Here is a 72,089-nt window from a genome sequence, read left to right on the forward strand (position 1 = left end):
CCTTCTCTGAAAGTCAAAATGACTCTGTAGTTAGTTCACCGAGTCTCAGCTACAAATGTGCGCAAATATTTCGTCTATGTTCTGCTCGTCGAAAAAAAACAAAACAACAACAGCACAATATCGCAATTTCCATTAAACGAGAAGTGAAACTGAATACGTCTGTTCGCGCGATAAGTCGTTAAAAAATCATGGCAGCGACGGATGTAAACAGTTACACAAGATATACTGTAGTTGTAATTCAGCCATGGTGCTATAGCGCTCATCATCTCTCGGCCATCAGAGGAGAGGTCGGTGTCTTACTGAGACGTTGGAATGACACGCAACTTTTCATGAAGCGTGACGTTGTAAGAGCTCTGGTGGAGCCAGCTGCACATTCTCCAGAAAAAAACGACATCGTACTAATACTACTTCCTGTCGTCTATGCGGTTTTCGCCAGTAGCTGTTGATCACGTGACTCGTGTGGCGCATAAAAAAATGTTTCTGTTGCATTTTTTTTTTTACATTTTTTGCGAAATACGTCTGTTTCGATACGACTGAAAAACGACCCCATCCTCGTGCAAAAACGTTTGATAAAAAAGAAAAAGTGTTTCTTTTAATTTCCTTTAAGCAAATTTATGTTTGTAATTTCAATTTGAGCAATTTTATGACTAGTTTCATGCAGCTCCTAGAGCTTTTGTTTTGTTGTTTTAGCAAAAGTCTCATTTTTATGTTGGTGACCCAAACCAAGTATAAATATAAATATATATATACTGTATATATATATACTGTATATATATATATATATTTTTTTATGCAGTTTCCCAATATTTCAGTCGGGAAACTGATTAAAATATCGGTCTGTGCTGAACTGTTAGATTAAACAGTTGAACACAGAACCACTGTGTGAAGATGCTTTAGTGACCCGGCTCCGACAGCTTTGATTTATTTATTGAATTCTTTCTTTTTTTTCGGTCAACAGCACGGAGTTACAACTTAGAAAGCAGAAATACCCCATGATTATTTTTTTCATATTTATACAAATGAACTACATACAAACCTAGGACAGTTTGGGAGAGAGAGGAAAAAAAGAAAAAAAAATCTTGTGTACAGCCGTATTATATCTGTGTATTATTTTAAGACGTGGGGGAGAAAAAACAAAGCAGAACAAACACACACATACACACGCAGGCTCGTTAATGCAACACCTCTACAAATTTTCTTTCAACATCGTTTTGAAAATATGGCAGTACTTCAGCGTCATCGCTGTGGGTTTTGGTCTTGAGCTGCGAGAGTGATCCCTCTCTATCTCCATCTTAAAACTCTACAGCAATCCTACAACCTTGAAGTGCACAGATTGAACGACGATGTTGTCGGATCCCAAAACATTCATTGCATTCATATGCTTCGCACTAATAATTGGAGTAAAATGAGCCCAGCGTTCTCCACAAATAGATCGTATTTAGAGTGAGGTTGTTGTTTTTTTTTTTTTATGACAGAAGGTTATCATGAACTGTACAGGACATTGAATAAAGAGTATGTGCTTTTGATGCTTTTTCTTGTGATATTATTCAAAGTGCATGGATTTATGAAACAGCCGCTCAGTGTTTATGGTATTTGTGTTTTTTGGTGTAACATACTGTAGCTGCTCAGCTGGACAAGTTGCAGACTCTTCTCTGGAGGTCACTTTTCTCCACATCCTGAAACGTCTCATGTCGCTGCGTTTGAGTGAGAATTTCCTCACAAATAAATATCACGCAGATTTTCGGTAACACTTTATTTGAAGGGGTGTGTGCGTAAGACTGGCATTCATGAAGACACCTTCATGTTCATAACAAATGTTATGTCATGTTTATGACAGTGTCACGCCCGTCTTTTGCACACCCCACCAAATAAAGCGATACCAGATTTTCTCCTGTTTGCCTTAAGATTTTTGCATTTCACAATCTCAACGTTTGCCTTTTTGGCGCAAAAGAAACATTAATCCTGACTTTCCTTCAGGACGCCTCGCTGAGCACGACGAAAAAAAGATATACTGCCGTACAAAAGTATTCGCACCCTTTGCAGATTTTCAAATTTGGTCACATTGCAACCCCCTACCTTGAGTTTCATTTGAACTACTCATGAGTGTAGCTTGCCGTTTTCCGATCGGCCGAATTCGTAAACAGAGTTCACCCGCGTGATATGTAATCTCAGTGTAAACACTTAGGGAACAAACAGCATCATGAAGACCAAGATTGTTTAAAAGAAAGTGGAAGGAAGAGAGGCATGAACTGCTCCTTTTTAAAATTTGCACAAGGTAACAACCCGGCGTCGTGATCGCAGATGTTATCGTGTGTCCGAAATGCTTTGTATGAAGCAGAATTAACACGAGTTGTCCAAAGCTTTTTTTTTCTTTTTTTGGCACTGACTGATCAGATTTTGGGAAAAGACTGATGGAGCTCAATACACTACAACTGTAGAAGAAAACCCACCACTGTCTGCAGAAGACTTGACGCACAAAAAAAATTACATTTTAGCACAATAATAATCCTAAACATACAGCCAGAGCTACAAATTTGAAATGGCTAAAATCCCCAAAATATATCCATTTGTTAGAATGGCCCAGTCAAAGTCTGGAACTACTTTCCGTTGTCAATCTGCTGCTGAACTCAGGTGTTCTCTGTCCAGTCTTCCTGACCTTAGGATGTTTTTTTTTTGTGCGTTATTAAGGCAAATGTTCATTTTAATGCAACCGACAGTTTGCAAAGCTTGAGGTTAATGTCCTGAATCAGATTAATGTCTATTATCAGATCAGAAATCTTGTTTGTGCATTTTGGAACAAGAATTTACATTATTCTAAAGTAAGACAGGTAGGTATTTTTAACTTGATATTGTGAGTAAAAATAACAGAGTAATGTGTGCTCGCTAACTAGGTGAGGGCAGTTTTTTTTTCTTGCATATTGTGAAACAATTATTTGGCTTAAATTGCAGCATTAAGTTAAAAAGTCAATTCAAGATTAATGAACTTAAAAAAACAATGTTTAAGCAACTCGTCTCTTGTTAAATCCACTTCATGAACTGGAATTTCTGCGTTAAAACCAAAAGGATTTCCTTGTTGACCTAAATTGTATTTTCAAGGCAGCAGGTGGAATCTCATTTGCAAGGTAAACCACCTTCAAACGTTTTACAGTATGTATATCAATTCTCTCAGCCAAATGAAGTTTTCAAGTTTTAGTTGCACTTCAGCGTTAAGCCTCACTCACTTCAGCGTGGAGGCATGGGGCAGGGTCAGAGGGGTACACGAAGCCTCTGTGGTGGCCTGTGGTCGGGTGCCAGTCTGGGCATCTTCAAGAAAGGGCCATCCCCGTGAGACAAGATATCACCATAGCCTGGTTGGCTGACAGCTTCAGAGGCCTTATTGAAAAATCAATGTCCATTTGCGCGTCCAGCTCACCTGGCCGTCTGCCAGCTCGGCTGAAGTCACCTAATGAAGCCTGATCCCGTTACCTGATTCCCGATTTTACTGAGTCAAAGTGACTTTGCAGCTGAAGTCATCGACACATCGGGGGACCTCAGACGTGAGTTCAACATGAACCGCGTGGCATGTCGATGTTGTTGTTTTGCATGATCCTGTTCTTTTTGATGTAGAACAGAGGCCCAAGCTGCGCATGTGCGGGTCACATCGATCGCTTGGCGAAAATCGTTAGAGCGGGTCGAGGACAGTCAGAGCGAGACATTGCAGTCAGCAAAGTCTTCAAAGTTTTGATTCCAGGTTGTCAGACTGGAATTGATCTGCTGCGATCATGTAAGCGACCTGAGCTGCCACTTATTGACGGACAGACATTTGAGTTTCAATTATCCAAAGGAAGATGTAATTCCTTTGAAAAGCCAAAGCTATGATCAGAAATATAGTAATACCACAGAGATGGGGACAAATGTATCAATATGGCAAAGCTACATATGGCAATATACATACTGTATTTCCAACTCTGCGATCGTATCAGCTTCAATAATGTTTGAATGAATGACAACCTCTCCAAAAATCAAAAAGTTCACTCCTCTCTTACAGAAGTGACAGTGGACCGACTTATTCCTATTACTGACAATGAATAACATTAAACTCTCACTTCAAAAAGCCCAGCAATCCCTTCAGCGTCATTTGAGAAAACACCTTCTCGTAATCACTCTGCTGTTTCAGCAGTTGGAAAACTTGGGCAACCCCTCGGCCGTAAAGCATACCATAAATGACTCACGCCGGGCTTGATTGCTCAAACCAAAATGCAGTCTGTTTCCTAGACTATACACTGTACAGGAGTAGATTCTAGATGTGGTCATCTTTTCTAGTTCTGTGGATGAAACCGCTATAATATCGCTGCTGCGATTGAGGCTTTTCTTCCAGTCACTCCACTCACAGTTTACCATTAGATGGATGGAGGAACTACACTATGCTATTGTGCATTGTGATTCATTTTTAGCCCATGCGAAGGCTGTGGTCTAATTGTGTCCGGGAAACCTTTGCTGTGTGTAAACACCAGGCCACTCTGACTGATCATTATGTTAAATGTCAGCTGGCTTGAAAGTTGTGGCTGTGGAGCAGCTGAGCTGCCCTTCCTCAGTGGATCACTTTTCTCTGTGAAGTTTCATCTATCCGTGGATGAAGGGCCGACGGCAGCAGCAGACGGGAATCCCTCCGTCTGCGACGGCAGTGCCCATTCCTAGGTGGTAGAAAGCATCCATCTGTGAAACCCCCAATCAGAAATCCAACCCCACTAACTCTAGTGGGCTAAGGCAGTTGGTGGGTCTGGCAGCAAGTGATTACCAGATATATAATCCCTCTCTTTCTGCCTTAGCAGAGCTTTCTTCCCTCCAGAAGTAGAGAAGAAACAGGAGTTTTCATGACAAAGGCCAATCCCGGTGTAGGTTCTTGTAAGTTTCAGTCATAGTGGGTAGGGAGGAAGGGAGTTAGGCGAGTTTTAGTGAGGCTGAGGGAGAAGAATGATGAGAAAGGTGCTTGAGACGGATAGGATAAGGGGGTGGACTGTCGAGCTCATGAACAGAGACAAAACCGTCTAGAAGGGAGAGTGCCCTGCCTTTAAAGCAGCCAATGCTGGCAGCCATTACCAGAATGACGTATTCCGTCTGTGCACCTTGTCTGTCCCCAGTCTGACCCTGATCTCACACTGGACCCTGGATCCACTCACTGTCGGAGAACCAGAGACGAGCCAATGATGGGGAGGCTCTGTGGAGTAGAAATTCTTATATATAGCTGTATATATTGGGGGGGTCTATACAACATTGCTCTACATACTGAGAATACCCCCCTCCCCCCACCCTTTGGTCATCTCTGCTTCCCCAAGCACCATCCCTGCAGACTATATTCTCTTCCCTTGCTCTGTGTGATAGAGTCTTGCAGAGGGGGCTCTCTGTGTAATGCAATTTGGTTGATTAAAAGAAAACATTAAAGCACTAGCTTATTGAATTTGATGGCACGTACGAATCCGGATCTCACTGGCCACTCTGTTTTATTGGCTGGGAGAAAAGAGGATCACGTCATCCTCCTGTACCCCATCCCGCCCCCGCCCTCCACGGCCGACTCCGCACTGCCATGCACACCCGTTGGCCCCCTCCTTCGCTCATCCCCCTCCCGCCCCCAAGCCACAGCCAGACAAACCTTGACAAGAGGACGTCCTGGCAGGACAGGCGTTTGTTTACCTCCCACCCCAACTCAGCATGTTTCCATCTTCTTAACCTTTTTCCGTACATTTTCACCTTGAACAGTCACAATTATCTGGGATTTTGCAGGAAGGATTATTTGCCATATTGTCCACTGATACGTCAACTAAAAGCTGAACAGACACGCTGCGCACCAACTTCTTACAAGTCATGTTGTTTTGTAAGGATAAACAAGCTTGCAGGTTGCAAAAGGTTTCAACTCTTTCTTTCTCTGAAGTGACTCTTACAAACTGCTTCAAAGTGTTGTACCCCATAATTTAGCCTCAGACAGGGGGGGTGGGAGCCGAGATGTAAGGCACTGGGAGGTAGCCTTCAGTGAATATCAAACAGCCAATCTCTTCAGCAGAGGCCAAATACACTCTCCGTTCACCATATTCAGTCCATATATTAGAGTTATGTTGATGGTCCCCCTCAATCCGTTTGTGTACGGGGGGCAACAAAACAACTTTGGAAGGATTGGAAGTCCTGTATTTTAGATGACATCATCTGTGGCTACTTCAGTTACACTGCAAGAAATGAATAATAGCCCGCCGAGGATGATGTAATGCTTCAGCTCTAAGTTGGGCCACCAAATGTAGACTTTAATCCATATTTGCCTCGGCGTGTTGTTGATGCCAAAAACGTCATTACATCATCGAAAATTCGGTTTGTCCTCGGCAAGACAATGATACAAGACAGAAACTTTGTTCAAAGAATCTGCATTAATCAGTCTAACACACACACACACACGCCCACACACGTAGTATGTTTTTCTATCTTCACAAGGACTCTGCTTTGACTTTCAGTCAAGTTTCATTCAATTTTACAGCCTAGCTCTGACCCTTAACCTAAACATAACAACTACTAGTATACGCCTAACCCTAAACATAATCTAAACTCAATTTATACCTTAATCCTAAACCTACCTCATAACCCCAAAAGCTGCACTTCTTTTTACAGGGTCTAGGCTTCGGACCTCATAAGGAGCAATTGGTCCTTACAATGTAGTATTTGTTGGAAAGATGGTCCTTACACTGTATTAAATACAATGTCACACACACACACGCCCACACACACCTCTACACAAGTTGGTGAACTAATCATTATCAAGACATTACAATGATTTCCACTACTGATCCAGTCAAGAACATGTCCTTGACTTAACATCATTTATGGGCTCTGAATAGTCGGGCCAATGTAACATAATTAGTTCTCATTGTCACAGTTGCGTGATGAAAATTGCATAGTTTTTTTTCTCAGGCTCATACCATCCACCCCTTCTTGTCACAACTCCTCTAGCAAACTTTTCACCTTCCTCTCCACGACAAACTATTGTGTGATTGGTCAGAATGTTGTGGGTACGTTTATGTGGAAAACAGCCCAAAGCACTCAACTTCCATAACCCAAATTTTCAGCCAGAAAGGAGGATGAATAGTTTGAGGAACAATTGTCTAAGACCGTGAGGAAGTACATACTGTTAGACCAAAACACTGAACTCCCCCTGCAGCGTGCAAATGTCCCACCAACGATTTCTGTTCTTGCTATTGGCTTCGGATCATATGGAAAATTAAATGAGATTCTGCAGCTCGTCAGTCATTATTCACTCCTCTGAACTTGTGAACTCATTTCAGAGGAGACACTGCCACTTCCCTCTGGATTCTGTACTTTCTGACACTGATTTCATGTTTGAAAAAACAACTCTAATTCCATCATGCTCGGCACTGGGGTCCTTAAGGTCGTGTGCTCAGTCCGTTGGTGTTCACTTTACAAACACACAACTATGAAGCCAAACATGAGCAAACTTGATCATAAAATCCGCATGTCAACAGCTAGCGGCCTGGTCAACTGTCAACAACCTGGTACTCGGTGTGGACCAAACACAGGAGATGATTATTCATTTTTGGAGATCACAACCCGAGCACAGTCTGGAGGATAAAGTGAGGGGAGCCATGGAGGTGATTGGAGTTTCTTTACCACCTGTTCAAAGGTGTTATCTGTTCAAAGATGCAGATAACACATGCCTGAAGATTCTCTGATCAAATATGACCAAGAGTAACTTTTTTCCCCCTTCATACAAATGGATTGGCTTAGACCAAAACTTCTTCATGTTTTAAAGCGACTTAAGTCAATAATCCAATTAAGAATTTCAGCAAGACTCCAAAATTCAGTTAAAAGATTTTCCTTATCCTCTTAGACAGAGCTTTGATAATTTTTCAATGAAGAAAGGATAAAAGTTTCAATTTCAAAGTGTGCCAAAATGGCAGAGAGATTCCGTGTCCCATCAGTATTCCTGGAGGCAAAACCTGCAAATGCTTGAGAAATACTGATATCTTTACTGATATCGATGTCTTTACTGTTCAAACACCAAATATAACGTAACATGCATTTGTCCATCTTAGGATACCATCTTAGCACCACAGCAGAAGCTAACATCTACAATCCGTCTGCTCTTGTGGATATAGCCAATCAGCACCAAGGAAAAAGAATGGCGCTTCTGGATTGGCTGCTTTACAAATGCCAGCCAGTAGCGCGTTAATGTTGTTCTTACATATTTCAGCATCCCAATCTGCATTTTAGATCATTTCTACATAAAAAATCTGCTAATAGGCAAATCCACAAATACTGAGTGGCGAATAGACAAAGGTCCACAAAAGACTTTTTCCCTGTAGTTGCATTCAGGAGACTGAATAAAAATACATGTCCCACTTTTCAGAATTTATGTTCCCTTTCTGCACATACTTTGAATGACCATGTGTCATTTTTTTTTTCTCCCTCCTAAACGGCATGCACTACTTCTTGTTGATCTATCAAATAAAATCCTTGCTAAGTACATTGAAACTTGCGGTTGTAATGTAATAAAATGCGAAGAAAAAAAAATGCAAGGGATATTTCTTTTCCACGCTACCATATAATGTGATCTCAGGCTGATCACTTATGACATATGAACCCTCCTCATCACATTATATAGGCGGTGAAAGAACCTCATAAATGTTTTAGTTCTCACACACTGACTCATCGTGCATCTTATGTCTTCAGCACCTGGAGGCCGAATGCTATTGCTGCAGCATGACGAGCAATCCATAGTAATAGCAAATTAGGTTTCACATTATTTTTCAGAGTTTTCAGTTGTGAACCTGCTGCTTAAAGTTTATAACAAGAGGACTGAAATGTTGCTGCCAATATCTCAGGCGGAGATAGCTGTTGACAATGCTTCAGCAGCGCAGAGTGGATTCTGGCAACTTCTTCTTAAGCCACATTGCATCATCTTTAGGAATTGCTGGGATTATAGAAACTATGAGCTCTTGTGACGAGTATGGATTGTTTATAACTGTTAGGATTAATCATCATGCTTATCATCAAAATCTTATTCTAGCTCCTCTGCTGCACTTTTAATCCAACACAGAACTGAGTTCTTTTCCTGCTTCTCGAGTCTTTCCGTGTATCGAAAACAAGATGTCACTTCGACTTTGGATGTTTAGGTTTTCGGAATCGGAAGGGTAACGACATCTGTTTCTCAGCAAGCGCACATGTTTCGTGTCTTCACAAATAATAGATAGTGTGTCACGTCAATTAGGAGTAAATTAGGATTCCATCGAAGTAAAACGCAAAATTATTAAGATAAAGAGTAAGATGAAGAGACATAACATATAACGCTGTTTTGGGGGCTTGATAACAAAATAAAAACGGCTATCAGAGTTAAAGGACACATTTAATGTGAAGTGAAGTCAACCGCTCAAGCGTAAACGACTCAAACTCATTTCTGCTCCTGTCAATTTATGAAATTGCTCATTTGTATAATTTACTTTGGCACAATCAAGTAATTATGTGACCTTCATTTGTTATAAAAAATCCCGTGTATCTTAAACGTGACATTAAAAGAAATTTGACTTTGCAATTTAACGACTCGAAATTGAGCTTTTGTCTCTTTAAAAATTTTCTGCCCTTTTGAACACTCTAAATGTTACAAACGTTTAATCCAAATGTACACTGGACTGAGCAATAGTTCACATAATGAGCTCAGCTGATGTGCAGGTGTTTGCTAATTGCTGCTGCCGCTAGTTTGAAGGAGCTCAGCGGGGGGAGCTTGGCTTCCCCTGAGGGTTTTACAAACCTGAATGGTAGCCATGGAAGGTTAAAGAATTTCTCAAAGCAACACTCCAGCTATGTTTTTGATGCCAGAGTAACATTATAACATAAGCTCAAAAAAGTCAATTTTACATAATGCTGCCCTTTTAGAAAGTTTTAGACCACAACACTTATACTTTGACATATGTTGAAACTGTTAATAAAGTCAAACAAAAATCCTTCTTTTTGCTTTCAGCTGCTCTTCTTATTGATGCTGAATGTCTAAAAACTGCTAGGCTAATAACTCAATCAGAAGTTGTTCTGATTGAGCATAAATGATTTGGTTCATTGCTATGACGAAGCATATTTGGTTAATTCTTCAAAGAGTTACAAATAAGTGATTATTTTCCATCCATCCATCCATCCATGTAGGGATTTTATTAAAAGTCTAGCACAAAAAACAACTCTACTTGATAAACAGTAAAAACAAATCCCTTCCATGGCTTTTAGGTCATTCAATTATTTACTGTCACTTCCCCCAATGGGTTTTCTATTGCATCGATGCAAGTTAAAGCACTGGATCAATGTGAGTGTGAGGAGGGTGAAGATGGAGAAGAAAAACGTGAGCGAAAGAGGGCAGAAGATGAGAGTCCCGGCCAGAGTGGGGACGTGCGGAGGGGGGGAGGATGAAGTGGGTCTGGTGGGCCGCGCAGGAGAAAAGTAAAGCTGAAGGTTAGGTTGATGAGAAAGCACGGCCTCACATCGGCGCTCTGTGCCACTGCGAAACCTGAGATGTGAGCAGATAGGATTGTGTGCTAGAGTTTCCCGCAAAGAGCCCCCCCTCCTTCAAAAGCAACGCTTTTCCAGAGGGGCTAGGAGGAGGGTGGAGGTATTATCACGTTAGGACACCAGATCCAGGCCAGCAGCATCTTTATGTCGGTTGCATAACGCGTGCAGCTCAACGGGCAAGACAACTGGGCATCGGCATAAAAAGTCAAAATGCGAGGATCGTAAATAAAGCTGGATTAAAGTTATGAAGTGCAAAAAAAGAAGAAAAAGAAAGGTATCCAATAGCTTCAGCGGCAAAACTGGAATTCAAAGAGATGTTTTCAAAATCTCAATATATCCCAGCCTTCTGGAGAGCCAAGAACTGGATGAAATATTCACTTTCCAGATTAGTGCCGGCTCCCTTTGTGTGTTAGAGCATCACCTAATGATAGAAGCTCCATAGCAAGGGTCCTTACAACAAACCAAAACAAATGTTTTCTTTACTTATGCTGCAGCCACACTCCCCCCTATTTCTTCACCCCAAGCCACCCTTTATATTGATTTTAGCCAATATCAATACATAGCAGGAACCAGATGTTGCAAAATACCACAATGTGGTAAAAGGACTTGTGAGAAAAAAGAAAAAAAAAAAACCTCTGGAGGGAGGTGTGTGCCTGCATTTTTACATGCACTTTTAAGCATGCCAGTAGATTTTATTGAAAATAGTTGATATGAAATAGTTGACAGTAATATTTTTCATATGTTTTTTTATGTTATTTATTTATTTTACGGTTTACATTTTCGTCTTTATTTAACATAATCAGCTCTCAGAATCTGAATCAGAAATAGTCCACGATTGTTTTACTCTGTTCTGAGGTCGGATGCTGCCATCTAGTGGCCTTAATACAACACAACACGACCGAGCAGTAAGAGTAAGAAGTGCTGCACAGGGGTGACTGTAACACTAGTATAAAGATGTTTCTATTCTTGTACAGGTAAATGATACCACTCTAGGGACTGTGAAGCATGCACATAGCAGCATAAATACTAACATAAAGGGCACAGAGAGGATTATTGGTGAAACTGTGTTGTTCCAAGGCATCAGAGTGTTTGTCTGTGTAATTTTCCAAGTGGAGTAATCTTTTTTTTTACCCCTCCAGGGGGTCTTTTTGTGGGCTCTAGTGTCCCTTATATGACAGTAGGCTGACAGGAAACAGGGAAGGAGAGGGGGGAAGACATGCGGCAAATGTCATCGGGTCCGGGAGTCGAACCCACGACGGCCGCGTCGAGGACTCAAGGCCTCCAAATACGGGTCGCGCTAACCACTGCGCCACCACGGCACGCCCGTGGAGTAATCTTTTTGATACCTTTCTGACTCGACAAGGTGGAGGGCTACCTGCAAATTTTCCAGCTTCACGTAAAATAAGCAGAAAGACTGGTTAAACCTTTTCTTTTTCATTCTTGTTTTTAATATTTTTGGTACAAAATATTACCAAACTAAACTCCACTGTTTCACGTATTGAAATTAAAATAATTATTCATGCTTTTGCTTCACGATTGGATTCTTGCAATACACTCTGAGAGTGTCTGTGGGGGTGTTGCGTGTCCCTGCGGTCCCCCGTGTCTGCCTTAAGTCCCGGGGAGCCTCACACCCAATATTGAGCTTTATTGTGGAAAAACCTCATACACAAACTCACACACATTCACCCATTCGTGTCTCTCTATATTTGTGGGGACTTTCCATTGACTTCCATTCATTTCCACAGTCTAACCCTTACCCTAACCCATCACATACCTAACCAAAACCAAAACTTAGTCCACACCTTCGTCCTAAACCTAACCCCTACCCCAAAAACAGCATTTTTCCTCATGGGAACCAGGATTTGTCCCCACAAGGAGCAATGGTCCCCACAGATTCACTATGTAGACAGAAAAAGGTCCCCACAAGCCTATAAAAACATGGTACACACACCCATAGGTGCTTGGATTCAGGTGTTTACAGAAACACCCTATACTGGGCTGCTGTTGCCCCTAACTACGTCTTGTGTTAATTGGTACCATGTACTTGTCTGTGATCTTGTTGTTATACATGTTGTTTGTTGCCGTGGTTTTTTTGGTTTCCTAGCCCCAACTCATTGTTTTCTCTCTTTCTGGAGGTTTAGAAGCATACTTCTATCTTCTATCCCCCTTATCCTTCTTTCATTTCGCTCATTTATTCTTATCTCCTTCTTTCCCTTTAAATGTTTTGAGCCACTTCTCTCCCTTGTGGAAATAAATCTGGTGGGGCTCCTTCCTAGAATGGCAGCAGGTTGTTCAAAATGCCAGTCTTCTGAAAAAGCCCTTCAAGTCTTCACATGTGACTCCAAATGTGAACTGTACCATCTCCCGGCTCCAGACAAGTTTGACGAGGGGGGCATTGGCTTATTTTGGGGGGGGCAAAATGAATATGTAGCAATAATAGTATTACTCAAGTAAAAGCAAAAGGCACAGTGCAGTAAAACTACTTTAATAAGTACCTTTTTCCAAAAAAAGTTACTCAAGTGAATGTAACAAGTACTACCCACTCTTGAACATAGACAACAGTAGCCTGTACTTAACAAGCTTAATGTGATATATTGGTATTAGCTAGTCATCTTTTAGCTAACATTACCTGCATTACTCAACTCAATCTATTAGTTTGGGGGGAAACTGTGCAAAGTTCTTTGTGTTTAGCTGGTTTGTTGCCATGATTGTAACACACACCTGAGTAACTCTGCGCAGCAGCAGCAGGTCTCCTACGCTGCCGCACAGGTGTAAACACAGCGCGAGCGTCTTAGCGCTCATGTTTGCTTTTAAAGGCGAATCCGGAAAACAGGTTACGACATGTTAAATGCCCGCCCATGCCGCTGGGCCTGCCGTCTCCTGATGTATTTTAGAATAAAATTCAAGATTATTTTCTTGACTTTTAGAGCTCTTCTTGGACAATGCTATATCCCTGCTCCCTGGCAGATCTCTGAGATCCTACGATCAGGATCTGCTGAAGATTCCCTCATACTATGACAAAGACAAAACATTCTGTTCAGCGACCATCAGACTCCAGAACTCTCTTCCTCTGGACTCTGTGGTCTCTTTTAAAAGCCAGTTAAGGCATGTCTTTTTGAATCTGCTTTTTTTTTTAATCTCTCCTGTGTTTTTATCCGTTGTTGGGTCTTGGGAAGCACTTTATGATTTTAACTGTATTTTACATCTACACACATTTGAAGATTTCTGCTTAGTCCATGCAAACCTCCCAAAACATTGGTCATCCATCTCAAGTTGACAGGGCGGGCAAGAGGAGCAGCTAATAGGCCAACAATAACTCTGAAAGAATTAGAGACATCCATGGTTCAGGTGGAAGAATCTGCTGCCACAACAACAATGAGCCATTCACTTCACACTGACTTTAATGGGAGAATGGTAAATAGGAAAGCCATTGTTGAAAGTTATAAGACGTGTTGTTTGCAGTTTGCCCAAACCATCTAGAGCAGGGCTGTCAAACTCCAGTCCTCAAGGGCCGCAGTCCTGCAACTTTTAGATGTGCCTCTCCTGCACCACACCTGAATAGAATAATTAGGTCATTAAGGCTCTGGAGAACTGATCTACACAAGGAGGAGGTAATTAAGCCATTTCATTCCAGCGGTTTGTACCTGTGGCACATCTAAAAACCGCAGGACAGCGGCCCTTGAGGACTGGAGTTTGACACCTGTGATCTAGAGACACAGCGAACATGTGGAGAAGGTGCTCAGGACATATGATGCCAGAACTGAACTTTTTGGCCAACTACTGAGGCAGCTGATTGGTAAATATGTCAACCATTGTGGAACCATTAGTAAACACGGCAGCATAAATGCTAAATGCTGGATGTGGCAGTCACTGCGCATCAGCTTGAACCCATCATCCCCACCATGAATGGATTTGATAACCATGTGTCATGTGAGAAAAACTGTTAAACATCCAGCTAATTTAGACCGATCGCTTTGACTGAAACTATCTGGGTTTTTGTTTTTGTCTTCAGATGCTAAACTTTGGCAGGCTGTTAAAGTGCACATGCTCGTTTCGGCGTTCCCATTTGTCTCAGAGGGTCAATACGTATCACACGGATCTATTGCCGTGAGTGTATCAGCATGCTCCCTCTCCACATACTAATGCCTCTCTCCACCGCCAGGATCATCTCTCAACAGACAGATGCTCTGGTAACACAACACTGATGGAAATTGAAAGGCAGTGCGAGACTATCAGCTCTGCAGCACCTGCTCTGAGTCCGGGTTTCAGACCAGACCGTACTGCCGACTCCATCCACAGTCTGTCCTCCCTTTTTTTTTTTTTTTCTGGGTTACTGATCTAAAAATAGTCTAGTTTTCTTTGTCAAGTTAAGGCCACACTGCAGCTGCTGGAGCAGCAAACATACGCAGACTCCTGAGTGAACCAGGGTACAGTAGATGGAGCTCTAGAAGCGAAGCAAGTTCTGTTTTTTAATCCACTAAACCATAGTCGTTCCTAAGAATATAAACTGTTACAATTTGTCTTGTCACCCCAAGACAAATTGACACCCCAATTAACTTTATAGGTCCTTGCAAAGGTATCCACACAGACTGAGTGTACTTTATAGAGATTGAATGCTACACAGCAACAGTACAACTCACATACCAGCATTTTGTGTGTAAGTCAAACTTTTCTTTTTTCATTTCATAATTAGGCACTGCCTTGTTTTAGTTTATCACACACCTCAATCTGAACAGTTATAAAAAATCTGAACCACGAACAGCAATTCAATGATAGATTGATTGTCATTTGTGTCTGCAGGAAATAATCTTTTTATATAAATATAAAGTCAACTTTTTCTTGGGCTTAATGCCTACAGAACTCTTTAAAAAAATTATTGTACCTGTAAAAGTTACAGAACTACTTTTAGTTACTGTGAAATGTAATTAATTACTCTGTTACAGAAACCTTTTCTTGTTTTGCTAATTTGTCCTAACAAACCGCACCCTATGTGAAAAAGCAATTGTCCCTTTTTAAAATCTTAGACTAATTGTGAATGTTACCAGCCATATGCAGTCAAAATGACTGCCGTACTCATAGAATCAAGAAATCACTTAAACAGAATCCTGTTTGACAACATGAAGTAGGCTAAAATATCTCAAAAAGCAACACTTTGTGCCCCAATTCAAATATAATTTATTTAAAAATTGCATTCATTGGAAAGTTCCAGTATGACAAACTTGTGCTGACCAAAATGCCACAAAGGCGCATTTCACATTTTACCAACAAAACCCCCTGATTATCCACAAGTAGAAAAATATTCAGAGTGGAACTTTTTGGAAGGTTCACATCCTGTTACAACATAATACACCATACCTATAGTCAAACATGGTGGTGGCAGTGTGATGGTCTGGGATCTCTTTTCTGCTTAATCAGAAACACTTCCTGTGACTGATGAAACCATGAACTGCATGACTTGACACCTATGTGACCCAGAAACAATTCAATTGGACTTGAACTACGCAGTAGGACAATAAACCGAATCATGTAAAAAACGTTTTTAAAAAATCACTTAGTTTCACTTTTATAAAACAAAACAAGCCCCCCACCCCACAAAATGAAGGAACAGAGGTCATTTCGTCAAAATCCTGAGCTTTGACTATTTTCGAAAACTGCTCTTTGCATTTAACCAGTTTACTTTTTTCAAATTTTAACGTCTCTAAATGATCTGAAATGATTAAATGTGACAGAAAAGCTAAAACCAGACGGAACCCTTAAGGCAGAAAATACTTTTTTCACAATTTCTAATCGAATAATCAGTTATTGAAACGGATACACCAGCCTCTCCGTTTGTTGCCTGGGCGACGTCTCGTTGGAGGTCACGCTCTGACCTTTCCGGAGCATTTTCTGCCGTAAAACTCGCCAGCGATCGCTATAATTAGAGTAAAAGCAAAGGCACAACGCAGGGAGAGATGCATACAGGAGGCAACGTGTGACAAATGACCACATTAGCAATTTCATTCAAATTCAATCAGCAGAGCCCAGCAGGTCCGTGTGATTTACAACGTACACATCTGCATCATCCATATGAGTTCCAAGCCGAAGAGATAGCATATTACTGCGAAGGCAGCGACTGTGCAACCACATCGCCAAAAGAGGAATTACTGTATCTCTGCCACTGAATACAGCGCATTAAATATTCACTGCAGTAGATGATAGAGGCAGGGAGAAAAAGAGATGTGAAACCTGCACTGTCTTCCTGCAGCGGCTGAGTGGTTTCACTGTTTGATTGATCCGTCCGATCACCCAACGTCCTCTCTTGTACCGGCGGCTGAAGCGCCAGATGGTTCGGAGGAAACGGGAATGGGCACGGGGAATCGCTGTGGCGACTGTTTTCCGAAAGGTTTCTGATTTGTCAGCGAGGATGCCTATGCGGGGAGTGACAGAGTACTACTTTGCAAGGTTACGACGGCCCGGGGGGGAGATGATCACAGGAGGTTTGTCTTTTCTTGTAGAGTAGGTTTGCAGGTGATAGCCAGCTTTTGTTGGTTCTGAAATCATGTAAATATGTAGGGGCTTAGAAGTGGCTGCACGGGACAGAGTCAGTATCGAAATGCAAACCAGCCGAGCCAAATGCATTCTCAGCAATAAGCTTTGTGGACAATGAGCTTCCCAAATATCCACTATGCACACAAGGACTAAAAATATCCTCTCGGAGGAAAGCAACTGAGAATGAACTCGGAACCCTTTAGGAGCTTGGCATTAGTTTTCCTCTCCAAGGCAATCAATAAGAGTGGATTTTTTATTTTTATTCCCCACCCCCCCTAGTTTTAGCTTATATGTGGAGAGCTAGCAGCAAGTTTGTTTGGCTTTAATCAAGAAAAGCTTAAATTCAATCTGAACATGAAGGTTTACAGATTCATCGGGAAAGGTTCCATGCGAAGTTCACGCACATTGGCGTTTTAAATAAATTCACTTCCATCACGCCACCTTCCCCACAGAGTGGCTCCCGCAACCTTCGTCTGGCAGACACATTCCAGATGGAGCTGGCCGAACGGCTGCAGGAAACAATTTTAACCAGGAAAGGAATAAAATTCCAATATGTTAAGAATTAAAAAGCAGGAAGTAAGAAATATGATGAAACCCGATGACATAGAGCAAAACTGCTGGTTAGTGGTCGAGCTCCGAAATGCGTATTTATAGTGCTTACAAGCTATTTCAACTCGTCTATTTTATCATGTGATAACGGCAACCTTCAACATTATGTTGGGATTTTATACCAGAACAAGAAAAAGTAGAGAGCATCTGGAAAGCATTCACTTTTTCCACATGTTATGTCTTATTCCTAGCTGTATTAAATTAATCTCTTTCCTCAGAATTCTACACACAATTGTGATTTTTGCAAAAAGTATATCTTATATAAATTTGTAAAACTCACCCCCAAAAAAGTATTGCACATCATCACAATGTGGAATATATGTGCATGGAGTTTTAAGGAAAGACATGAACTTATAAACATTTTTGCAATAACTTAACAAAATGGAGGAAAAGCTTTAACAACTTCATTTATTTGAATTTGTTTAACATGATGACTTCATAAACATTTAACATATTTACTTGGATAAACTTTATTTTGAGTACTTGGATAAAAAAAAAATTAACATTAATTAATTAAATTAGTTGGATCACCTGTTTTCTTTTTTCATTGTGCCCCCTTTTGGCTCTGATGCTCCAAAATAAAACAAAGTGCAACCGACGACCTTCAGAAGTCGCCGGTCATCAGAGTTCTCCTGTGTGTGATTTAATCTCAATTTATGTCGCTCTCTAAAGGATTCAAGGATTTGGGTTCGTTAGAAAACATTTGTGATCAAACGAAGAAAAACCGCAGACAGATCAGGGTGAACACACGGGGTTGGTTTGTAAAGCAACGCCTCGAGCAATTGGAAATCCCACGAAGAAATGTTTGATAATCTAAAAGTAGAAAAAAAGAGAAAAATCTGCCAACAAGACATAGTAATCTGCCTAAACGTATAGACAAGGCAAGCAGAGCATTAATCAGAGAAGCAGTCAAATGGCTAATATACCGTAAAAAAAAAAAACAAAACAAACTTCGTGACTTGCATGAAAATCCAACCTGCTTTATCCCGACATTCGCTCCGTGATACTCGGTGAGTGTGTGGGGGATGATTTTCTTTTGCACGGACGGGAAAAATTATGGTAGAAGAACCTCTTAGAGGTTGCATAACCCCTCGAAACTGGGGCAGAGGTTCACCCTCCAGAAGCACAACATCCCAACGTATACGGTCAGAGGTACAGTAGCGTAGTCTGGATCAGAGCCAGACACTTGTGTTAAAATGGCCTAGCCAAAGACCAGACCCAAATCCAATTAGGAATTTGTGGAAAGACCTTTAAAAAATTATGTCCGCCAACACTTCCCACCCATTTTAGTAAGTAAACTCAAACGTATCCAACACCTTTGACATTTTTGTTTGCAATTTTTATTTTTTTTTAAGTCATTTATCCTTTTTCACAGATTAAATCGAGGCAGAATGTTTGTATTTTTCCATGCAATTCTCCACATTAGAGTTAATCAGACTGTTAAATAAAGTGCTTAAGTTAAGTTTATTTATTAAGGCAGAATGTTTTATTTTACATTTACAACTCCAAAGTAAAAGCTCTGCGTTCAGCTCCATCCCATCTGGATCCCATTTCAAATTAGTCACGTCTGCTGAATCAGACCATATTCACAAAGTGAGACTGTGTTACTCAAATATACTGTAAAAAATAATTAGATTACACACACACACAGTCGTGTTTTCATCACTTGTGGGGACTTCACGTTGACTTTCATTATTTCTACAGCCTAACCCTTACCATAACCTTTACCCTAAACCTGACCATCACAAACCTAACCACTAACCCAAAAACAACAATTTTCCTCATGAGGACCAAGAAAATGTCCCCACAAGGTGCAATGGTCCCCATAACCTCACATTGTAGACAGAAATAGGTTCCCATAAGGATATAAAACCTGGTACACACACACACACACATTCACGTCTCGAGTCTTAGCAAAGACAGGACGGTGGCAGACCGTGACCCCATTAGGAAATTTGCTGACGGAGGCAGTTTTAGCTCCTCTTCGGCCTCACCTGAAGGGATCGACTTACCCGGGAGCCCGGACAAATATCAATAAGTGTGATTTAGCTGTGCTCTGCTCAAGGATAAAGAGCTTATGTATGAAAGCTCTGAAAATACACTCGAGCTTGGCATGTAAAAAAAAAAGCTGTCTCCTCAAACAAATCCCTGATTAAATCCCTCCAACACGTTCAGTTGGCTGTATGAGTGGAGGCCCGGTTCTGGCTGCCAGCCGTGACTGAAAGAGAAAAAAGCAGAGGGATGATGATGATGAGAGGAGGATGTATGTCTCTGTCTGTTTATAGCTTCCATTTGTGTTTATGATCCTTTATGCATTGGGATGATGGCGTTATCATAGATGGTGGAACACCAGAAGACGATTGTTAACATAAACTTGGTTACATTTTCGGCATTTTTCATCTGTAATGTAGAGAGCTGTGAACAAAAATTTCCCTGCTTACCCTTCTTTCCTTTTTTTGTAACAACCACATGTTAGGTTGTAAAACAAATCGCAACATAATAAGCCATTCAGTGAGAACGTGAGCAGCAGCAGCAGCTGTCTGATTGGCCAGTGCGGACGCCATTGCAATAATCGATTCTGCTGAAGATAAACATACGGATGGTATTTTTAAGACCTTGCCGGAACATTAGTCCTTTAATCCCGGGAATATCCTTCAGGTGACAGAAGGCCAACTTTGTAATTGTCTTTATGTGTCTCTGAAGGTTCAGGTCCGAGACCTTGGTTTCAGGCCTTATCGATTGTTTCTAGCTTGAAATAACTACATGCTGACCCTTGATGATTACTGCTTGGGTCAAAAAATTATTACTTCAGTGAAGTTTCAGGTTCAGCTGAAGAGAGTTATGGCACATCCATGGATTGATTAGCCACCCTGTGATATTGTAATGAAGGGCTGTGTATCATCTGCATACTCATGGTAAGTGATCTTCTTACTTGCTATAATCTGAGCTAGTGGGAGCATGTACTGTAGATATTAGCTAGGGGCCCGAGGATGAAAGCCCGAGGCAGTGGAGCAAAAGGTGGATATGCAGTGTATGCAACGCATATGGGCGCTGCACTAGAGAGGGGCGCAAAAACAATGTGGGAAATTCTTTTTTCTAGTCAGCATTTTATGTACTTAACAGCTGTTTTTGTATGAAATGATCAATAACAGAGGAACAGCATTGATTAGACGCCCCTCCCTGCCAGCCGCTCTCCCCTCCCATACAGGTAGCTTGGGCAGCGGCCCTTCGCGTGTTTTTTTTCTTTTAAATTTGTAGCAATGCCTCGACAACAGGGAGCTAAAGATGGGGCGCAGAAAAAACTCGGGGGCACAAAACAGAAAACGGAAGAGGGGGTAAGGATAGAGATGTTGGAGAGACGAAGAAAAGCTTTTCAAAGTGGTTGAAAGACAGAAGGTAAGAAATGTCAGTGTATCAACAAGAGAGTTGTAAATATTCAGGTTAGCTTAAGCTAGCCTGAAATGACAGGCGGTTGTTGTTGTCCAATACGGGACGCGATTTATTCCGTATTGCTATAATGTCTGATAGACACACCTATCACACACATCTCAACAATAAGTGTAATAATAATGACCAAAACAAAACACGGGAAATATTAGGGTCAGCTAAATTGTTGTTGCGGGACCTAAATAGGACCCCACAAACTGCCGCTGTTGTCATGGTTACCTAGAGACGGACACTACGCAGCCGCAGCCGGTGAGATGTTCGCATCCACCTCAGAAATATGTAGTTGCGCCCCTGCCCCGAGGTACCCCGGATTTCATTTTCTTCCCGCTCAAACCACTCACAGGTCAGTGATTTCGAGTCATCTCTCCATTTGCTTCAGTAACATGTCACCGTGTTGAATGCTACACCGAGGCTCAAACAGAACCAGCACAGTGGTTCTTTCACAGTCTGCATTTATGCAAAAGTCTTTAAACACTTTGACGAGTGGAAAACACCAGTTGAGAGAGATGAGTTTTCTCATTTGATCGGAATCAGTGACAGGAAAAACTCTCTTAAGGAAAGCTCTGGGAAGGATATCAACTGATCTATAATTACTTCTAAGTTTTTAATGATTGATTTGGTAGAACTGTGACACTTTCTCGACATTTGTTTTGATTGGATATAGCAGTGCTGCTGAATATGACGTTAATGTGCAGATTGGCCCTCCAGTCCTTTTGTATTTACTCCATAAAGTATTTAGTAAATTGATTGCGGTTCATGAAGGACAGAGTCTGACCAACCAACCAACCGCTTGTAACGTTTAGCTAAAGTCCGCTTGGATTTTATGTAGCAGTACAGTGAATGAACTGATACACACAATAAGTCCAAACCAAATGAAAGTTTCGGAGTGACTTAGTCAAATACAGGACCATGTATCTGACTGAGGTGCTGCAGCTGTTCATGCACCAAAAGCCTTCAAAGTTGCTGGATTTAAGCAACTCTTCAAATATAAATGGACCAGATTTCCCCACAGCGACGTAAAAGTCCCAGTTGTGACAAAGAGTTGATGGCAAGTGTGGCACAGTCAGTTACACGTTTTGGAAGCAATTACTTTTTCACAAAGGGCCATGTTGGGTTTTTTTGATAGATTTTTATCCATCAACAGATTAAATCGTCATTTGAAAATACCTCTCTGTATTTAAATTGGTTATCCTTTTTTTCTCATGTCACAAAGAGGAAAAAAAAACAGAAGAGATCCTGCATGACGTTAAAGTGCATGAGAAGAAGAAACAACCTGCAGCTCGGTCTTGTTTTTACTGAAAGCAACAATCGGAGCTCCTAATTGACTGAATTTTGCTTTCAATATACAGCGCTGTCATGTGGGATCTGGATTTACTGCTTCCTTCAACAACAACAACACCACTGCCTCATCGCTCTTGTTAAATTTTATTACCTTTCCTGGAAATGGCTTCGTTTGACGGCTCATCACCATTGGGAGCAAACTCCATTGTATTTTTCAGAAAAATACACAAACATTTGTCAGCTCTAAGGTCAGACAAACCAAAGCTGGATAAAGCAGATCCACAGATTTTTCACAGATGAGCGCCTATTTCTTTTATGCAGTCTACTGTTTGCATATATATATATATATATCGCATATGGTGATCAGCCTACGTCTCTCGTTAGCGCGGGCTGACTCATGTCGTTGTGAACATAAGCCAATGAAACGGGGTAACCCAGCCCTGCAAATCAGAGAAACGGGAACCAAGGTTACAGGGACGCTGCAGAGAAATCGTTAGCACTTGTCTTGTGCAAAATAATATTTTACTGCGGTAAAGAAATATCTGTGATTATGAAGTTGCCGCGTGAACGCCAAGCCCCCTTTCTGCCCCTCACGTGCAACACACAGTAAGTACTGGTTTTAAAAAGTGAGAAAAGAGTTTATACTTCTAATTTTTATTTATTTTATTTTATTTTTTGGTTTCGTTTTTTTTTTTTGTAACAATCTATTGATTTCACAAATAAAGTTGACATCTGCTTTGGAGCTATTGGCTAAAAGCTAAAAGGCTAGTTCACAGTTTCAGATATCAGCTTTAGTCCACACGTTTTATGAGACCAGTTTGCATAAATAATCATTTGTAATAGAATTTTATCAAATTACCTGACGCTCATTAAGCAGAAAAAATGTTTTTTGGTTGTTTTCTTTTTACTTTTTTGGATAAAAACAAAAATTTTCAGCTTTGTAAGAGAAGGTTTACAATTTTTTTAGTAAATTTGCATTAAACACCTTAGCTCAGAATCTGCATTTTTACCCGCTGCCATTTGATCAGCAAATCACTCTAATCACACCAAAACGTGAGGATTTAAGTGTAATAATATCCTGAATTAGAGAGATAATTGGCTCTTTGAAGTCATGGCAGCTTAGGATTTTCGAAGTAGGGCAACTCTTTCATGTGTTATTAGTTGTGCTTAAACCGCATCTTTAAAGCACGGGGATGGGGAAAAGGAAAAGCTGGCTCACAGAGAAAGGCCGATCAAAAACAGGGAAAGTTACAGGCGCTCGGGTCCGTGTTTCTCCAAAGTACGTACAGTACGTCTCATTCGGAACAGGGTTGTGCAGATTGTGCCACGTATCTGCTGGGCGAAGAAATCCTATGAACAGAGAGGAAGGGGGAGCAAGAAACGTCAAACTGCTCACAACAGTCAAACCGGAGTGTGTCTCCGGCACACATGCGTCAAGAAAAAACCCCAAACTGCCAGGCTTACTGGCTTACCTCAGCACTGCACCAAAGAGGAACTGTCACTGGATATTACGGCGTGGACCGCTGAGCTGATTCTCCTCCTTCTCGGTGAGACAGGGACAAGCTTCACAGGCCTCTGCTTTCTCCCACTCATTTGCCCGGAGGGGGGGGGGGACGGACGGACGGACGGACTGAAATGTGCCCCTGCTCTGCCGTGTCACTGCTGGAAACCTTCACATTAAAAATGAATGACTCCGATAAATAAAAGCCCTCAGCGTTGGTCACAGAAAGCCTCTGAATGGTTTGTCTGGATTGCGTATGCGATTTGAAATTTTGAGACTTTCTTTGCTAGTTACATAAATGACATGTACAGATTCAGATTGTAATTTGCAGAATTTAGGGTGGCCCCTGAGTAAAATTTTATTTTTTTTATTTTTTGGGGTGGGGAGGGGCACTTAAGGTGTCAGATTTCATGGTTTACTGTGGTGAGCTAACAGTGACCCTCACATAGTTCACTTCCCATTATTTAAAGCTAAAAAAAAAAGCAACATTTAGTTTCTATTTTCTGAATAGGTGGCAAAGACAACGGCTGGGTGGATAGCAGTAAATTAATGGGGAAGACGATGTTATTTCTCTAATTTAACTCAGTCATTTCCCTATTAGCGCCAATTAGCTTCATTGTGCTTATAAGTGTCATTTGGCAATTTTTCGAAAATTGTCTCTGATTATTGTGCGGTTCCAGTTTGAATGGACTAGAGCTCCAGCTCGGAGGCGGACAACAGAAACGATTAACAAATGGCAAAATGTGGAATTATCCTGGGATCGCTAAAAAGGGAGCGAGTCAAGAAATCTCACGATTCGAGATCTTGCAACGGTAAAAAATAAGAAAGACACAATTTACGGTGGCCACGACGTGCAAACCACGTCAACAAATGACTAAAACACAAAAACATGTTCAAAAACACAACAATATTAACTAGGCATGTAGAATACATGATGACATTTACAAAACAGAAAAGGCAGAGTGGGATACCTGAGGCATCGCTGTTTGGACGACGCCTCTTTTAACTTTAGAACCGAAAATTACACTGGCGTTTTATCTCTCTTTCTAAAGACAAGTAGGCAAACATTCACCGTATTTTGTATTGCCTGAACTGCCAAAAAGAATGAAGCAGTTTAGGCTCGATAGCGGCAGCTGCGTTTCCATCGTGTACCTACTGTTGAAATTCAGATTTTCGACAAACGCGCGAAAGTCAGAATAACTTCCGGTGGCAAAGGTTGTCCAGTCAGCAATGTCTCAGGTTTCCCAACTCTGCCGGGTTTTATTTTTTAAATGTTGTATTTTTTCATTTGTAGTTGTGGGTAGGTAATGTTGTGTTTTCTTAATTTGTACTAATAAAAATGTTCGGCTGTCTGAAAACATGAATTTCCATCAGCACCTCCACCAGCAGGAAATTCTATTTGTCACGAAGAAACTGTGACCATTTACCGCTAAAGAAAATGCGGAAGGCAGCATTTGGTACTTTAATGACTCCCGACTGCATTTAATTATGTCCGTTTCAAAATTCAAAAATTATATTACACTGACCAATGTCAGATTCATAAAAGTTTTATTTCATTTTATTTTTTGTGAAAACACAAAAAGGGACATTTTAATGCGTTTTTTGGGCATTAGAAACGAATTGACAGACAAGAATATTCAGACAAATGAAACCTGAAGCAGATTAACCTAAACGGAGCAGACATTCTTTTAAAAAAATGTATTTGTTAGACCAATTTTTTTTGGGGGGGGGAATGGGAGTTAGTTGTCTTTTCAAAAAAAATTGATTATATCTTGTGTCGTCATTATGAGCTGGTTGTACTCAATGATCAAACATTACAGCATATGGCTGACGCTTTTAATCCTTAGTAAATTTTGTGAATGTGAATCTAAATGTAAGGTTATTCTTCATTAAAGTAATCACAAATTAGATTATTTTATTTTCTTTAATCTGTGTGAGAACTGAAGTGTTCGTCGAGGCTGGTTGGCCTAGTTCACTTGGCTTACATATGGGACTCTATAGGCAGGAAATGGGCTGACAAAATGGCTTGTATTGGGACAGTCCCTGGTTTACATAGTAGATGCATCTTCATTCATACAGCAGGTTAGATCAACTCTGGACACAAAGTGGTATCCACATGGCCCTAGAAGTGTTGTTAAACTTATTGTTTAACAACTCAATAATAATAAAAGTCTAATTCTTTTTTTAATGAGAGTTGTTTTGCTGACATCAGTTATCAAGTTGACCCATTTGGATCTTCCAGAAGAAGCCGTGCCTACTTAGTGCCCATCCAGCCTGGGCAAAGTCCATGATTGGCCCACATACCTGCTGACTGGGGGTAATTTACCACATGGGTAGGTCTAGTGCTCTTGCCCCTGTTGGCATGGAAACCCCAATCAACAGGTCTCTCTTAAATGTGGAACCCATACAGGCCCAAAAATTGGCAGAAAAGTAGCTGTGGCAATTCTCCAGCTATCATCCATGTGGACCACGTTCATCTTGCTCAGGCTGATTTGGTATTAGTGATGAGCAAAAAAAAAAAACTCGTCACTAATACCATAGGGTAGTTTGAATCCAATGTTCAAATTACCCTAGTCTGAACATAGGTTCAAACTACAACACATCTAGGACCTCCATTCAGCCCATTCCCTACCATTGTAGCGTCTTACATGTAATAGCTAGTTCAGCAGTTATGAAATGTGCGTGGCTGACGTTAATCCTCGTTCAAAACAAACAAGCGTTTCTATGCGGAGCGGCGGCTTAAGCCAAAGTCTCCACCATCTCCTCCTCCAGGGACAAGCGGGCAGACGAGTGGCTGGGGCTGGATCTTGTCTTCAGGCTGATGGAGCCGTACAGTTTGGCCGAGCGCTTGGAGTAGGCCATGAGCTTCCTCCTGTACATCTCCCCCTTCCACATGGAGATCATGAGCAGCGTGGAGAGCACGACGCCGCCCAGCGTCAGCAGGCAGAGTCCCGCGATCACGCAGCGGTCCAGGTGGGCGCCTATCCGGGCGCTCTCCATCTCCAGCCGCTCCATCTCCCGCGCCGACACGCTGTCGCGGTCCACCTCCACGTCCCGCGGCACGGCGTAGGAGATGATCACCAGGGAGATCCCGGTCACCAGGAACGTGACCGCGCTGATGAAGCCGTAGTCCACGGAGCTCCCGGAGCCTTCGCCGAAGGAGAGGTCGTCCTCGGACATGAACGAGAGCTCCGGCAGAGTCTCGGAGCAAGGCTCGCCGTTGCGGGCGGGCCTGTGCGAAGTTTTGCAGCCGGTCTCCGGGCTGGCCAGTCGCAAGTTGACGTTCTCGTCGATGAAGGTGAAGGAGGTCTCCAATTCCTCGTCGCAGCAAACTCGGAGCTTCTCCTCGCCGCCGGGGGGAGGGCAGAGTTTCCCCTCAGCGCCCGCCCTGCGCTGCGCTGTCCTCGGTGCTGAAAGGCACCGGCCGCGGCTGCCGCTGCCGCGGGCGGGAGCGCAGCCGCCCTCCCCGGGGAGCCCCTCTCCTGTTGATCCGGCCGACTTCCGGGCGTGCTGCACACCGGAAACCCGGTCGAGTGCTTCTGGGTTCAGCTCGGACTGCTTGCCTGCCTCCTTTGCGGGAAGCAGCTTCGGGGAAGCCATTCGTGTTTCTCTCTGAGACTTTCTCCCACGGCGTCTCCACTCCACAGCATCCCTAAGAAGTGGACGACAGACACGCCGGCTCAGAGTTTGAACATGGCAGCCTACATCCGAGATCTATTTAAAAAAAAAAAAAAAAAAAAAAAAGAATGAAAAAAACTTGGTTGTATTCTGGCGAAGTTGCGCAAAAGTGCACGTGTTTATGACTCAGAAAGAAAGAGCGCTTTAAAGCGGATGGGCCAATTTGAAAGAAATCCACGGACGCTCTTCTGAAAGGCGCTTACAGAGCTCGGTGATTAGCCAGAAAGCCTCCGTATCCAATTAGGAAAACATACCACGTTTAAACCGAGCTTAAGCTAAAGCCATTTGTTCTCTAGTGGACAATACCTGATGTACACTCGCACACACACACACGCCTACGCACCCCCACCTACACACACACACACACACGTTTGAGTAAAAACTCATCAATTCATGGGAAATGCAAGCATAGTACTTAGGTCCACCAATATAACGAAAGCCTATCGGAATGCCCCTGAACACTTCTGTTCTTTTCCTGAATTCAGACACAGGATGTGGCATAAGCCCCTCTGCATAAGGGTGGACCGTGCACAATCCTCTTTTATTTGTTCTTTTCTAATCCCTGGCAAAAAAAAAAAAAAAAAACAAATAAAAAAACGCATCAGCACACCGCACTGATATAACAGATACAGAGAGGCGGACGGACTCACCGCGCTACCTCAGCATCCCGATCGACTCCTTCTTCTTCTTCCAGCCACAGGACCAGGAGGAGAGATTAGGGGGGGGGGGGGGGGAGAGAAAAAAAAGAAACCTTATCGGCGAGTGTGCTTTGAGTTCCCCCCCATTTCCCCTCCTCCTACTAATGCACGATGCTGTGGCGGAGGGGAGCTTTCCTTTAGTCCCTCCCACACACACACGCAGAGAGAGAGAGAGAGAGAGAGAGAAAGCGCCTATGAAACGCTGAAAGGAGCGCCGTCGCTATCTGTGAGCCGATTGAGATCACAGCCAGTCAGTCAACACAAGCGGAGATGAGGATTTGAAGGCTGATCCGAGGGAAGACCCGGAACTTGATTCCCCGACTTCCCCCTCCCCTCCCTTCTGGTCAGAATGCTTCCTGACTTAGGAAACAGAACCAACAGATGCCCATTTGCCAGTGAAGTCGGGTCTTTTTTTTATGTGTGTAGTAGTGACGTCACATGAGATTAGCACTGTGTGTATCTCTGTATCCAGGGACGTCTCTAGGGTTAAAATAAAATACACAGGTGCCCCCCCCCCCCCCCCCCCCCCCCCCGCCGCCCTCCCTGGGGTTGGCGGCAGAAGGAGTGAGTGCAGAACATCCAGATCCCAAAAGAAGGGGCGATGCACGTATCAGTCTCTTTAAAGTGCGATGATACAACATCTCACCAATATTCACGACACAACTAGAATTCTTTGCTTGGTCATTTGTTTTCAGAGTAAAAGTTTCACGCATTAAAAAGGACGTTTTTGTCAAGATCTCGGATCATTTGTTGTCTTTGTTTCGCCTTAGTTGTTCTCCGTTTTTAAATAGAGAAGTCTGCTCTTAGTTATTGAAGAACATGATAAAACTTGCCTTTGATCACGTTTGTTATTTATTTCTTGTGTTTATTTAATTGTTGTTACTGTTAGATTTATCATTTCCCCAGCTACCTTCCACCCTCTCTCTTTCTCTCGCTCTGTCTCTCCCTCAGCCTGCCTTCTCCTCTCCCCTCACAGCTGCACTCACTCATCGGTCCTGGTCCATTGCTCCATCAGACACGCCCTCAGTATTTGACCATTCACTCCTCGCTGGATTCTACCGGTACCGACAGTTAGATTCAGGCGCACACATTCCTGTCATCGCCTGGTTTTCTGTTTCGTCTTTTTTTCTTTTCATTAAACAATTATCTGCTGGCCATGCCTCTGTGTTCGAAAGTGTCCTTAAATGCTCCCCTTAACATGAGAAAAGCTGAAAAGACGTGTCTCTCTGTCTGTCTATCTCTGAAACTAGAATACACTGGCTTTGACATTGAATGGAAAATAGAGGAAACAGCCAACGGGATGCTAACTCATTGTCAAACACAGTGGAATATGCAATGGATGATGAATGTAGCCCATGAAATGCTGTCAGTTAATGCAGTTACCATGACACACAAAAAAACGTAACCAGCTGTGTAATGCAAACGACATTGTCAAGCAGCATGTATCGCGCACCGTCTGTTCAGTTGTGCCCTCTCAGAAGACCACATGGTCAGTAGGCCAAAGCCACCGTAATCCATCTTTAATCCAGAGATCTGACGGGTCATCCCCGTCTGTGACCCACCTCATATTATCATTTTGGAGTTTGTGTTATGTAGACTTTGAGCCCTTGTCTTCGTTGCTTCCCAAGCGATCCGTTGACGGTTTGTTTTCATCCCAGGTCGTGGCACTTCACAAAGCGGACACTCTTAAGTATCATCCGCTATCTATTTTCAAAGTGCTTTAATCCATGTTCATACTGAAGCCTATGCTCCTTTGCTGATTGTTCCACCTCTTTTGGCGCAGGCGGACCAGAGCTATAAATGCAATCGCCGCTTTTCCTGGGAGTCCTGGTGGCTGGGTGAACGGCTCTTGGCTCGCGTCCCGACAAAGACTCCATTTAACGTGATGAGCAAAAATGGAGGGAAAGAGGAAAAGGAGAGGGAGGGATTTGGGGGGCAAGAGATTTAATACCTCGTAGACCAAAATTAGTTCACAGGGACAAAGAGGAGGGCAAGGACGCTCGTGCGTCACTCGGCGATGGATCCTAATGCTTTACGGTCTGCTTGACCAGATTGCAGCCCAACCCCGGTCAATCCGACGCAGGGAGAGGCGGCTGGAGGCAGTTGAAATCCGACCGTGCGTTCCTCTCAGAGGAAGCAACGGCCAACTATCAGATGCCATCCATCTGCAACAGTGCACCACTTTTCCTGCTGGCAAGGACACCAGGCTCACAAGAGGAGGCGCAGCCTGGAGAGTCAGCATGTCTAACAGCTATCCTCACAGAAGGCCTCCTGACACAAGCATGTACCACCACCTTAGAGAATGATCATTTAAAAAAAGAGAGAGAATGTGGATGCGACACTGCTGCGGCGTACAGGGCTGGTGGAAGTGGAAGGTAGAGATGCAGCAGTGTGTGTGTGAGTGTGTGAGAGAGGAAGTTATGAAGTGAACTAATGAACGAGGGCAAGGGTGCATTCGCTTCACCTCCCATTCATGCAAATACTGCTTGTCCAACCGTGCTGCGAAGATGACGCATGACATGAAATAACCTGGAGTGTGAAAGCGTAAACCAGGCTGCCACGAAGCAACACCAGCTCCAACTTTCCTTCTGTCTAATGTAAACCAGACAGTAGCTGCATTTCCATTAATTAAGTGAGCAAATCTTTTGCCTATATTCTGCTGCTGTCGCAAAAACGCAATTTCGCAATTGCTGTTATTCCCATGAAATAAGAATGAAATTAAAAGCACATATGAACAAGCTTGTTCACGCAACAAGTCATTAAAAAATCATTGCAGCGATGGATGTAAACAGTTCCATGAGACATATTCATAATTCAGTCAAAGCGCTAGCTACCCGTGAGACGCTTATGCTTTGGGAGCGGCTACGTATGCGGCGTTTTGGGGGAAAATTGTAGTCGGTGATTTTACAGAAGAGATATGAATTTGACACATTCAAACAACAACACACAACATTTCATGAACTGTGAGATGCTGTGAGAGCTCTGGTGGAGCAAGCTGCATATTATCTCCCCCCCCCCAAAAAAAAGCAAATCCAAAAACAAACCATCATCCTCCAACTACTTTCTGCCACCATCCTCGTCGGTCGTTTCCGTCACTGGTAACATCCGGCCTTTGGTCACGAGACTCGTGTGATGTGCAAAAAGGGTTTCCGTCACAGTTTTGCAAAAATACTTCCATTTCAATACGGAAGAAGAACAACCTCATCGAGTGTATCAACTTGTTACTTATTGCAAAACTTGAGTTTGTTTTTTTTTAATTGCCATGTTTCCATGTAACACATTTATTTTCGTAAATTCAATTTCTGCAATTTTGTGGACAATGGAAATGGAGCTACTATTGTAATAAAATGTATTCTTCAAGTTTATGAAAAGACACACACACAATTTACCACCAATATTAGTGTGTGTCAGCACTATATGATACATCCATCACGTTATCTTGTGTGCAAATGAGTATCTAGGTGCTTTCCCTGCAGCGCCTTCCAGATATCTAACCTGTGCCCACAAGTTTCCATGGGAACCAGTAACTTAACTGGCCAACAGCTAATGGTAGTCAACACGTCTTTCATCAATGCTGAAATTTGTCACAACCTCGGTTAAGATCTATTAAAGATCTATTAAAGGTGAAATAAATTCACCTTTTGTTGCAGCGGCATAATCTCACAATATGAAAAAGCATGTAAAAACACACACCTTTGATAAGAGTTTACTTTGACAGACTAGAAGAACATGCAGCGCTAGCGATCCTAATACTTCAATAACTGTCTTTTGCTTAAATTCCTTGTGGAGGAACACAAACCACTAAGCCTTTCAGCTAGGTTCCCACAAAATGTAATGTGACTTCTTCGTTTTCTTTTTGCGCAGTCTCTCCAGAACAGCAGTTCCAAAAGTTAGAATCAGGACACAACAGGCAGGTTGGGGTCTGAAGATTTTATTCACAAAACAAACTGACTAACAACGCTGTCAGTACAGCGTTATTAAATCTTATAACGGTTGGAAGAAAAACAAAAAAACACACACAGTACTTTAGATAAAAGCATTATACTGTTATTGTTGTTGTTGTGTTGTCATTATCACTCTGTTTGATGTTTAAGCGTTTTTTTTATTATCCTGTAGACCCACCGGGACAGTTTGTAGCTGAAACGTTCAAGCTTACTGTCATTTGATAAAAGCATGCAGTTTCAGTTAAAGGGCCAGCAGAGTTTAGCAACCATATTTACACGGAATGATAACAGGGAAGAAAAGTCTTTTTTCCTGGCTTTACTCTGAAACAACTGGTTGCTGTGGAGACTGGGTGACCTTAAAATTGCCTTGTTTGTTGCAAATCTCTTAACAGTCAGCTTTGTAGATTTTTTTTTTACATTTTTCCAACCTCACTTACCGACTTGATCACTGTGCGTAGTGACAAGATATTATGACTCCTCATCCATTCTACAGTCAAATATTTATTTCCCAGGGAAACAGAAAATCGTAAATTACCGATTAGGAGTTCAAAGAAACTCTTACCTCTGAAAAGTTCCATTTAAAGGGCTTACAATGGGTGCCGACTGGGGATTATATTAAACTAACTGAATACAATAAATAATGTTAAGCTTGGCCTTTTCTTAAGAATTCAGTGTGAGATTTTGCTACTTTAATTGGGGAAAAAGGATCTATTTTAAGCCTTTGTTTTTCAGGTGGGCCAAACAATTGATCTTATTCTGTAGCACTGATGTGCAGCAACTTAACAAACATTAATTCAACACTGAAAATCCAAAACGCCTCCAATATCCTCCTTTGCCAGAGGTCACGAATCAAAAACCCTGCAGCGTCATTAGTTGACAGCCCCAGAGTCTAGAATCTGCCGAGATAATGTCAAGGATTTTCTCATTGAACGTACAGTATTTATAATATTTCTATAAATTTCTTAGTCTACACCGGGTTGGGAAGATGCTAACTCTTCTTCCAACCAGGAACGTCAACATCAGAAATATCACTGAGCGAAGAACAATGACGGCAGCATCGGGCTGTAAACATGATTGTTGTCAGCGTTGTCGTGAAAATTGGTAAACTTGGTAAAGAGCAACAAGTAAAAAAAAAAAAAAAAGAAAGAAAAAGAAAGAAGTAGTAACTTATGTCCAAGTCAGGGTCACAATTTTATCCAAACGAGAAGTGTTTGGAAAGATCCACCTGTACTGCACACAGCACACAATGCTGCGTTTCCATTAGCCTTAGAGTTGCACAATTTGACATTTCAAAAATAAACTTGTACGAAAACACACCCATTTTGAAAAAACTTGTTTTATTTTATATAAAGTTTTGCATCAAAGCTTTGCCACCATCATCCTGAAGGTGGCACTCTCCCGCCCTCTGTCGTCCCCACTTCCTGTTCCCTGATGAGCGATGGCTCGCCAGGCCTTGTTGTCTGAGCTCAGTGGACAAATACTGGGAGTTTGATGGGATTTTCCAGGCTTCATTTACACTCATAACCTGTTTTCTTTACCTACAATTATCATGTGGTGGTTTTTTTGTCCCTATAGAAATTAGTTTATTTCGTAAAGCTGCAGGGGAAACAAATTTTTTTTCACATCACACAAGTCATGTGATCAACAACTGGATGTTACCACTGTTAGAAACGACAAAGAAGACGACAAGAAGTGACATGAGGATGACGGCGCGGCATTTTTTTAACGACTTATTCACATGTGATTTTAATTGCATTTCTTAATTGATGAAAACACAGCAATTGCAAAATTGTAAGTTTGTGTGTGTTTTCGGAGGGGGGTGCGGGGGGGGGGGGTTCCAACTGTAACGAGATATTAACAAAGTCTGGATGGAAATGTGTGTGTAATGGAAACACGTTTACGAGATGCTAGTGGAGACAACTTGTCTGGAGCTTCAGTTTCAGCTCCGCGGCGTTCACTTGGTTGCATGGCCGTGACCACTGCTTGATCTGCTCCTACACCTGCAGTTCATCAGGCAGCCAATACAAAGGCAGGGAGGACCAGGTCCTCCCTGCCAGTTGGTCAACAGGAAATTATAAATCTACATTCTTGTCCTTTGTATTGTTTTCTGTTGAGTTTCTTGCCATCCGGTGACGATTCCTGTGTTCGCTTTACCTGGAACAGATGGCTATTTCCACTTCTTAAGCAGATTGCCAAAATTCAACTGGAGCTTCGAGTCCTGTATTGTTACTTGTCTCTTGCTCATCTGCCCATCAGGCACCACAGAGCCAAATCTTCCAGGAAGCAACTGGAACATTTCCCCTCAGCACAATTCAACTTAACTATCACTTATTAATGCTTTCGTCGTCCAAGAGCTTCAACAGATTGCAGTCTGAAATATCCTGCCAGTCTTATTTCTTCATCCATAATGGAACCGTTAAACCGTTACCTGCTTTCTCACTGTGTTTCTGCATAAAAGAAAACTTGACCCAAACATGACACAATTATTAAATAAAAAAATGACTGGGCGTGCTGCGGTGGCGCAGGGGGTTAGCACACCCCACGTTTGGAGGCCTTAGTCCTCGTCGCGGGTTCGATTCCCGGTCCCGACGACCTTTGCCGCATGTCCTCCTCACCCTCCTTCCTGTCTGCCTACTGTAGAAAAAAATACGAGCCACTAGCGCCGCAAAAACTCTTCAGAGAAAAAATAAATAAAAAAATGACAGTCATTATTCACCTTTTAAAGCAGGAGTGTCAAAGTCCTTTTCATTTCTGACTGGGTTGATATTCATAAATGTCTTCAAAGGGCCGGTTACGGCAGAATGCATTGATAACTTAACGAACTGTTAAAATATTATAGCTTCTTCTGCATTTGATTGTTCTTAAAATCAATATTTAACATACTTTCACGGCGGTGTTATTGGACACCATACAAATGTGGCGCTCTAGAGCGATTTGACCTGCTGTCCTTGAGTTCGACGCTTTCTGAAGAATATTCTGAAATCTTAACGTTTCTTCTTTTTCTATCGTACGATGGTCTGGAAATGTATTTCTGTACAAAAGTATCTGCCAGGGTTCCCTTTAGCTGTATGTTATGTTCAGCTGAGTAGCTTTTATTTGGTGCTTGTTTCCCTCTTTGTGTTTTAGCGCTGTGACAAGGTTTTATCTAAAATTTGCTCAGCATGCGTTTTGTAATTTTGCAAGTTATCAGTTAATTCAGAGATCCGGGTTGTTGCTGTGCCTGCATGATTTTTTTATTTTTATTTTTCCCAGTGAGCTGGGGCAAAAAATAAATAAATAAAATTTTGAAAAACTCTGTTTTAATTAATTAGAGCGATGTGGTTACTTTGGCCATATTGAAATTGGTTTGTTTTACAAAACTGCAATGGAAAGACTTTTTTTTTTCTTTTTGCATCACATGAGTCACATGATCAACAACTGGGTGTTGCCACTGGTGCAAACCACAAAGAAGAAGATGACAGGAAGTAGACGCAGGCTAACTCCAGCTAGCCCTCTGTTTTACTCCCTGTGATGTTTTCCTTCATTCTTACTCCTGCTGGTGATTGCTTTTGTGAAATCTGCTGGAGAAATTCCTCAGAGCTCTTTCAGCTTGTGAACTTAAAGCAGTACCTCCAGAACCAGAACTTATATTAATTCTCTGTCAATAAATCTTAAAACTTGGTCTGTTTGCCAAGAGTTTCCTTGCATGTGAGGGCCGCTCGGTGAGGTGGAAGCTCAGAAGCTTGAAAACTGCAGCTCTGAGGAGGAGCTTCGTCCTCGAAGGCGGAGCTAGGGTGCACCCAGGCATTTGGCCCAGCTGAATGGTTGCCGCGGGAGATACTCAAACATGCACGAAAGAAACAAAGCAGCACTCCTGTGTGTTTCTGATGAGGGAATAACATTATAACATGATGTAGAGCTCAAAAAAGTCGACTTTACGTAGTACTGCCCTTTTAAGAAAAACAGAAACCTACAAATATCTTCTCTACGAGACTGTGAGGTTCTTAAATAAAACAAACAAAAAAAAACAAAACAAAAAAACAAGAAAACTCGTCAAAAATTATGGTTGGAGCATTTCCTTGGATATTTGTATAATAACAGCCATTTTAGGTATCACTTTAATGTACTGCTGCCTACAACCCTGTACAGTAACTCTAAAAAGTATTCAAGTGTTTTTGCTATATAGAACATATATTTGGCATGTGTTCATTATAAAAAATAAAAATCAGAAACGTCTAATGTATAAAAAAAGAACTCGAAAACTTCAGGTAACGTTCTAATTGCTGTTTGTTTTTTTGTTTTTTTATAGAACCCAACAGCTAAAATGTTATTACGCATAACTTATCAGTTCTTCTACATGGTATATGAGAGCTGAGGATGTTTCTTTGTCCATATCTTATTCTGTCTTTGTAAAACAACTAGCATGTAGGTCATGATCAGCCCTCAGTGGAACACATTTCTCCTCTTGCTGCCTGAGCTCATCCTGAGGACTCTGAGGGGGGAAAGTGTGCCACGACAGCACAGTCCTGTAGATTATTAATAAGCAGGTGTACACAGTCCCCTGGGTTTGTTTGGAAAGTCTGGCACGCAACCACCCCCCTGGCCCCCACCCAGGAGCTCTGAAGCAGCATTTCAGATGAGAGTGCTGCTGAAGAGCAGGGCGACGAGGGGAAGCGGAGAGAGGCCGTCTGAGGTCCAGTCTGGATTTGTTCCTCCTTTCTCTTTGACTGACTGTCGTTCTGGGAGTGGATGTCGGTATAAAATATCCAGCATTGGGGCAGTTAAGTTCAGTAAGAGCAGTTTTACTGCTCGAAGCCTGGGGCGTGGTCAACCAACATGGAAGATGACTGGATATTATTTTAAAGGGGCAGTATGACCGACTTTTTTTTGTCTTTTTTTAAAAACTTTTACATCATGTTATAATGTTATTCTCTCATCAAAAACATACCTGGAGTGTTGCCTTTATTCATTCATGCATGTTTGCGAAATCCTTTAATCTCCATGGCAACCATTCAGCTGTGCAAAACATCTGGGTGGACTTAGCCCCGCCTTCGAGGCGAAGCTCCTCCTGAGAGCTGCAGTTTACAAGCCTCCTCCCTCCTTACAGAGCAGCCGTCCCCACCACTCAGCTCCTTCAGACTAGCCAGCAGCAATTAGCATACACCTGGTGGAACTTTGCATCAGCTAAGCTCATTATACAAGCTACTAATCAGTGCAACGCTGCTAAAAATGTTGTTAAAGGGCTACTATCTTATGACTACCTCAAGGTGGAGTTCCAGAAAGAGCAGGAGTTTCTAAAAGAGACAGACGTCCAATTTCAAGGTGTTAAATTAAGCTAAAGTCATATTTGCTATATGTAGCATTTTTGTAACAACTGAAGGTAACGTAGTTACTTCCTTGGGCTCTAAAATGGCCCTATGTGCTTGGAAAATACATAATTCCTCCCCTTTAAGATGATCGCTTTCATTACATCTTTTGGACCTTCTCAGCCTGAGCTGTGACCACATCAGGACCAGTTGTTATGCTTCGTTAAAATGCGTCCATCAATCCTCCGTATCCTCCATATCCTCATCACTTCATCACAATGAATAAGATGCAATCTTGTTCCACTACATATAGTTTTCATAGCTGCCATTCTTTATTTGGGATTATTTCTGCTTCAATATGACACGATGCAATATTCAGAATGAAAACTGAAAACAGTGCTCTGACGCTGATCTTTCTCCTCATGCAGAGTGATCTTTACTCTTGTCTGTGTTCAAGTTGCTTCTTGGTATGTGCAAGGCAGTGACTAAACAAAAAATGGGATGAGTTTCATTCATTAGGTAAATAGGAAAGTCTGGAGTTTGGACCAAAGACCTTTATAATCTTCAAATGAGCCAACAGTAAGTGGTCCACTGGCACAAAGGCTGCTGCTGCTTGTGGCATTTCAGGGTTTAGCTTCTTTCTCATTGAGGAGGCAACACATCTGTAGCAGCAAATGTTTTCTACGTTGTCCTTGACATTGAGAATAAAAGTGGTGATAGACTGACTTGTTTCTTTTATTCTCTCTGGTGAAAGAAGATGACTTATATTATGAATCCGAATTAATGTTCAAAACCACTTAGATAAAAAAAAAAGTGGGCTGAATTCAGTAATATGTTGCTAATTAAAACAAACACACACACACACACCCATATATATATATATATATATATATCTTGCTTCAGTCATATATATATTTATATATATGACTGAAGCTGACATAAATACTTAAATAAAAAGTAATATTTTTTTAATTATTTAACATGAACAGATTAATAGATTTCTATATGATTTAATTTTCGCATTTGTGGTTTTCCATACATGCTGTGGTATAAATGGTCTTAAGCAATTTATCCACTATTATTTTTAATTATTATTCTTTCATTATGATTATTCATGTATTATTCATTGCACAGTGCTAGGAACAGTCTGTGACTTATTAAATTATTAATTGTTTTTTATTTTCGCAAAAAATGTAATGCTGTGACTATTTTGCCAAACATAAGGAACAAAAGCAGATGAGCGATCTAGGCATTCACTTTATACATCCTTTTATTGAGGTCCAGAACCTAGAAGTTCTTGGCTTGCGTCATTCAGGAGCCGTGGGGACAAAAGAGCTTCATGATTGTATTTTCAGAGGCAGATTTCAAGAACGACTCGGGCAAGAGTTTGGGTCAGGTGCTATTCCAGGATGTAGACGTGTGTAGGAATCTCCACGATGTCAGTAAAACAGAGTTGAATGCCTTAGTAGGTTGTGTGTGGGCGTGTGTATGTGTGTGTATATGTCATCATACAGATTACACATACACATACACACACAGCGCCTTCACTTTTTCTGATTCTTCTATGCATTTACGGTCCTTCGCATTATTGTAGTAGCAGAGCAACACCACGAGATGGCAGTGAAGACCTATCCACACTAATCAGCACAAGAACCAGTAAGCAAAACTAGTGAGCAGCAATAGAAATCCAGGAGATTTTCATTCAATATTTTCATATTTAGCAACTTATTAGCCAGTAGGTAAAAAAAATAAATGATCAATGTATTGGGTAAAAAAAACAGATACACTTATTTTTCCACCATCGCGTCTTTAGAACACAGTCTTCAATCCCTTTTATAGGGATTTTATGAGATAAAGTCGTATACATTTGTTAAGGGAACAGGACGGATTGATTTAAATTGTGGTTTTACAACTACAAATCCTAAAGCATTATGAGGATTTGCTGCCAATGGATGAAGAGTGTTTGTTAACATTGACTGTCAAAGTCTTTCCTTATGCTCTGAACCATTTCCTAATATCTCAGGTTGAATGTTTAGGGTTGTTGTTCTGCTGAAAGGTCATCCTGCGCCTCTCTCTCTAGTCTTTTGCATTTCTTTACTTGTCCAATATTCTGCTCCATGTCTTCCATGTTTACTTAAGATGATGTGTTGTCCTTCTGCCACATATTTATGTACATATTTACACAGTCAGCAACTGAGAAAGCAGTGGCAAACACCACATTTTTGGCGTCATCGATACACGTCGAATACGTTGGTCAGCGTTCCATTTATTATGGTTCAAAAGCTGTCCAAAAATGTTTTGGACTTAATGTCAGATTTCAAACAACACTGCCATCCACTCCCTCATGCATCAAATAGGCAAATTCCCTAAAATGTCAAACAAGACATTTTGTATACAAATAAATGCATTTTTATAAAAAAGGAAACTAGTGCTGACATTTGCAGTACAGGGTGTTCAGGCGGAAAAAACCCCCACGTGCATCTGCATGCTATGAATCAATGCCATTAAAATTACGACCGTACATCACCCTGCTATTGATAGCGCTACCGGTGTACACTTCCCAGGGACCCCACATCAGTAGGGCCGATGTATCCGTAACGAGTGATAGCGAACACGGTGCAACACTTCACATTAATGGAATCGATAGTTACATAAAATGACGTATAAGCCTGCCACATGTGACACCTCCGCAGGACGCCTTCTCCGGGGTAGAAATGACTGAGTTCCTCTCCCCTCCTGGGATTGTGTCGTTTTATCTCTTGACCTCCCGGGCCGGTTGGAATGATGTTCTTTCACGGTGTCCCGCAGCCGCCGAACCCTTCACTTAACCTCCCGTGATGTGGCATAATGGCAAAGAGAGAATCGATACGGAGGTGTAAATGACTGGCAGCCAGTTATTGTAGCAGCTTTGGAGGGAGTCAGGGATTATATAACCTGCTGATGAGGCTCAAAGCCGTAATAATTCTTTGCCAGGTTCTAAAATGCCTTTAGCCATCAGACGATGTAGCCTTTTTATCCTCCACCCCAAAAGAAGAACAGCGGTTCTTTCCCTGCTGAACACTGAGCGTTTCATGGCTCAAACCGCCCTCTGGGGGAGGTTATGTACACAGTAATAAACAGCTGCACCCCCCTGCTGTGCTGAGATCATTCTAATTTCCATCCTCTCCATCGCCCATAAGAAAAACAATCGCACCAATCTGGACAGCTGGTAAAAAAAACAAACTGCCTGAAGCCTCCTCCGATTTGTTTATCTCTGTAGCTACTGGATTTGAAACTCCAAAAGGCGGCCGGGGGGGATAGGAATATGTTTATCATATCAGACAAATCATAAACACGCGTCACAGTCTGTTGTTCCACGGCAAGTTTCCACACACACGCATTAGTTCGTTCAGACAACAGAAGGCAAGCTCCTCTGGCAGGGCCACGTCTCCTCCAGCTCCTTTAGCTAATGTCGCAGGTCTCACCCCGAAACGGAGAATCCGCGACTTGCTATGTCTCAACCTGACTCTCTGAGTTGTGAGCAGCAATAAGGTTCACTCCCTTTTTGTTGTTGAGGAGATATAAAAAGTCATGTGGGCGAAGGGTTGGCAACAAACAGTAGAGAGGAGAAAAAGGCAAGAACCAGTTTTTGTTCCTCTTTTCACAAACGTTCCGCCTCTCATCCAGGAGACTCGGTCTGCTCTAAATGAACAGCAGCTTCTAAGTAAAGGTCCCAGCTTTACAGGCTGTACATTTGATTCTCAAGACGCAAGATTGAGAGTCACATACAGTATGTGTTTTTGACCTACCTACGCATCAAGAAGAAACCTTTAGGTCACGTAAGATGAGGTGCAAATGGTGGTGGGGGCGCCTGGGGAGGAAAAGCATGGCTCCATTAAATTGTAGCTTTAGACCGCTGCCACTTATTGGTGTGACTGTTCCTTCCACCTGCGGTGCCTTGCTCAGGTATTCGTAGCTCTTGGAGGATTCAGTACATGACCTGAAAATGTAGGGTATGCCTATGAAAACATGACCATTCACCTAAACTCAAAGGCTGGGCAAAGATGGCACTAATTTAGCCCCTTATCCATTGTCAAGTCTCACTCCAGCCAGTTAAAGTTTGGCTTGGTTTTAGCCAGGTTGAGTGTGTCTCCATTGGCAGTGTGTGCCGTGAATATACGCAGGAACGTGGGTGGGAATGTGGAAACGTGAGCATACAAGATCTGCGTCAATGCTCGGATGATGTCATTTTGCGTGTGTAGTCTTGAGTTGCCAGTTTCTATGAAATCTCTCAGTATATTTGCTCATTGAGGGTTGCCCCGGCCAGTTGATGGTGTACATGCTCTTCTCCAAGTACCACATTCACTCATACGGTGGCGTAAATCCATTGGCCAACCAACGAATGCCGTCTGTTGCCAATCAAATTGCTTAGGCTGTACTATCCCTGAGGTGATTCCACAAAAACAAGGAATCTGCCAATGGGGATGAATCTGGCCGGGCCAACTGAATAAGAATTGGAGAATCTGTTGACAGGACAACTATTAGTTGACACAGGTGACAGTAATAAACCTAATTTGGGCTTTACAAAAGAATGCCAAGATGGAAAAAGGAGTCCACTTCGCAGTAGGCAAACATAAAACACGGTCCTCTGGTCAGATGAGACAAACATCTGAACTTTCTGACCTACATGCATGTCCTATCCCCAGTCAGAGTTTACGGGAAGATGAGTGGAACAAAATACAGTGTAGTCCTAGTAAGAAGACCTAAATAAAACTGTGATAAAACTTGAAAATTGATGCCACAGAAGCTAAGGGAGTCTTAGCTATGTAAAGACATACTCCAAGAGAGAGATGAAACTGTGGTTCTATAGCAATGATAGAGCAGACTGTGATGCATTTTCTTCGCAAAAAAAAAATAAGAGAAAGATGTATACTTTGCATTTAAATTCACACAATATGCACAGGTTGAGTGCATATTTGTAAATGTGACAAATATGACAACATTTGAAGTTCAAGGTTTATTACTGACACCCGTGTCATCAATCCCAAAATGTAACTTTCACATTGTTTTGATTTGATCTCAGTCTAATCAATCTAGAGCTGTTTGAGTTTGTTAAAAAAGTTCGTTTTTCATCACACAAGAACTTCTTTTACATTTTACTTGTTGCTGTATTAGCCCTATATTCTACCACACTAACACCAAACTTGAATACTGCATTTTGCATGTGGTGGAAATGTACCTGAAATTCATATTAAAACATAGAGGAAAAATAAATAAATAAATAAAGATGAAGATTTTGGTCTAATTCTTACAACGTGCAAATATTTTAGCTAATAACTCTTTGAAAATGACCTAGTTGAGTAGAAAAACCTCGTTATCCATTTGTATTATCTCTGTTTTTCACAGATTAGGAGAAGAAATGATCCCAATTTCTGCCACTGACTCAGCCTGCTAGTCTGAAAGAGCATTGAGGACATAATTAAAAACGGATTCTTTGCTCATTCCTTATTTAAGTATATCTTAATACATAAATAACTTATGAGCCAGTGTTACGTGACAAATAATTAATTTCTGTTAACTTACAAGCACTTGCAATTTAAAATCAATTAACTTTTAAAACAGAATATAAAAAAAAAATCAGTATACAAGACAAAGTTGAGAAAGACATTCAGAACACTGAATATTTGCTCCAGAACAGTTAAAAAAAAACAACCTAATAATAAAAATAATAATACACATAAAAACATGGCTTCTCTTTTAGAAGATATAAATAAGTGGGTGTTTTTGTTGCACCAAATTCAATCATTCCTTCTTAACATTTCTGTTTCGATGCTGTATTGAGTTTGATTCATGACATCTGCTCCCAATTAAACTACCTTTTTTTAAAAATTAATCCAGTTATTAATGTAGCACAAATTAACAACGGACACACACTTTGCACTTCTAACACTTCGTATCCAGAAATAATCAAATAACTACAAAATCCAATCATACTGGCATTTAAATTTAGTTGCACACTTGCTAATTTACCTCCAGTTGTCATGCAGTGCGACCGCATCGAGTTCATGATGCCAACGAGCCAAACCTCACTGAATTAAGTAAATGACTTTGCCGCAATCCCTCCTCCCAACATAGTAATAATGATAAGTTGGTTTGAAGTCTTCAATAGTTTGATCAGTAAATAATTGATAACCATAATTAGATATACACCTATTAAAATCAATCAATCAATCAAATTTTATTTGTATAGCACATTTCAGCAGCAAGGCATTTCAAAGTGCTTTTCATCATTACAAACACAGAATCACAATGCAACATAGAATCAATCATTAAGTCAAGTTCCATCAATAAATTTGTAATTGATTACATTTCAAATACAATTCTAAACAGGTGGGTTTTCAGTTGAGATTTAAAAGAAGTCAGTGTTTCAGCTGTTTTACAGTTTTCTGGAAGTCTGTTCCAAATTTGTGGTGCATAGATGCTGAAAGCTGCTTCTCCTCGTTTGGTTCTGGTTCTGGGGATGCAGAGCAGAACCAGAACCGGAAGACCTGAGAGGTCTGGAAGGTTGATACAATAAAAGCAGATCTTTAATGTATTGTGGTGCTAAGCCATTCAGTGATTTATAAACTAACAACAGTATTTAAAATGTAAGCATTACTAAAATCCTGCTGCAGTTGAAAGCAATGTTATAAAATGTCTACAAAGATATTTGTCTAATACCCAAAAAACCAAGATCTCATCATTTTTCACTCTGTACATTCATTTCTTTTTTTTTCTACAAATTACATAAACTCTGATTGCATGGTAAAGTAACAAACATGAATGTTTGTCTTGTGGAGAGAGGTGGGAGCTGCTTTGTTCTCCGCTCGGCAGCTGGTTCTGTTCTGCTCTATAAACCTTCACGGCGAAGTCAAGGTGTCAGCTGCTGGGGAAATTGTGTTTACATTTCAGTTTGGAGCTCATCCGAGTGTGTGTGCGTGAAACCTTATATACGTTTGTCTTTGAACACCACATCCATTTCAGACGCCACGAGTTTCTGGGAGAAAGACGACGGCGCTGCCTGTAAGGATGAGACGCCAAACTCATGCCGTGTACATTTTTGCTTTTAACACTCAGGTGATAGTTTCACGATCAAACTCTTCCCGGCACCACCAAGGTCCGTGTTTTAATCAGATTAGCTCAGTTCTTCTCGACTGTCTCACATCCAGGAGTCTGTTTGACGTCAAGCGTGTAGAAATTAGATCCGGCCCAGCAAAGATCCGCCGCACTGGGTGCTTGTTGTTCCAACAACGGCAGCAAAGCAAGCGAGCTGCTACCAAAAGGATTTCTGAACCCATGTGGAGGTGAGCGTCGGGTCATCAGGTCAACGCACAGCAGTCCTCCCACATCTGGAACAAAAAATAGAAAGACTCCTTTAAAGACAGCAGCGCACACTTGTGGAATTGAGAAGATATAAGGGATAAAATGGAGGTGAAGAGTCACACTACACACAATAAAACCACTGTTTGTTTGTTTTTTATTTAAATTCCAAATCTGGGTTTTCAGTGCTTGGACAGAAGTTGGGCAGTTTTGACCAAACATCGTGTCAATAACTGGGACACGGTTTATTGGGTTATGCCCCTTTTCCACCGGCTCGGCCCGGCTCGGCCCGGCTCGGCTCGGCTCGTTATCGGAGCTTTTCCACCGGCTCGGCCCGGCTCGGCCCGGCCCGGCTCGGCCCGGCTCTGCCCGGCTCGTTTTCGGAGCTTTTCCACCGGTTTTTTTCCGGGGCCGGCCCTGCTCTGGTGGGTGACGCAAGCTTCGCTCCTGTTCACTGATTGGCTGTGGCCGTGGAAAGCCGGAGCAGATAAGAGAGAAGAAGAAGAAGGCGCAACGTTTGAAACTCGCCGCAACACGGAGGTGATGGAAGATACAAACAAGCCGCGAACTGAAAGATGCCGGCTTTTCTTTGCTTCGGGTTTCAATATTCAGCGGCAGCTCGACGGAGCGGTGAGGAACGAGTCGCTTTTGTCAACGTAGCGGAGGGAACGGAAAGCCTCGTTAGCCGCTTCGGAGCCCGACGGTGAACACCGACTCAGACGCAGCTGACGCCGCTGCTGCTCTCCAGCCAGGTGAGCAGTTTGTAGATATATCTGTCTGGTTTTTACTTTAATTATTGCCTACATACAGTCATGGGAGAAATTTGAAACACAAAGTCTGCTGTATTTTTATTGCTCAAACACAACATGCGCATTTTCTGAAGATACTCAGTTGCACAATCCTCAGTTATGAATACTGTCAATATTGTACAGCATGTTGCCTTCATTTGTTTTTTATGTTTTATCTTTGCGTGAACCTACGGGCTGCGATTGCTTCTCATTTCGCTGTCGTTGCATCGGAGTTTCCCCCACTGTGAGAAAATAAAACCTGTTATACGATCTTCTATTATTGTAAAATGGCTACATATCAGTTCTCTAATTAAATGGTTATCAATTACTAATTGTAGAGGATATAAAAATAAACAATAAACCTGAAGAAAACGAGAGTGGTATTTTATCCATGGCTGTATGTCTGCATAGGTCTAAAACTTACAAGTAATTAAGTTTTGTCTTTAATTTACACAACTATTCCAGTTATTTATAATTGTTTATGTCTGGATGGTAAAAAAAAACAACATGTTTGCATATATATAAAGTAACATGTGTGTTTTAAATAATTCCTTCTGTTACTTCCACATTAGTAACTCTGTGTTATTTATCTACATTTATGTGCGATAAGCTATAAAATCTGATTACTTTTCCCAGAGGAACATGGCTGACATGATGGTGGACGATGAGGAGAACCGTCAGAACAACCGGATCTCCTTCAGGAGGAAGCAGCTACCAGCACTGAGATGGCAGAGCTCGATGGAGAAGAGTTGAGGCAGACAGAGGAAGAAAAATAAATACAGTTTTGCTCTCGATGAACAAAATCTCTTTTTTATACTCGCTCCACACATTATTGTACAAACTGTAGTTTGTTTGACATCAAGGTCCTAATACAATCCTCCCAAAATGTGAGGAGCTTTAGACAGAGTGAAAATAACATTATATTGTGTAAATATGTCATTGACACTTAACATCATAGATTACCAATGAAGGTATCCAAAAGTGAATACGTTATTCATCAAACCAAACATTTTGACATTATTATCAGGGTTGCTATTAACAAGAACCCAAAATACAAGTCATGTTTGTTCATTTCTACTTTGTACATCATTCTGTCCGCTCGCTGTCTAGTTGTCTTTCTGGAGAATCTTCAATGCAAGAAAGTGAGAAAATGTGTCCAAAACCTGTAACCGTAGTGACCAAAATGTGAACGCATGGAAGGTTTGATTAAAACTACACCCAGTCAGATTGGAAGGAGTGCAGCTTTATTTGTTCTCACTATAACTTGAACATCAGATGAATCATAAACAACAGACTGTTAATGCACTCCAACTCTGTAAGAACATTAGCCTTTTTTTTTTTTTTTTTTATTAGAAATGTCTCATCAGCACATTGAGCTCATGTGATCCCTGCTCCAGAAAGGTGAAGGTCTCTGGACATCCTGAAGGTAAAACACCGACTGACGAGACATCCTACAACTCAGAGGCTGCAGGAAGAACCGCACTGATGGTCTGCACGGCAGTTTACCGACATCTGAAAACAAATTGGAATATATTATGAATGAATCCTGACACTTTTAAGTGATTTGCAACACCCTAGCTAACGTTAGCGCCTGTATGTATATCTGCAAGGCAGAGTCAGCTGTCCTGCTCGCCACAATCGCAGCATTCCTCCCATCGCGCATTTTCTTGAAGTCTCAGAAAAATCACAATCAGGCTATAAAAAAATAGCTCAGCTCTCTCTTCTTCTTTTGTATCAGAAAACCAACTGGCCGTTAGGTCGCACAACGAAGCACAGCACATGGCGCCTGGAGGAGGGCCCCTCCGCCAGCAGGCAGCACCCTGCTAAGGAGCCGAGACGGGCCGGTGGAAAAGCGGTCACTCCGAAATATAGCCCAGCGGGGCCGGACTGCTGAAGTAGAGCCGGTGGAAAGGGGGCATTAGAGAGCAGACTACAAGGAAGACTTGTCATTCTTCAAAAACTGCCATCCTGAATAATACCGGGTCCTAAATGCTATAAAATAATGTAACAATTTCCTCTCTTTCTCAATCGCCCTTGGCTAAAATCAGTCAAAATAAACTAACTGTGCACACACAAAATTTTGAGCCCTGCAGTCCATCTCTTCAGACTGCAATAGTAGCTCATCGAGGAGGTGGACAAGATCGATCCATTCACAGATCATCTTGTCTCACACCGCCACGACATGGTGACTGTTTTAACAAATATGTAAAAAAAAAAAAAGAAGAAGCATAGTCTTTTTAAAAGTTGCACACTGGAATTTAACATCTACAAGAAGAAGCTGATTTAGAGTTATTTTTGTTTGATCAGGGGTCGTAATCTGTCATATTCCAAACTATCAGGACTAGAATAAATGGAAATAGAGCGTAATACTAAGTTTTCGAGCAATAAGCTACAATGGAATTAAATTCTAGGTGTGCTGTGGCTTTTAAAATATATAATTCATGAAAATTCGTGAATAATATTATGAAAAAACAAATTAAAAATTAAATCCCAAAGGCTGCATGTTGTAGTGATCTTTGGATCAAAGTGGATCAAAGCCATAACCAGCACCGCTGTGCTAAACCAAGTCAGGCCTGGATTCCTCTGTATTTGTCCAGAGCCATTTTTAATGCTGTCGATTTTGCAGTAAAGCAAGCAAGCCAGTCCACTTCTAAACTTTGGTGACTGTCTGCTAATCACATAGACGGCGGTACTGGCCCGCTTTCCTTTGCTTTCACACCAACACACGTTCATGTCTGATTAGTTCGTGTGACCGGTCACATGACTCCCACAGCAGCTGGGTCGCTCACAGACACACATGCGACCGCACAGCTGCTGCAGCTGCAATTAACCCAACAGCAGGTCAAACACACAAGACTCCATAAGAGTCACATGAACCGAGAAGGACTTGAACCAGAAGTAAGACACCTTTAGGATCTAAAAATAAGATCCTCCGCATTGACAGCGGTGTTTTGCAATATGGCTTTCCACCCAGAGCGACACAGGCTGGTGCTGGTGGTGGGGGGGGTGCAATGAGGCAAATAGAAAAAGTGTTTATTATTGAGTTGCCTTCTAAGTGAGTTTCTGGTGTTGGTTCTCAGATGAAAAGCAATTTTAGCCATTCCCTCCTTCTACTGCGAGTGAGAAAGCAGGAAATTTCCAGATAATGCACCGCAACTCCACACAAAGTACATCCCCTTGTTGTTAGCAGCAAGAAGGGGACATCGATTTCTGATTGGCACCACATGCATAAGATAGGATGACTTTATTCATCCGGTGTGTAATTCAAGTATCCCCTGGCATCCCTAGCAGTTTAATAGTTACACATGATAGAGTGATCAAAATTTACACTATGAAATTATAAGGCAGAAAGTGTGGCATAAAAGCAATTTAAAAAAAACAACAACCTGATAACTATTTTTTTAATATGGCAGTTAAGTGGTCCCCTTTCTGATGCTGCCCTGGGCAACTGCCCAGATCACCCAATATAAATTACTGCCTTTACCCCCCACTAATATGCATAATAACCACTGAATATCACTACGTAATGACTATGCTGCTAGTGATTCTGGTTGAATTAAAAGATCATTTTTGAGGGTTTTTTTTTTATAGAAGCTACATAATAAACCTGCAACAATTTCTACATGATTTTGCTTTCCCAGATACCATCAAAACATTGGATTAATTATGAATCATACAGATTAACTATATCTTCTCATGTTTTTGCTGAAAAAAGCTAACAAACAAGAACATGTACTGTAAATGTGAGAAGAACCAAAGGAGATGAAAAGGAAATTCATTTGCAGACTTTTATTGTCCACTTCTTTTCCTTGATTTTTTGATGCAGCATGAAAGAGGTCATTCTATTTGTTTGTGTATATTCTGAGGTAGAAAAGATCGGTTTCACATATAAGTATCGGCCGATCTCCATCGCCGAAATTAAGGAAATCGGGCGATAAATCGGTGCACTCCTCGAATCTGCCTCTATTTAATCCCCTCTGGATTGGCTGCAAATCACGTCAATAGCATTCTACATCTTGACAGCTCCAATAAAGAGTGGAAAGTTCTCCAGTAATTAATGGGTAGCGTGTTTATCAGCTGCACATTAATTAGCTACATGTGGGTGTAATGTTGTTTTTGAACTGAGACAAATATGCTGGAGCATGACGCGTTAAATGAAACCGCGCTCCGTTTTCCATTCAGTTGTTAATGCAAAAAAAAAGAAAAGAAAAGAGAAAAGAAGAGTATTGATTCATATTGGGGAAAATGTAACACACACACACACACACACACAAAAAAGAGATCAAAATGAGCCCTTAAAAGTACCAAGACATACATTTATTATTATTATAACTATTATTTCCAACGAGTTGTTATGTATTTGTTTGGAAGTTTCTGTCCTGGGAGGAAGAAGTCGGTGGTCCCAGTGCGTCACCGTGAGGCTCTCAGGAGCGGAGGGGCTCTGCAGAAAAGCCTCTCAGTCACCAGTGAGGCAGGAGCAGCAGGAGCGGGGCGCGGAGCTGCTGCACGCAGCACATCCTCTGATGCGTTTTGCAAGCTTTTTCTGGCTGCATATGGCACGCGTACTGGAGATTTATTTACCGACTTCGCTTGGCACCACACGATATATTCCACGAGGAGGGAAGATATGAAGCATTTTTATGCTTGATTAGAGGGGGTGGGATTTTTTCTTTTTTTTTGTATATATATATTTTTTGAAATTTTATTCTATCTCAGTTTTGTTAGATACTTAAAGTATTTTTTTTCTTCTTCTTCTTCAATGTTTAAGGTGATTTCTTTCCAAAGCGCACAGAGTCACAACCTCTCTCTGTCATGGAAAACCTCACGGTGGATGACATAACTCTAGAGAATGACACGTCGGTGCCGGACAACCAGACTCTGGGCGTTTGGACCGACAACTCTCTCGAATACAAGGCGGTCAGCGTGTTCCTGGTGTCCCTCATCTGCGGCGCGGGGATCGTGGGCAACGTCATGGTCATCCTGGTGGTCCTGACCACCAAGCACATGCGAACTCCCACCAACTGCTACCTGGTGAGCCTGGCGGCCGCCGACCTCATGGTGCTGACGGCCGCCGGGCTGCCCAACATCAGCGACGCCCTGTGCGGGCAGTGGGTGTACGGCTACGCGGGCTGCCTGGGGATCACCTACTTCCAGTACCTGGGGATAAACGCGTCCTCCTGCTCCATCACCGCCTTCACCGTGGAGCGCTACATCGCCATCTGCCACCCCATCAAAGCCCAGTTCCTGTGCACCTTGTCCCGGGCGAAGAAGATCATCATGCTGGTGTGGGCTCTCACCTCGGTCTACTGCGTCATGTGGCTGTTTCTGTCCGACACCAAAACGTTGGTGTACGACAACGTGGCGCTGCTCACCTGCGCCTACAAGGTGTCCAGGAGCCACTACCTGCCCATCTACTTCACGGATTTCGCCGTGTTTTACGTGCTGCCCCTCATGCTGGCCACGGTGCTGTACGGGCTGATCGCCAGGATCCTGTTCCTCAACCCGCTGCCGTCAGACCCGAAGGGCGGCAGCAAGAAGTGGAAGAGGGAAGTGAGCCAGGGCGGCAGGATGGTCGGCAGCAGCTCCTCCAGCAGCACCACGGCTGCCTCGCGCAGACAGGTGGGCACCTGTTTACTCTCTCGCGCGCCCTCTGTGTAATGATGTGGATGAGTCCCGGCAGCTCCGGCAGGTGCCACAGGTCAGATGGGCACACCATTGTTTCCAACAACCGGAACGAAATGTCGATTGAGCGCGTTCTTATCCTCTCAGGGGTTTTTAATTGTTCTTCAATTAGGGGGGAGAAAAGAAAACAGATGCGCAAAAGTTAGTGGAATTTGTATTTTGTGACTCATTAGGAGTTTACTCTAAGCGGGAAAAGGCAAGACACCCAGAAAGTCTGGCACACTAAATAAATAATTGGAGAGAGTTAAAAAAAAATTAGCCAATAAAATGACTCCCAAACACTCCCACAAAAAAGGGAGAAATGTTCAATAACAAATTCCGACCATGTTCATTTCTTTAATTTGTTAGCAAATCACAAATTAAGCTAAATTCTTGTAAAAATAATAATAATAAATATGTCGGATAGTTGGTGGAGTCTTGCAGTGAATGTTAATCCATCGTGATATGGTTTTGTACATAAGTGCCACAAATATACCGTCATCTCAATAACGGTGGCTGCATTATTAATATCATAAAGCATCAGATAGTGCTAATTAATGCCTGTCAAACTTCACTGCAAGCCGTCATTTTGGATAGTTCTAAATATTAGCCAATTAAATTGAGTACATTTGTAACAAGGTATATTACTGTAGATTCTAAATGTAATGCTCATAACGTAAAGCTCATTAATTAAGTGTTGAATTTTGATGCTAGCTACTTTTGTTTTGGCAAAACTATTCAAAATTAGTATTTTGGTTTGACCCAAAACATTTTCAAACGTCCATGGCTCTTCTTTAGTATTTTTTGGAGTAAAGCTGATATGCTTTTAAGGCTTATAAAATAATGAATTAATATAGCAACATAATAACTTTGAGAATCCATCATAAGACTTGTGGCTTAAAAAAGGTTTCTACGTTAAAGTTTCATCTGGTGTAGCGATAGCGCTAGTGCTAAGCTAAACTTGCTGTCAAGCTACGCTGCCAAAAGGAATTTTGGAGAGAAATAAATATGTTTGGCATTAAAATAATAGAATTTTGAATAAAATGCGTTAGTTTGTAAAGGTAATGTTTCATAATGCTCACATTCTAGTAACTTTAGTAATTGTTTTTTGTTCAGAATGTTAGCAAAGACGTGCTTGGTGTCTAGCAGAGAGTGGTCATGTAGATACATTTAAGAGGTTATATTGTGACTAAATATAGTTGCTTAGTAAAAGTTAAGAGCCATTATACGACCTGTAGCTGAGAAAGATTCAGCAGGAATAGAAGTTTGTATCTATCTAGCTTACATTAGCTTAGCGACCGCACTAATGCTAATACCGAATCTGGTAGCAAGCTGAGCTCCTTGATCCTGATTAACTACATGCTAATGAACACATCTTAGCTGTGGTTGTCAGGGAGAGACTACACACACCACACTGTTAGAATGGATTTTAAAAAATGATCTCAATTTCAGTAGAACATTTTTCTCTTTATCACACACCAGTTCCTTATTTTGCTTCTTATTGACGTGGACTGCACCTCAACATTAGCAAAATGATCCTGATCATTTCAGTTTAGCTAATTTAGTTGGTTGTAGTTTAGCTGTTTGTTTTTAATACTGTCCTTTAATAACAATTTAAAAACCTCCATGCATATAATTTATTTTATTGTTTAAATTCAAATGGCGTGCTTTATAAGTACGGCAAAGTGACAGGTGAAAGATGCCCATATACAAATTGTTATGAGATGATGAGGTGAGCTAAATAAACTTGACTTTATTTTTTATTGGCTTTGGCTAAATTAGGGTAGAAAATAAGGCCAAACATTTTCAATTTTTTTTCACCCATTAGGCACACACACATTAGGCATGTCATAATATGCTAGATCTGTATTAAGTATATTAAGTGATATGCAATATAATTTCTTTCATACATTTCATTTCAAATGAACACTTTTCATTCTCTGTACGCACATTTTATTTTACTTTATAGATTCTCTTTTCTATTATGGAAATGTTTTGCTTTCAAATGATTTCTGACAAGGAATAGGGATTCAAAAAAGCTCTTCATGAACAATCCCCCACGATGTTATAATCAATAATCAAATCTACTATCACAGACGACGGAAAATGTGTGAAGCAAAAAATAAGTTTATTCTGTCCCAAATTAATAAATAAATATAAAATAACTTTTTTAAAAATTGCATATCAGGACTATGATATGAGAAGGCCATCCGTTTAGCTGTGTGCAATTATTTTAACGTTTCCACTTGAAAAAAAACATCAATAAGTCCAGGCGGTCACACAACGCCTCAGCTCTAAGCCAAAACGACTTAACCTGGGCTTTTTGGATAAGGTCACACCTGGGAGAATTTAAAACACAATAATCCCTCCCATATGAGCGAGTTGCAAGGGGATTTTAGAAACGAAACACCCAAAGTGTTCACTTTGAGATAGGATGGAAGATAGCAATCCGTTCCTGAACTGTGATTTTATTGAACCTTGATAGTCCAATTCTTCAGCACCGATGCTATTTCTATTTTAGTCACCGCTTGTTTGGCCTCTTTTACTGAAGGCTGAATGCCATATTTGCAAAGACAGGTAGCTGAGGGAAGTGTCAGCTAAAAGTAATAGATTTTTTTTTTTAGAACATATTATTTTACATTTTCTTGCTTTCTAACTTTTTTTTTTATATTCAGCTGGAAGAACCCAGCCACAATCCTCCAATTTTACTTTGGTATAACTGTAATTTGTCATCTGAAAACTAAACCAGGATGCATTGTTCACTTTCAGAAAGCTTTTATACACTCAAGCAAAAAAAAAAAAAAAATTCAACCCAGATGCAACAAATTACAAAATTCACATTTCAACTGCAGGAACCATGGGGTATAAAGAGAATGCTGAAAGCCTGCACTACAAAAGGCAGCACTTTTTAATTTCTGTAGGACTTCTGGATGCATTTTGTGTAGATAAAGAGAGAATTTGCCATATAAATTTAAACTACAACACACATTCTTTGTTAACTTTAACTGTAATTAATATAAATCATTAGCATCGTTCAGTTGTGTGCAATAAAAAGAGAAGTGATTCCTTCAGCTGAGGCAACAGTTCAACTTTAAACATTGTTCTGAGGCATGACTTTTGGTTATAACCATTTCAATTCTGATTGCAAACGGCGCACCTCAGTAAATAACACTACATGTATGTTATTTATTAAATCTTCCGTGTGAATAAACAAAGCGCTAGCTTGCGCTGGCTACTTACCAGGTGAAAGATTACCGTTAGCTTAGGTCAGAGGTCTTCAACCTGTGGCTCTGGAGTCACGTGTGGCTCTTTAGATGGCCCACTGTGGCTCTTAGTAACTTGCTAATAAACTGAGCAATGTCTTAAAATGTGAACACAATAAAAAAGAATCGCTTCAGCAGTTTTTTCCGAGGCATCTTCATGCATAATATTTCCACACACACAAAAAATGACGTTTACAGTGTAATGATTACTCTTCTCGTAAAGTAAATTTGTTTTGTCACCGTCACGCAAAACTATGTTCTTTCTTGACGTAATTTTACGTAAAACTAAACGTCCCATTTAAGGAAATGTTCAATCTCAAAACAAAAATGTAATTGTTGCTATGTAGTTTTAAAAGGCTAAGCAAATTTCTTGTACAGATGGCATAAAAACGAGCTATTTTGTTTTAAAGAGTCGTGTTGCGTTTGTGACTCTAAGCAAATTTTAGAGGTGTAAAGGTTGCAGACTGTTGCTTTAGGTGAACAAAATTATTTTAGTTTGAACTAAAGTCATGCTGGAGACCCATTAAAACTGACATTATTACAACCTAGTTTTACCATCCTAATATGTCTTTTATTCCTTACAGAGTACTGAAGATGTATCAACCTGGACATATGTTCACTTCTTCTCTAACAAAACCAATTGTGGCACAATTTGTGAGCCAGTCGTTGCTTAAAACCACCCGATCCCCGTTCCAGTAGTAGTTCCAGCATTTGTGAGGCTTTAACATTACTCCAGCCCCTCTTCTTGGTATCTATTTTTAACTTTAAGTGATAAGACAGTGGTGTAAGTTCAAAGTATGTCTGCTTTTTATTTATCATGTTCACTTTCTCGGAACACCCTGCTAGATAGGAGCCAAACCCTGGTCCAAGTCTATCATTTTATCCCTCTTAAAAGACCAAACAAAAAAACTCACTCCTCCAGTAGTGTTGTTTTTATTATATTTTTACCACTCTCTTTAAAACGAAGCAGAAAGCTTGAAGGGCAAAAACCCACCAGGCTGTCTCAGACAGTCAGCGGCGGGAGACGTTTGTTTATCAGATGAGGTTTGACGCCTTCCTGGAATGAAGAGGGTGGGGTCCCCTGAGGGAGCTCCATGCTTAGCTGGATAGTCAAATCAGTTAACCCTAACTCAAACAGGCTTTAGGCTGACTTTTCTTTTTTTCTCCACCATCACTTTAGCTGACAAATTCTGTTTATCGGCATTAAGTTGCTCGTGGTGGACACGCGCGGCGGCCCATCCCAGCCACGTGACGACGTTACTTAAAGGTCAAGAAGTGATGAGGATTTGCCTTTTACCTGTGTGCGTTTACGTGTTCAAGTAAAAGATCTACATTAGAAATCAAATGATCTGCTTTTTAAAACTTTCTTGATAAAAACCGTGACGTTGATGGCTTGCGAGCCTTTTAGCAAGGGATCCATGTATCAGTGTCCTTAATTCCCGCTGGATAAATACCATTGAGCAGATACTTTAGAGATCCGCTGGGGCTCAGGAACGAACAAAGAAGCCCTGATTGAGTGGCCAATCAGCTGAGACACAAACAGAGCAGTGCTGACTAATCACAATACTTTCCTCCTATCATTACACCACATTGCACAGCCTCTACAGAACTCCTTATCAATATGATTTGCTGAGGTAATATACATATATTAATAAAAAAAATAAGCCAATTTGGATTATTTTCCCAACAAAGTGTAGGTTAAAATATGGACGGGGTTGAATTTAAAAAAGTAGAGTTGGCTTATTGGTTCGACTCAGCTTGGACTTGGACATGCTTCTCCAAATTCATGAATGTCACACCCGATTCGACACCCATATTGGTATTATTTTTAGTCTAATTCAGTTCCTCTGTGAGATATGCAGTTTTCCCTAAACTTTAATAGGGGAAATAATGCTGGTGTGTGTGCTGTCTGCTAATACCAAAAGGAAAACCAAAACGGTACAATGAAAGGATTTCTCACCATGAGTTCAGTGCAGGTTTTTTTTTTGTGTGTCCTAATAGTTCTTGTATTTCTTAAAAACGAGCACCATTGTTGGTTTTATTCTCCACACTGTCACATAAAAGGGTGAAAAACATTTCCCTTGTGTGGACCAAGCGATGTCAAAGGAACAGTTTTTGATGTCTCCATCATAATGACATGAAGGGATTGGATTAATTGCGTGTTGTCAAAGGCTTCGGCAAGATTCCGGATAAGAAAGAGAGTCGATTCCCCGTAGAGCAAACATTCCAGGAGAACTTCAGAAGGGAAACTGAAAAAGTGACTTACTGCTCCGTCTTTTTAAAGATGGCTGGGGAGGTTTTACTGAGTGAGCGCCAGGGTTTCCAAGTATGTCATACATGTGCAACACTGCTACAATATCAACACAACACACACCCTACTGTTGCAGCAATTGCTCATTAGTAACATTCTATATAGTCATCCTGAACTAGGCAGGTGCTTCACTCAACTCAGCATGCTGAATTCCGGAAATTGAAAATGCCAGCAGGCCCTACTTTTTGATCTTTTTGGATAATTATCGGACCACTTGGAACTTATAGGGCACTGGAATCCTAAAATTTGATCTTTTAATGTGGAAAAATAAGAGAGTGATGTCTTATTTGTGTGGAAGTGCCTCGACTCCAATGCGCAAGTATTATTGAAACTAGAAGAAAATCAAACTTTTATAAACACTTTCAACTGCACAAGTTCGAGAAATTGGCTTCACATTACATGCTTATTCTAACACCTTAGCATATAGACTGATTCAGCAAACACTTCTAACAGAATGAGTCGCTCTCTAAAGCTATGCGAAATTTAAGCTTTGAGCCGTGGTCGTAGTTGTGAAATTTAACCACGACTAGAGAAATTCCACAGTCTGCTTTTGGTGGAATTAGAACAAACTGGAAGTGATTGGGAATGACAGCAACTCGGTGTCACGGTGAGGGAGCCCATGTAAAACCAGAGAGAGGGGTCAGCAGATGCTGAAGGCACATGGTCACCAACTTTCTGCAGTGTCAAATAAACTACAAATTTACACATTTCCAGTGGCCGTCAGATTAGCTCTAAAGCAGCGCAAAGAGAGCTTTGAGGAGTTGGTTACTTTGGCCCAGAAGCTGCATTTAAACCTTACATCACCAGGGCCATAGTGTAAAGCAGGGCAGCACCGGAGCAGTAGAGACGGGTTCTCCGTAACGCTTTTTTTTCTGGAGGTTTAATGGAAAAATATGGGTTTGTAAGAGCCAGGTGACTTGCATGACTTCATTGTGTCAGGTCTAGTCATAATGAGGGGGGGCTGTTTTACAGCAGTTGAACTTGGTCACGGTCCCAACTGTTTAGAGATGGCCCCTTTCCTGCACCAGCACGTAAAGCCGGGTCCATAAGGACATGGCTGAGTGAGTTCTGGTGTGAAAAAACCTTGTGCACAGGGTTCTGGCTTTAACCCAATAAAATAACATCAGTGTCTGACCTCACAAATGGGCTTCTGGACCAAAATGTATTGAATTCACTTCTCCACTTTGTTGAAAATCTTCCCAACTGACTCGAAGTTCTTGCACTTGCAAAGGGTCGGGGTCGTCGCATGTTTTAATGTATTTTGCAAACAATGGGCAAATGAAAACATCTGTCTACCTAAAAAAAAAAACAGTATATTTAAACGGGCAAAGCAGGAGACAATGCAAAAAAGTGAAACTGTATTTGCAGCAAAATGTGCTTGTAAGTATTCACTATTTGGATAGTTTATTTATAAAAAAAAACTCGTCTATATCATTTATGTGCCCTTTCTCATCGGTCTTTTACATAAAACCCCTATGAAACAAATTAATTTCTGTGGTCCTGACATGATAGAATGCAAACAAGTCAAGAGTTGCTCTTTAAGCGTTCTGTGTCATTCATTTAAACGTACATCAGTGATGCACTTTCTATTCTAACTCATGAAAAGCTGTCAGATCAATTAAACGTTTCGTGTTTTTTTTCTTTTTTTTGAAACGCTCAAAAAACAGCATTGGTCACTGGTTATACCCCTCACCACATTATCATTCCCCAGACATGCTTTTACTGTACTTCTGACAGGACCAAACAGAGTAAAAAGCATTAGCATGACAGGCGGCATGCCTTTTTACTGATAAGCAACTCCAGTCTACCTTGCTGTCAGTTACCTAAGCTGTGTGCTGCATAAAATCAGATTTTTTCAAGGACAGAAAGTCCTTTTTTGACCTCTTTCATAAATCATCGCAGGTTTGTTTTGCTGTACAATAACCAGAAACATGTCATACTGTCTGGATATTTTTACTAAAACTGTTACCTTAGATATAGATTCAATTTCTGTTCATCATTATTTAAAATGTACTGATTAGTTGAACAGGAATCTATAAAATAAACCTAATCAGATTTTGAGGATGTTGCCTTTAAGCTAACTTTTTAAATGTTTATTTAACGTAAAGTTATGAGGACACGGAGGTGCTATAGTCTAATATCCAAATGCCTGCTGATGACACGTTCATGTGAGTGGGAAAATCTCCTTTTGGACATCTGGTAGAGAAGGACTTGAAAATTAGCCAAATACATTCAAAATCTGAACTGTCGTGTGATTGTAGACCCTGGCAAATTAAACAAAATCATGTATTTTTGAGAAAAAGAACAAATAAATATTGGATGTAAATGGCATTGCTTTTCAGATATAGCGTAATAAATGAACTATTACATGTTGGGGACATGTACTTGGCAAGTGGACATTCATTTTGCACTGGAAATTTCCACTACTTTACTCACTACCTGACATTTGAAGTCGCTAAAAGTGGACAAGACATGACGTGATATAACCAATTTTCCTCAGGTAATGTTACACATGTTGTATTTTGAGGCATCAGAAAACACATTAGTCCGCTCACAGGTTAGAATGAATGACCTAGTCAAAGATTAAGCCTAAATCCCAGTTAAATGGTTACACAGTTTGAGCTATTTTGTTAGATTTTTATTTCTAAAGGTAATTTGAAAACCACGTAAGAGTTTCTTTCCACTACACAATTATTACACTTAATTAAAATTTTTAGTCTACCAAGTAAAGCCTCAGAAAACATATTTAGTTTGCAGATTTAACGTGACAAAAACCAAAACGCCTATGAGGTATTAAAGCATTTGCAAACTACAAGCTAATGACTTATTTCAGATACTATTTCAGGTTGTAAAATTGGAATTACTAGTTTTATTTTCAGAAGGAAACCCTTCTGGCTGCTCCAATTTGCATACGATTGTTTAGGAATGAGAACAGTGGGGTGTGTGTGAACGAATCAAGACGAGACGAAATTGCATTTTTAGGCGTCAGAGGGCATAACTGGAGGCATCAGGGATGAAGCGAACGTGGTGACAGAAAGTTGCCGGAGCAACCAGCAGCCAGTCATTACAGCCAATCAGGAGCATTAGACACAGAGAGCCGGGCATTATCGACACCTGACTGGATTTGATAGGATAGGCTTAGATGAAAACACATGGTTTTAGGAAGCAACTGGATGTATGGGGCAAATAGATGCAAGATGTTGCAATAAATAGATGCCTGGGTCTTCACATCCAAAGTGCTCACATCAAGGAAATATCATTATAATATATATTAACCATTAATCCCTGTATCGCAGATTATTTACATTCGTGGTTGGCAGACACTGATTATTATAGTTTCATTTTAACAGTTAATTCTGTATCTGTAAACAGAAATTGACAAGTCTTGCCATTGATTTTAAAAAGTTACATTTTGATCCATTCGACTGGAGTGCCTTCCTTCTTTGGTGTCTTGAAAACTTTCTTTCTTTCAACAATGTTTCTTTTTCTTCTCAGTTTTCTTTAATGCCAACCTTTGTGGAGTGTATAACTATCCACTCAACAGATTGATCTCAGTGGAGTTACCGTGGGCCCACTGCCCTTGCCTTTGATTAACTTTCTTTTATCTGTTTAAGTGTTCAGCCACGTCAGTCAGTAGTGCCATACTCTTTGATTGGGTGATGGATGGACGGCTTTGAAACAATTGGTGGTTTTAGATTCTTCTTTTTAACAAATGTTGCAAGCCATGAGTGTTTTCCCTCCACTTCACTAATATGTACAACTTTTTATTGGTCTATCACAAGCAAAGCTCTTAAATACTTTGAGGTTTGTGGTTTCACAACAATTTGACAAAGTTGAAGGACTTTGAATGCTTTTGCTTGGCATTGTACCGAATAACATTTTCTGTTGCTCCACCATGTGTAAAGAGACTACTTCCTAATGAGCAGATACCTTGGGTAAAACGTCTTGCTTGCCGTTTTTTATTTTTCAGCCCTCTTCCTGTCCGTTCTAACCCATGTTGACCGACTGATGTTTTACCAGGTGACGAAGATGCTTGCCGTGGTCGTCGTCCTGTTCGCCCTGCTCTGGATGCCCTACCGGACCTTAGTGGTGGTCAACTCCTTCCTAGGCAAACCCTACCTGGACACCTGGTTCCTGCTCTTCTGCCGTCTCTGCATCTACCTAAACAGCGCCATCAATCCAGTGATATACAACGCCATGTCGCAAAAGTTCCGCACTGCCTTCAAGAAGCTGTGCCACTGCGGCCCCCAGCGCTTGGAGAAGCCCGCGTCCTACAGCGTGGCTCTCACCTACAGCGTCATCAAGGAAACGTCCAACGGGGAAAGCCCGGACCACTTCACGACGGAAATGGACGAGCTGCACTCGCCGTGCGACCAGTGCATGCCTGCCGGAATCTTACCGAGTGCCAAAAAGGTGCAGTACGTGGTGGATGCCTCGCTCTCTGGCAGAGAAGTGAATGCCTGAGTAGAGACAACTTTTGCGCCCAGAGTAGATATCGGATTCCAACTGAACGTATTGTTGAGTTTAGTCAGGTTTAAGTTGAAGGCGCTCCGACATGTCCAGCTTGAGTTCTCTCTCTTGTTCATATGTTGTTCGATGAAACTAAAGTCCATTTGTTGTCATGTTTAGTGGGCTTTGAATATTTTGCACACAATAAATTAAGAGAACAATTTTGATTAATCCAAAATAGAGGGTATATGCAGTTATGCTTAGTTATTCAGAGAAAGCCTCATATGAGATGACTATGGGGAAAACCTGGAAGATTACTGATTAGAGGAGTTAATGCACACAGCAACTCTGTTCTATGATAATCCATCAATCTATTTTTTATAGCCACTTCATATTTGGAGGGTGTTTGTGGAGTACGTTGCCTGTTATTCGTGATAAATAGGCAACAAAGGGATGTTAAAAGATACAGACATACAGTATACTCTTACCTACGGGGAATTCAGACAGCCCAATTACCCCATCATGCATGTTGTTGGGATGTGTGAGGAACTTGGAGGTAATCTACACATGCACAGGGAGAACAAGCTAATTCCACACCGAAAAGACCCCAGCTGCAATTTGAACTGAGGAACTCCTTGCTGCGAGCCACTGGGCCACTATGCAACACTCTTCTGTAAAACACAGTCAAAATTTGCCTTTGAAATAGATATTTAGAGATTCCACTGGCAAAATTTAGCAACGACATGACCAGTTTGGTTAAAGCTGGTCACCTCTTTAGCCTATCCTGTCATTCATTTAACACATGGACGAATGAATTGATGACTATGGTCGCCATAGAGTGGTCCACAGCGACCACCTGGGGGCCTTTTTATGTGATGTTTCAGCTTTATAAACAATCATACTTTTCAGTTGCACTGCTACAACAAAAATCTTGTTTCCCCCGCCCAATGTGTGACATTTCCTCAGCATCAGATAAAACCGTAGGACCATTTGCAGATGCTAATACTGAACACATACGTCGGGGAGGATTTACCAACTACAGAATCGTAATTTTATTGGTTCCAAAAGATCCTTTGGTTTAAATAATCTCTTCCAATTGGCCGACTACCACTACAGCTACACAAATCTCTCAAAACAGTCCATAAAATAACATGTCCTTTTTTTTCTCAGTATCCAAATTATCATTAGGCAACAGTTTTTGCTTTTTGGAACCCAGAAAAGTTTGTCTTTAGTTTTTTTGATGCCCCTGTAGAGTTGCATTCAGTATTAATCACCACAGTATGGGAGTAGTTTGTTCACACCAATGGAGTAGTTTGCACAGATAAGTCAGGTGGTGTGTGGCTTATTTAATAAGAAGCAACGATTTAAACCACTACATTGTTGGGAATCTCGTCTAATCCACTGAACCTTTTTATACACCCCTGAAAGAGTGTTGCTCAAGGCACTTATGCATTCACTTCCCTTTTCTGGGTTTTGACCTTAGGCGAACATCATTTACACACTCTGCACGTTTGATACACCAAGCCGAGGGGAAAGCACCACTGCCACCAAGTCTGCTTTGCAGATTTTTTTTAATAAAAAAAAAAAAAAAATTCAATTTCCAATACATGCATTATTCACTGAGCTAATGAGAAAGAAACTCCGGAGCTAAAAGGTGTTGTGACGGATAATGTTTTATTTAACACAGAATCAGAGACGCAGATGTTGCATTTTAACTGCCTCACATGAAAACGTAATGCAGAACCTTTCGAGAACTTTTCATCAAGATTAAAATTTTAATGCCTTAAAACTAATTAGGTTTGGTAGAATTTTGAAATGTAATTAATACTTTAGCTGGTTGAAGGTAATTAAAAAATTAAAAAATTTTTCTCCTTGTTAAACACAGAGGATTTAGTCCATTGACATTCCAGTTAAATGTTTTGTCCATTTAGCTGAGATTGCTTTATTTCAATGAGTTAGAACTGCGTCAAACAGAAAAAAAACCCAAAACAACACCACGGAAAAAGTTCACAAGCATTCATCATTGGTATAAAATTCTAATCAAATTTAAGGCTTTGGAGGATGTGTTTGACTTGTTCTTGTTGAAGAATGATCACGTAATTTAAAAAAATACAATTGGCTGCACAAATGTACATTTTTGTGGCTTCTTCAAATCCACAACAGGACAAAATTGTACATAAACATATAAACATAAAAATAAATTCCTTAAACGTACTCATTTGCCCGGCCCGGGGTCTTTCTGCACGGAGTTTGCATGTTCTCCCTGTGCATGCGTGGGTTCTCTCAGGGTTCTCCGGCTTCCTCCCTCAGTCCAACAACATGACTGTCAGGTTAATTGGTCTTTCTAAATTCTCCCTAGGTGTGTGTGTGTGTGTGCATGGTTGTTTGTCCTGTCTGTCTCTGTGTTGCCCTGCGACAGACTGGCGACCTGTCCAGGGTGACCCCGCCTTTCGCCCTGAACGTTAGCTGGAGATAGGCACCAGCACCTCCCGACCCCACTAGGGACAAGGGTGTAAGAAAATGGATCGATGGATGGATTAATGGATACTTATTTGCTTTAAAATCACTAAAAATAGAACCGTTGTCACTCAACTTTTCACAAACAGAAATGCAGACACATTGGATCCCAGCACCTCCACTCGATTTCAGCAACTCATCTGAACAGTCCTGGCTCCGAATCCATTCAGTGCGATTTTAATAATCCAATTCAAGGCAACATTCATCAGGAGAAAAGTATTTTTGCGACCGCCTTTAGGTGGAAAGGCTTTAGAGTTATTTTGCTAGAGAGCGAGTTTACAAAGCCAAGTAGTAACTCTGCAATGCCGCCGATGCATTATCAAGATAGACACTCCGATGTTTGAGGAATTTAAATGTGTCAATGAAGCTCCTGTATCTGCAACATCAAAGTTTTAAACATGTCAGATGGCGAAAGCTACTGTTATTTTACTTCTACTTTCTCAGTAGAAGCAACCTGCTGACAGACCAATTACAGTGTGTCTTGAACCGAGTTCCTTGGTTGAACGATGCGTTTTTACACCATTTCTAAGCTGTCAGTGCGAGTATGAACTGATCCAGGGAGGCATCCAGGTTCAGTTCTATCAGGGGCAAAATAACCAGGCAAATCCCCGTCAGTCAGTCCTTTGATTGGTAGAAAACAAACTAGTGGCTACTATGGTGGATAGTAAAACTAATTAAATGAAGAAAAGACATAAACATGCAACCACTGGAGGATATACAATGCAACATTACAAGCCAAATCGAACAATAGCTGCTGAATACGTTTGCTTGGATCAGATCTTTAACGGTAAGAAAACATTTTGTTTGTTTTTATGATTTCTGGCTCAACAGAATTCAAGGCATTTGTTTTCCTCAAGGTTTTAAAAACTTCCTGAAATGTCAAAAACAGTAATAGGTACCAAATATTTCTCTTAGTTTCGACATCAAGTTTAAAAAGTTCGTACTGTGACGACTTCATGTCAGATTCATCCATTTTTACCAATACATTTAGTTAAATTAATTTTTTGTTCTTTTGAGAACAAAAAATATATATATAAAATGCTCGGAGCATCCTTAAAGGACAAAGATGTATATTCTTTGTACACTTTTCACCAGTGAAATCCAAGTTTCTGATTCAATACTCATATCTTGAAGTCGCTATTAGACAAACGTTGTCATTTTGTTTCATTTTGCAACCGATATTCTACTGGGATTCGACTGGAGTGGCAGAATCCGTCCCTCTTTGCGTTTCCCGCTCCCCCACCTGAAGCCATGTAATCTAAATGAATCCAAACGAACACTGGCGTGACATTTTAATCTGGCTTCCGGAGGCAGAACCCAGATGTCGAATTACGTGACCTTTAACGGTGGACTCGGCAGAGAAAGAAGCGGACGCATTTAGACACTCACTTAAACTTGCTGTGTCAATTTAGAATCACCTGAATGCTAACGATTCCTGCAGGGAGTTGCTCGATTAGTCCGCCGACGTGACAGACGCACCTCGGCGTCGCTTTGGTCGAGCTTGTGTGCGTCAGCGAGCGGCGAGCTGCGGTGAGGGAGAAACGTGTTCCTGCTGCTGCAGCAAGTCGTTTCACTCAGTTTATTTGTTCCAGGAGTCTCCACAAACCAATGATGGGACATGTAGCAGCAAGATGACTTGATACGACCCATTGTGCACCATATTTAGTAAATTGATGAGGTAGCTTAAAAATACATTTTGAAAATAACCTCTAAACAGGTGTTAGACATACTTATCATTAGTGGTGATCGATGCTGCATATTTTGATATCGATCCAATACCATATAAAGTATCGTCGATATTGATTGATACCAGTATCGATACTAATTGTTTAACTCTGAAACCATCAAACATCTGACCTCTAGGCAATTTTGTGTTTTTTCTCCTGGATTAAAAAAATTAATTAGGACAGAAATTTAGGTAAAGTCTCAACACAATAATTTCATAACATATATTCAGATGGTAAACAGAAACATTACGAAAACAAAGCATTTTTTGCGTTGTTTTCTAATTAAACAAACTGGAAAAATTATAATTTAAGAGTGGATGAACGCAAAATCTTTTTTGTTGTACAGTTGAGAAACTACAGTACAAGCTTCCTGCCCACCTTTAAATCTCACTGAGGCATTATTGTTAATGGAAATATAGGCTTGAAAACATCAATCTGTGCATAATTCATCTACACAATATGTTTCACTTAGTCATTTTTGTTATTAAAATCAAAGACATTTTCAAGAATATTCTAATTTGTTAAATATGACTGCATAGCCGTGCCTGCTTGTGGAGGAGGAGTTTCGCAGTATCTCTGAACTTCGGTTTTGTGTGTAGGTGAGTTGAATACCCTGATGATTTGAACATTTTTGTTAAAATTATCATTATGTTGTCAGTGTAATCTGAGACAGACAATGTGTGAGAAGATCCATCTCCTCCACGTCCTCCCTGAGCTGCTATTGCCGTCAGAAGAAACGCACGGCTCCCGGTCAAAAACCAACCAATCAGATCCAGGAGGAGGATCTTAGCGCTGCCAGTCATGTTCGTGTACGTCCACTCAATGCGATAATGACGGAGAAACAACTTACCATTACAGGAAAACTGTTTATCTGCAGTCATTGGTGGCCATGCTAACTAGCCTTAGCATGCATGGCAAAATACCTTATGGTGAGACCCTCCTCCTGGCTCTGATTGGTTGTTTCTGACGGAGCAGGGTATTTCCGAGGTCGTTGTATCATTGACACGGTAACTCTACAAAACTGGCTCACAATTTTTTGTGAGCCAGTTTCCCATAGTTGTTTAAAACAGCCCACCTTCTTTCACAACAACACAAACCTATGAAATAATGGTGAGGAACTTTGCAGTTTCTGCATGTGACCTGTCTCCAAGAGAGACCAGCTAATGAAAGGGACACACTTTCAAATGAACGGCTGTGTTTTTTCGTTTTTTGGGGGGGGGGTTTGTTTGTCTATAATGTAAAGTTATTTGAAAACTTTTGTGCTGTGCAATGTGAAATTCATGGAGTATTGTACTTTTAAATGTGCCTGAAAAGAAAAGGAAAAAAAACAACAACCTGTTTTGATCATTTCCTTAAAACTGTCTCAGTGCAGTGGGTGAAAGTTAAATGCTAAGGTAGAATAGATGAGAATATTTGGAACCAAAAAGCTGTTTCAAGTTTGTGGTTTGTAAAGTACCTCACAGGTTCACGCACATTTTGATTTCTGTTCGTTTGATTTCTGTTCGTAATAATAATTATTATTATTTTCCTACTTTTGACAAATAGCAAACAGCTGTGATCGGAGATATTTTGTGTTCTGCATGCAGGTTGCTGCAAAAAAAAAAACACACGACTTGCAACACGGGCAAGCCCACACACACACCCACACACACTACGTGAGCAAATCCAGTGACTTTTTGCACGTTTGTAGTTTTCCTCTGCTGCTTCATGGATTGTTTGAATATTTTGTATTGTTTATTTGTCAATAATAAAGAGCAATTACATCTTAGCCCTGGACGGTGTGTGAGTGCTACACCCTCAGAGCTTCTCGCAACGTTTCGGCTCTCCACGCCCACACCCACTTCTAAGTCATTACCGGGAGTCGGTTCGGCCGCCGTATCATCCGAGACTCCGCCATGAATCAGCCGCAGAGCCACTCCAGGCGACGACCGGCTGGTGGGGGCATCAATCATTACGGCTGATGGCTTCACTGTGGAGTCACTCGGCGTGTGGTGGCCTGACTCCAAACAAATTCATCTTCTTAAAGCTTTGGATGGGCCTCCTGAAAAGGGGCTGCACAAACAACCGTCGACGAGCGCGCATCACTTATTTTGAGTTTGGGTTCTGTCAGCACGTCTTATCTGTTCCACACAGAGGATAGCAATTGTTTTTAAAATCACTAATATGTTAAGGGAAATGCATTTCGAATGTGGGATTTCAGGTTTTGTTCACTTTTAGGTTGTTTGAGGCTCTCAACACGTCAGAAAAGGGCACAAAACTCATGTACTTGTGAGTACGTATGCCTACAGTAATATGCATATGTTTTCTTCATATTCAAGAAAAAAACATGGTAACCTAGAAAGTGATCAAATTATGAATGCAACAGTGTTGAATGCTCCCAGATGTGATGCCTGAGCATGTTTTATCTAGGGCAGCATATATTCAGTATACCACTGAAAACCAAAGCACTTACAAAAAAAAAAAAAAAAAAACATGCCGATATTTTTTAGCAATAAAAATTGAAAATGTCTGGAAAATAAGCCATTTCAAAAACCTTCAGATTGTTGAGTCATAATCAATAGGCGCTGCGCCGTTACTTAGCAACCCCACCTGAGCTCAGCCCATCACCCAGCAACCCCAGCGGAACTCCAGCACTTTTAGTCAGCTGGTTTTAAGCGCTGCACAATGGCCGCTGGAAAAGACAAGTGTTTTGTCGTTGACTCACCATCCAGAAACCGCCTGCTGCAGTCTTGCTGGTTGAGCAGGAGGTTCCACTTCTGCTTTTCAAAGATGTACGGTTGTATAGCTGCGCAGCTGTTTGCATCCGTCTTCAAGTGCGAGTGTAAACGAGTTTGGGGGTGCCGAGGGGGTGGGGGGCGTGGCCAGCAGCAGCTAATCTGGATTTAAAGTGAAACAGCTCGTTCTGAAAGGAGCTCAGCAGACCATAATCTCATTATCTACGAGTGATTTTGAGCATAATATGTTAAATGGACATGTGTTGTATCGCCCATTGAAATGCCCTAACCTGTTCAAGGAAGCATAATAAAATGCAGCAGCAAAAATGCTAATGCTAAATGAATAATATATGCTATGTAATGCTCCATCCTTTATCTAATCTGAGGACAGCTATCTTACAGGTTTATTCAAAGTGCCTGTCAGTCCCGTCAGTTTAAACTCTTACTCTTTTCAGTAGCTGACATTTCACTATATATACTGCTAAAAGGTCACCGATGTGTTTCCATATTTATGGAGTTCAAATGCGATATGCGTTGTTGTTAAGCTACGCAGTTTTAAATATCTGCTGACAAAAATTGCTTCTATGAAAATGAGTTCTGAAGCAGGAGACGTATTTAGAGCCTCTTATGCATGACCTTCCCAGCTAACGATTTATCACTAACTACAACCTGTAGAGGAAAGACTGAGTCGATAAGGAAACAGCTCAGCAGGTGCTGCCGAAAGGCAGGTTTCTGCAAACGCAACAGGCTACGGAGGGTTTGATTTCATATTCTCCGTCGTCACTCTGACTGGAGCTCACCAAATGGAGGGCGAAACAAGATACGATCTCCGTGTGTTTCTTGCTATTGTCAAGCTGCATATCCTTCCCCTTCCGTTTCGAAATGCCCAGAAATTCGGAGAAGTGGATTGACACTAATAAAGATTTGCTGCCTCGGGAGAGCCACGCCGATCCTGCGAAGGTTTTCACTCTGCTGGAAATGAGACGCTGAGCTGGACTGACATGGTCAAAAAAAGCTGCAACTTCGGAGCTGAAGCAAGAACAGTAGGCACCCCCCCCTCAAACAAGAAAGAAATCCATAATCTATAATTACATAGGTTTATATTTTACACTGGAAACATGTTGCGTTAGTTATTAGAAGGCTCGTCCCTCAACATCAACGTTTCAGCATGGATAGCAGGGTATCCGTCAACACAACAGCAGCCATGAAAGATGTAAATGTTCCTGGAAAATAGTTTTAATAAACCGTAGTAGGAGGCAAAGCTTAGCAAAAAAAAAAAAAAGAAGCTATCTGATCTTCAACAAAAATCCTTTGTGGAGAAAAAGCATTTATCTTTGACTTCAAAACAGACTAGCACCAGCAAAGATTATTACTTTAGTGTGAGCCGCAGAGTCCCTGTGCACAAATGGAAAACACAGAGATCAAGTGAGATTTAGGAGGCTTTCAAACATGTTCCTCACCTTCTCGTTTATCCTTACGACCCCGCTCCACTCCAGGAAAACAACCGATCTTAAAAATATCTGATGAAAGGCTCATCGTTTACTTTCCGTCGCAAATGACGGCGCTTTTCAGAAAAGAAAACGTTTATGAGGCAGAAATCTAACACTGTCCATCACCGTGCGCATCTCAAGAAACCATGGTGGCAGCACCATGCTGTGGGACGCTTCTACAGGAAGGACATGCATGCACTGTCATCTTCTATAAAATTTCCCAAACATAAATACATGCATTTCTGAAATAAAAAGTAAAAGGTAATGTGTATGAATACAAAAAATCCCCAGAAAACTGAGCCTGGAGATACAAGTTGTTTTTTTTTATGCTTTATTTTTTTGGGAAAGAAGAAACTTGTCAAGGCTGTTGGACATTTTTGGGGGGCTCAAATACAAATTTTTGAAAAGTTGAAAAGATACAAATCAGGAGAAAAAAATGCAGGCAATTTCAAGTAAATCATTTCAAACAAAAGTACTTAAGAGAATTGATGTGTAAACTGATGTGTAAATGTCATGTTAACTCTAGAAATCAAAATCTTAAAATAATTTATGTAATCCAATAACACTAGGCTGACAGCTTGACATCAATACTGTTCTGACTCTATTTTCATTAAGTTTTAAATTGTATTTAATATTTAATAATTTCACGACAAGAAGAAAAATATGAGAAAATGTTAAAGAAAACAAAAGCTGTACTTATTTTGTAGAATATTTAGCCTTACAAGGCCATATTTTCACATTTTGAACTTTGATGTTGTTTTTATGTTATCGCCACCTGCTGGCGATAACACTGGGTTTCATTTTTTAATTCAAATCCCAATTGAAAATGAGATTTTCATTTTCTCTTTTGGTTTTCCAATGAAATTCCAAATCAGTAAAAAAAAAAAACAAAAAAAAAAACTTCAGCATCCTAAAAATTTGAACGTTTTACAAATTCGTTTGCAATAAAACCTATTAGTGATTACAAAACCAGAGCGCAGCAGCAATATTTCTAGAATCATTTTCATCTGTTTTCTTACACTTACAGTCGGGGGGAGAACAAGGGATTGAAGCTGATGGATCCAAGATGGACACGTAGACACTTGCATAAACCTTTAAATCTTGATCATTTAAATACACAGGGCTCCCTGGTTGACTACTACTAAAACACTTCAAAAATAAAACCAAATCTTAATGTGTTTCTGGTGTAGAAAGCTATTAGTCCGAAAAGCTTGCTGTCGCCATGCGGTGACGATCCTTCCAGCTCAGAATCATGGCTTTTCTTTTTGCAGCAGGATGTTGTCAGTTTTTCACACAGAAGATGAATGTTTTATGTGAGAGCATGAGGTAAGTGTGAAGTGCTTTCTCACGCTCGATGATCGGGAGCCGGCTGACCCGACTGTGGACAGGTCGTGTGGTGTCGGCCGTGCGTCACCCGCAGGCCGGGCTGTGTTGTTTCCTGGCTCTGACCTGAGAAATGGGATCTGATGTCAGTCACTCAAGAAGTCTGTGCCTGGAACCAACGGATCGGCAGTTTAAAGGAATCACATATTGCACTTGTACCGGTGTTGAGCATGAGAAAGCATCGCCATGTTATGAGTCGATCATTTTCCAACCCAGATGCTGGATTTTTGGCTTTTGCCACATGATTTGGGAAGTTTTGACAAAACACTGAGTCAAAACTAGAAACTCATTCTTCACAGGCCGCCATTTTCGATATGGCAACGACCCAATCAGATGTCACTGAATCTCTTTCATCCAATAAAAATAATAAGTGGTACAATAAAACTGTGAAATGATGCTGTAAAGCGTCAGTGTTGATGAAGAACATCACTAAGAACGTGCAAGAAAGTGTATGCAGTAGAGAAACAATGAACTCTTCTTTATAAATAAATTGTTCTGAATCATAGTTGTGAAACTCAATCCATAAGATCATTCATTCTATATAAAAAAAATATGTGACAAGCAGATGGCCACTATTTAGGAACAAAGGCAGCAAATGTTGTATAAACTGGTTACCATGTATTAATCTCTGGTGATCTGAAAAAAGAAATGGGTTTATATGGAATGATTGAGGAGAAGAGAAGATTTCATTTAAAAAGCTGATTGGAGAAACATGGAAAAAAAGAACAGAAATTATATTCTGTTCAGGTAAAATTAGTTCAAATTATACAGGAACCAAAATGAGAAAGATGTGGAAGAAAATGGAAACTGTGATTCTAATAAAACGAAAAGTTAGACGGAATGGTAAAAAGTAGAGGCGGGCGGATCGATCCAGAGTATCGACACCAATGAAATATCGATGCTACCGTGGGAAGACTTAGACTGTAGTTTCAGAATGCCTTTTTATTTTTGTA

At 41.1% G+C, this 72,089-nt stretch overlaps 2 protein-coding genes and 1 long non-coding RNA gene across 5 annotated transcripts; 2 read left to right on the top strand and 1 right to left on the bottom strand.

Annotated features, from left to right (window-relative positions):
• Positions 1-23,915: 23,915 nt before the first annotated feature.
• Positions 23,916-28,747, bottom strand: tmem74 (transmembrane protein 74). Of its 2 annotated transcripts, XR_004338820.1 has the most exons (3): positions 28,219-28,747; positions 26,271-27,542; positions 23,916-23,926 (listed from the first exon to the last, which is right to left on the bottom strand). XR_004338820.1 is itself a non-coding variant. In XM_032559482.1 (2 exons), exon 2 carries the CDS (start codon positions 27,488-27,490, stop codon positions 26,630-26,632), a length of 861 nt encoding a protein of 286 aa, XP_032415373.1. In that variant the 5' UTR covers positions 27,491-27,604; positions 28,219-28,747; the 3' UTR covers positions 25,422-26,629. The 2 variants fall into 2 exon arrangements, 1 of the variants encoding a protein (XP_032415373.1); XM_032559482.1 differs by lacking the exon at positions 23,916-23,926 and having other exon boundaries at positions 25,422-27,604.
• Positions 28,748-49,967: 21,220 nt separating this feature from the next.
• trhra (thyrotropin-releasing hormone receptor a) lies at positions 49,968-63,287 on the top strand. Of its 2 annotated transcripts, XM_032555870.1 has the most exons (3): positions 49,968-50,278; positions 50,390-51,240; positions 60,877-63,287. In XM_032555870.1, exons 2-3 carry the CDS (start codon positions 50,434-50,436, stop codon positions 61,318-61,320), a joined length of 1,251 nt encoding a protein of 416 aa, XP_032411761.1. In that variant the 5' UTR covers positions 49,968-50,278; positions 50,390-50,433; the 3' UTR covers positions 61,321-63,287. The 2 variants fall into 2 exon arrangements, with proteins under 2 accessions (XP_032411761.1, XP_032411760.1); XM_032555869.1 differs by having other exon boundaries at positions 49,968-51,240.
• Positions 63,288-63,799: 512 nt separating this feature from the next.
• LOC116714370 (uncharacterized) lies at positions 63,800-67,317 on the top strand. Its single transcript, XR_004338048.1, has 2 exons — positions 63,800-66,148; positions 66,525-67,317. It is a non-coding gene; the product is annotated as an uncharacterized LOC116714370 (long non-coding RNA).
• Positions 67,318-72,089: the final 4,772 nt, after the last annotated feature.

This window comes from Xiphophorus hellerii, chromosome 3 (genome assembly GCF_003331165.1).
Source record: "Xiphophorus hellerii strain 12219 chromosome 3, Xiphophorus_hellerii-4.1, whole genome shotgun sequence".
Lineage (NCBI taxonomy): Eukaryota > Metazoa > Chordata > Actinopteri > Cyprinodontiformes > Poeciliidae > Xiphophorus > Xiphophorus hellerii.

Bases quoted from the DNA above. Each gene is read 5' to 3' on its own strand.
- tmem74 (XM_032559482.1), bottom strand. From the start codon at position 27,490: ATGGCTTCCCCGAAGCTGCTTCCCGCAAAGGAGGCAGGCAAGCAGTCC.
- trhra (XM_032555869.1), top strand. From the start codon at position 50,434: ATGGAAAACCTCACGGTGGATGACATAACTCTAGAGAATGACACGTCG. The intron at 51,241-60,876 runs GTGGGCACCTGT...ATGTTTTACCAG, and splicing joins CGGCTGCCTCGCGCAGACAG to GTGACGAAGATGCTTGCCGT.